The sequence below is a fragment of the Perognathus longimembris genome, chromosome 7 (assembly GCF_023159225.1).
Source record: "Perognathus longimembris pacificus isolate PPM17 chromosome 7, ASM2315922v1, whole genome shotgun sequence".
Taxonomy (NCBI): domain Eukaryota; kingdom Metazoa; phylum Chordata; class Mammalia; order Rodentia; family Heteromyidae; genus Perognathus; species Perognathus longimembris.
Genome location: NC_063167.1, coordinates 11,144,254 through 11,213,484, shown reverse-complemented (window position 1 = coordinate 11,213,484; position 69,231 = coordinate 11,144,254). Strand labels below are relative to the sequence as shown.

The 69,231-nt window shown below is 53.3% G+C and overlaps 2 protein-coding genes across 4 annotated transcripts in view; both read left to right on the top strand.

Annotated features, from left to right (window-relative positions):
* Positions 1-12,272: 12,272 nt before the first annotated feature.
* Iffo2 (intermediate filament family orphan 2) lies at positions 12,273-58,963 on the top strand. 3 transcript variants are annotated; one of them, XM_048350360.1, is made up of 10 exons: positions 12,273-12,451; positions 13,079-13,214; positions 44,030-44,090; positions 45,740-45,835; positions 46,923-47,063; positions 48,312-48,451; positions 53,718-53,838; positions 53,957-54,049; positions 55,217-55,347; positions 57,397-58,963. In XM_048350360.1, exons 3-10 carry the CDS (start codon positions 44,055-44,057, stop codon positions 57,500-57,502), a joined length of 864 nt encoding a protein of 287 aa, XP_048206317.1. In that variant the 5' UTR covers positions 12,273-12,451; positions 13,079-13,214; positions 44,030-44,054; the 3' UTR covers positions 57,503-58,963. The 3 variants fall into 3 exon arrangements, with proteins under 3 accessions (XP_048206317.1, XP_048206316.1, XP_048206315.1); XM_048350358.1 differs by lacking the exon at positions 12,273-12,451 and having other exon boundaries at positions 12,466-13,214; XM_048350359.1 differs by lacking the exons at positions 12,273-12,451; positions 46,923-47,063 and having other exon boundaries at positions 12,465-13,214.
* Positions 58,964-63,797: 4,834 nt separating this feature from the next.
* Aldh4a1 (aldehyde dehydrogenase 4 family member A1) overlaps positions 63,798-69,231 on the top strand; it is a 21,112-nt gene continuing 15,678 nt past the window's right edge. Inside the window, exons 1-2 of the mRNA XM_048350357.1 lie at positions 63,798-64,074; positions 69,193-69,231. The exon at positions 69,193-69,231 is cut by the window's right edge and continues 55 nt beyond it. Of these exons, the coding sequence (XP_048206314.1) occupies positions 64,007-64,074; positions 69,193-69,231 (107 nt within the window). The 5' untranslated portion in view covers positions 63,798-64,006. The remainder of the gene's footprint in view (positions 64,075-69,192) is intronic.

The window sequence follows — 69,231 nt, the reverse complement described above, 5'->3', positions numbered from 1 at the left end:
CAAACCACTATTCTCAGATCTAAGCTTCCTGAGCAGCTGGAATGACAGGCATAGGCCATTTCCTCCAGCTTGACATTCTTTTTTTTTGGCAATGTCCTTGCTCTTTGGAGTCCTTTGCTTTTATAAATTATAAATAATTTCTTTGTAAATTATAGAAAGAATGTCATAGGCCATGAATTTTTTTCTTCAAGTTTATTCAGAACAGAACTGGAGGATGAATTGATTTGTGCAGATTTATGTCTATAGTTAACAATTATTAGTATTCACCTATGCGATTGCCTCCCCCCCCTTTTCCCTTGTTGCTCTGTTTGGGTCTAAGAACTTACTTTCGGGATCATTTTCCTTCTTCCTGAGCTACACTTTGTAAGTTCTTTTGGGAAATATTTTGTTGGTGGTCAGCATACTCAATATTGGCTTGCTTTAAATGCCTGTCTTCGGTCTTAAAAGGTAATTTTGTGGGCTCTATGCTTCTAGGTTATTCTTCCCAGCCACACACTCCCGCTCCACAGTGAAAATGTTCCATTGTCTTCCAGCTACAGTTGTTACCAGTGAAAAGTCAGCTGTCCACTAGTCCTTGTTTCTTTGTTGGTAATCTGCTGTTGCTGTGTTTGTTCCTCAGACAGACATGTGCTCCTGAGGAATATATAAACTATGGGTTTAAGGTTTCATCTTGCTGAGGGGAGAGTTGGGTTGGAGGGGTGGATGGGGAGAATGATGAAAGGGGTGACATCCGTCAAGATGCATTATATGGATAAAATGATCGGTTGAATGGTAACTCCTTTGTACTACTACTTTAAAGATAATAAAAACATAAAGATTTCACCTTGCTGGAGATCTACGATATCTCTTTGATCTGAGAGTTCCAGTTTTCAATTCTGAAAAATTGTACTTGCAAGGACAGGGCTCTACCACTTGAGCCATGCCTCCACCCTTGTTTTAAAAATTTTTTTTTGTTGGTCATGGAACTAGAACTCAGGGCCTGGGTTATATCACTGAGCTTTTATGTTCAAGTGCTCAACCACTTTGAGCCACAGTGCTGCTTCTGGTTTTCCGATGGTTAATTGGAGATAAGACTCTCACGGACTTTTCTACCTGGGCTGGCTTTGAACCACATTCTTCAAATCTCAGCCTCCTGCAGAACTGGGATTAAAGGAGTGAGCCACCAGCGCATGGCCACCCCTGACTTTTGCTGGTGTAGTTTAGCAAACTTTTCTACCTGGGCTGTCCTTAAACTGTGATCCTCTGGATCTCAGCCTCCTGGGTAACTAGTATTACAATCATGGGCCGCCAGTGTCTGGATAGTTAGCTATTGTCTCTTTAATTATTGCTTCTCTCCTACTGTATCTATTTCCTGTGGCTATTGTAATAAAGTTCCACAAGCCTGGTGGCTTAAAATAACTGAAATCTATTCTTTCATTATTCTGGAAGCCATGACTCTTACATTGGTATCCTCGAGTGAAAAATCAAGATGTCAGCAGGGCTGAGCCTTGTGGAGGGTCAGGGAAGAAGCCATTCCTTGGCTTTCAGCTTGTGGTTGCCAGCTTTCCCTGGCTTGTGACAGCACCACTGCAGTCCCCAAGAGACTCATTTTCAAATTATTCTCTGCTTTGTTTTCATATTAACCTTCTTCTCTGTGCCATCAAATCCCCCCCCTCCCCCCCCCCCCCCCGCTTACCAGTGATTGGACTCAGGGCCTCATTATTGTTAGGCAGGCACTCTACCACTTGACTCACACTTCCAGTCCTTTTGTTTTTAATTGTTTTTTCAGATACTGCTTGCCAATGACTTTGCCCAGCTGGCCTTGAGCTATGATCCCCTTTCTCTTGTCTCCTAAGTGGCTGGGATTACAGATATGTGCCACCACACCCTGTCTTCTGCTCCTCTTCTTATAATATGGAGTGCATATAATTACATTTGGGTCCACCCAGATAATCCAGACTAATTCTTCTCGCCCTGTGATTGCCATGACTTCATCAACTCGTCAAGAACCTTCCCTTGCCATATAAGGTCACAGTCACAGGTTGCAGAGACTAGGTCAAGGAAATATTTAGGGAGGGGCATTTTTGAGCCCACTACCACCACTGTGTCTTCCATCAACTTAATTCTTTAAATCAAATATCACTAGGGAAAAAAATCCACACAACTGCCTGTGACACTTGACTGTGAAAAGCTCAGAGGAATGGAAAGAGGGAGATGTGGGGCTGGGAACAACCATCTTGAGGTTAGGTTGAGATTTGTATGATGGTGTGTCTGGCCCAGCTGGCAGGGTCAGTTGATGAAGCTGTGTCCTACCTAGCAGAAGGGGTCAGATACCCAGGAAGGGACCACCCCAGGCAGGAGCAGACTCTATCTACTCAGTGGCTGGGAAATGGGAGAATACAGGACCACATTGATGGGGAATAAGGAGATGGGCAGAAGGAAGGCTATTAGCCAAGGAAGGGGAGGAGAAGGAGATGGGGGAGAAGAGGAAGGAGAGGAGGAGGAGAAGTAGTGGGAGGGGCGAGAGGAGTAGAGGAGGCTCTGGCTGAAATGGAGGGGAGGTGTGGTGTGGTCGTTCGGGACCAGGGTGTGAATGGTTTGGGAACGTCCTCACAGAGGTGGTTTTGAGCTGGACTTCACGAGAGATGACCAGTGTGCAGCATTCTGAAACACAGATTTGACTAGGCGCTCCCCAGCTCCAATCTCCAGCCTCCTTTGTGTGGCAGACCAAGTCTCCTTTACATCCTGGTAACCCCAGCCACTTGCAGCTGCCTGCTTTCTGCCACAGCTCTCATTGGTCTGGCACTATGCACCCCCTCCATGGCCCTGACTCAAAGCTTGCTCCACGTCTGCCTTCCGCCCATCCCTCCAGCCCCCCTATAGACTGTTCTGCCATAGCTTCTAGAAAATGTCACTGCCGGGGCTGGGGATATGGCCTAGTGGCAAGAGTGCCTGCCTCATATACATGAGGCCCTGGGTTCGATTCCCCAGCACCACATATACAGAAAATGGCCAGAAGTGGCGCTGTGGCTCAAGTGGCAGAGTGCTAGCCTTGAGCAAAAAGAAGCCAGGGATGGTGCTCAGGCCCTGAGTCCAAGCCCCAGGACTGGCCAACAAAACAAAACAAAACCAGAAAATGTCACTGCCCCACAGTGGGTGAAGAGTCTGCCTCCTCCAGCAGGCTGAGGTCCTATCGGTCAGTGCACAGCCTGTGTCACCTCCATGGTCCCAGCACGCTGCAGTCAGCAGAGACAGTGTCCCTGGAGAGTGACTTCTAGAGAACAGGGCCAGGCCAGTGGGTGTCACCCAAAGGGCTGATGATGGAGTCAGTGGCCTGTGGAGAAGAGACAGGAATGGCAGCCAGGCAGCTGCACCAGGGCCTGAGGTCAGAAGAAAGTAGGCCACACTCCTTGTGAGGTGCTGAGAGGGACAGGGAGCTGACAGGGCCGGGAGGAAGATGGCAGTGGCCTGGTGTCTGTGGGCTCCCAGCTTCAGCAGCGTGGCCCTGTGCTGTGACTTGGGCCTTGGTGCTAGGGAGGGCACAGGCTTACAGGTGAGGGGTACAGAGGGCTGAAAGTGCTTTTCTTCTAAAAGCAAGAGAAGCAGAGACACCCCAGTTTTTTTTTTTTCTTTTTTTGCCAGTTCTGGGCCATGAACTCAGGGCCTGAGCGCTGTCCCTGGCTTGATTTTGCTCAAGGCTAGCACCCTGCCACTTGAGCCACAGCGCCACTTCTGGCCGTTTTCTATATATGTGGTGCTGGGGAATCGAACCCTGGGCTTCATGTACACGAGGCAAGCACTCTACCACTAGGCCATATCCTCAGCCCTACACCAGTTTCTTGTTTCCAAAGCAGGGAAGTATGGCGGGGCATGCCTATAATCCCAGTAGATTAAGGCCAGCAAATCTCAAGTCCAAGGACATCCTGGGCTACATGATGAGACCCTGCCTCAAAAAATAGCAGAATGATTTTGCAGCATTGTGCATTCTGTCCCCCAACACACTCTCGGGGGATGAGGTGGCATCTGTAGTGCCAGGGACCCAGTGAAGGCCTGGGCTGCCCAGGCCCCTTAGCCTATGGCTCTGTGGCCAAGCTCTCAGCCTCTCTATGCTTCAGTCCTTTCATGTGAAAAAGGGAAATAGCCAAAGAGTGTGGGGTCTAATTAAAAAAATGGGTGCTGGTGGCTCATGCCTGTAATCCTAGCTTCTCAAGAAGCTGAGATCTGAGGATCACAATTTGAAGACAGGTTGGGTCTCACTTTATGCCCAGGCATAAATTGAGGGCTGTGAGCCTTCTACTTATGTGTCCCTATGTTGCCGGGGGTGACAGGTATGTCCTGCTGTGCCCAGCCATTAGTTGAGATGGAGTCCTGTGAACCTCTTTGTGTCCAGGTGGGCCTCAAACCTTGATCTGCTCATTTCTACCTCCCGAGTAGCTAGGATTACAGGCTTAAGCCACTGTGCATGGCAGTATCCTGTGCTGGACATTGTACTTTTTGTTTTTTGGGTTTTTTTTTTTTTTTTGTCAGTCCTGGGCCTTGGACTCAGGGCCTGAGCACTGTCCCTGGCTTCTTCCGGCTCAAGGCTAGCACTCTGCCACTTGAGCCACAGCGCCACTTCTGGCTGTTTTCTATATATGGGGTGCTGGGGAATCGAACCCTGGGCTTCATGTATACGAGGCAGGCTCTCTTGCCACTAGGCCATATTCCCAGCCCCTGGACACTGTACTTTTTCACTTTAACCATCAGCAAGGCTCTGTCTCTGAAGATAGTGTAGTATAGTGTTGTTCTGCTGAACAGCCTAAGCCCTAAGGCCCACTGGTTGTGCTGACACTGGGCTGCTGCCTACTGCTGGACACAGTGGTTCCTGTACTGTTTCAAGCTGAGCTGTCAGGGGCTGTCAGGTGTAGTTCAGCGGAGCTGCCAAAGCCTGTGCAGTTATGAAATGACCATGGGGGAAGTCACCCAGCTGACACAGTGACTTCTGCATGGCAAGGATATTCCGAGTTGCACTAAGGACAGGGGATGGGGTCAGAACGTTGTTCCTTCGGGAAGAGGGCTTTGACTCACCTCCTTTTGCAGATACCTCCAAGGAGGTGTTCTGGTGCTGGGACCTTTGTTTCAGCAGAATAGGGCCATGAGACCAAGAAGAGCTGGTGTGCTTTCCTCTGAGGGCTGAGCTGTGATGAAGAAATTTACAAACAAGACAGAGGGAGCCCAGTGCTGGTGGCTCATGCCCGGAGTCCTAGCTACTTAGGAGGCTGAGATCTGAGGATCTCAGTTCAAAAAATCAGCCCAGAATCTGAGCATATCAAATAATATTTATCAAAATGAACTCCAGGGAATGGAAACAAGAGGCTTCTTTGTTGTTGTTTTATTTTTTTGTCTTATTTGGTCATTTATTTGTTTTGGGGAGAGTAAGGGGGGCACAGAAATGGAAGGGCAGGGCTGGGAATGTGGCTTAGTGGAAGAGTGCTTGCCTAGCATGCATGAAGCCCTGGGTTCGATTCCTCAGCACCACATAAACAGAAAAAGCTGGAAGTGGCGCTGTAGCTCAAGTGGTACAGTGCTAGCCTTGAGCAAAAAGAAGCCAAGGGACAGTGCTCAGGCCCTGGGTTCAAGCCCCAGGACTGGCAAAACAAACAAAGAAATGGAAGGGCAAAGGGTGAACAAATGCAACAGTGGTACTCACAAGACTATATAGAAAATGAGCTGTATAACATGTGCGTGGGGATGGGAGGGGAAAAACTGGGAGAGAGAGAGCAAGGGAAAGGGGCGACATTGTCCAAAAAAATAAATATACTCTTTACCTGACTTATGTAAATGAACATCACCTTTATGATAACAATAAATTTTTAAAAAGGCAGCCCAGTCAGAGAAGTTCTTGAGACTCCTATCTCCAATTAATCAGCAAAAAGCTGGAAGTGGAGCTGTGGTTCAAGTGGTAGAGTGCTAGGCTTGAGTGAAAAAAACTAAGGGAGAGCACTCTGGTCTTTTGTTCAAACCCGAGTACAACACACACACACACACACACACACACACACACAGATTGGCAGGGGTACAGTGCCAGTGGCTTTGGAATTCACACCCACTACTGCTTGGGGGTGGGAAACTGGATGACGGCAGGTGTCTGCTAACATGGAGATGGAGATGCACACACTTGGAAGCTATCCTGACTCCAGGCCTGAGCCCAGGAGGAACCGTGTTTAGTTCACCCAGAACACATAGGAACTTGGCAGCAGCTTGCCCTTAATGGCCCCAGATGAAGGAACACCCCGGTGTCCCTCTGCAGTGGAAAGCAAGATGTCCAACCTAACATGTTTCATGCCCATGTGATACTACACAGTAAAGAAGAAGCAAACCACTCATGCACACAGTGCAACACATATACATATACACATGTATATACAAGAATTTACATGTATACTTCATGTACTTGTGTTGTCATGTACATGAAGTTCTAGAAGAGGCTTGAAGGGAATCTGGGCTGAGAAAAACCATGCAATTTTGGGAACTAGCAACTGAAAGGGTACCTTCTGACGTGTGGGAAGTAATCTGTTGAACAAATGAGGGTGTGCATATGCAGAAATTCATCCAGCTGGACACTTAGCGGCTGTGTATTTACCGAACAGAAGTTATGCCTCTATGCCAAGCCCAAACAAAGCAATGGAGAAGGACTTCCCAAGCTAAGAGCTGAAGGATGAGCAAGAGCCAGACAGCCAGAAAAATAGGGGTAGCATTCTGGAGGAGACGTCAGCATGTGCAAAGGCCCAGAGGCAGGAAGTGAATGGTGCCACCTTTGCTCTAGGCTTATTTGGTGACACGTCTGTATGCCTCTTTTCTGTATGCCATTTCCTTGTGCCTCTTTCTACTCATTTGGCACCTTCCAACACTTTCTAACAGGTTGGCCGGAAGTCAGTTCAGCAGCGCACTCCTTTAGTCCCCCTTGATGTTGTGGAAGGGGCTACAGACAGAGCAGGAGGGACCGACGCGGAGGTCAAGGCTTCATTCAAAGTTCAGTTGTGAAGTGAATTGCATGTTCTTGGACAAGCCCTTTCCCCCCGGCAAGCCTGCATTTCTCCGTCTGGAAGAGGCATCTGTCTTATATGGAGTGTTCTTGTGAGAGTTGGTGAGAGAGAAGCGGGGAGAAGGGCCTGAGAATAAGACTCCCACATTCCACACCTGCGGCTCCCTGGGGAGCGGTCCAGCATGATCTGTGAGCCTGGCTGCCTCATGCCTGGCAGTGGAATTTCCTGCTGTTGTTTCTGGGAAGCAGAGGCCACACGGTCCTTCTGTTCAGCAGCTCTGCAGCAGACAACACCTGCTAGTGTTGTAGTTCTACTGCCAGCCCTGCTGACCCTCCCCACTGTGTCTCATTGGGTTTTCATCTTGGTCTTGAAGAGTGAAGTTCAGGAACAATGGAGGATGAGTGTGAAGAACTTTATTCAGAAGAAAAGCATCCAGCTTAATGTCGTGGCCAGCCCTGCTCTGCTCTCACTGTCTGTCTGTCTGTCCCAATGGCTCTGAGTTTAGGGGTTCTTATACCCTGGGCTGGGCTCTGATTAGTTGTTCCTTTTAGGATAAGGTGTTTTGGAAGGTGATATTGTATTGGTTTGATAGGGTTCCACCACTTTCTGACTGGTTGTTAATTGTCTGCAGGTCCCTTCTGCAAACCCTCTCCCCAGGATCATGGGAAGGTTACAGAAACTAGAGGGGCTAGGGAGGGGCGCCTGAAATGATCTGAAATGATCTGAAACGTCCCTTTTGCATCTGGTTTCTACCTACTGTTTTGCAATCCTGGGTCCAACTAATTTATTCACTCATTAGGACAGGCCTGGCACATACTGGGAGTTGAAGGACTAGAGGTCTATACATGTGGGCTTGTACTGTCCTCAAACCAATCCTAGATATCATCCACTCCCCAGAGGGGGAAACTGAGGCACGGGGACATTGCATCAGTTGCCAAATTCATATGGTCAGTAATCGGTAGCGCCTGGCTCCGGCCCTCTTGCTTTGAACCCAGACTGGCCTTCATGAGGCCTTCTCCACCAGGCGTCCCAGAGAAGGTGCCAGAAACAACCAGGTCTCTCTCAAATCTTGCTGACCAGGATCAGCAGTGGTAGGAAAGCCAGTGGGACTCTGTGGCACCCAGGCTCTGGCAAAAAAACAAAAAACAAAAAAACCCACAGAAAAACACACCCTTTTTAAGGAAGGCAAACCCACCCAGAAATAATTGTGGAGCCAACAGACGCTTAAGCCATGTGTTAGCCCGGAGCTGCCCGTGAAGGGTAGAGCGCAGCAACGTGCCTGCCTCGTGTTGGTGCCCAGTGAGCAGGAGTTGCCCTCTCTGCCAAGATTACATTTTATTATTTTTTTTTGTTTCCTACTGTTGTTGTTTTGGCTCCTGTTGTCTTTATTGTTCCTTGAGGTAGGAGAGCTGGAACATCTCTAGAGTCTGCCTGTTCGGCTTTTAGGATTAATTTTCACCAGCAAGGGACCAGTGGCCACACCTTCCCTCTGGGCCACCGTCCTATCTTGCTCCCTTGCATTTCTTTGGGAAGAAGACCTATAGGAATATTCTAGAATCTGAAGCCTAGGGTTGGGGAGTGGAAGGGAGAGGGAGGTGGGGAGCCCAGGCAGGAGGACTGTAGTTGGGCTCTAGAGAGGTCTACTGGGTATGCATTTCTCTCCTATTTCTTTGTGCATGTGTGGAAACTGTGTACAAGTTTCCCCAGTTGTTTAAGCAAAGCAAAATGAACATTATCAAATAATACCAGTTATTAGGTATTGAACATGGTTGCCACTGACAGCCAGGATTTCTGGCCTCAGAACTTTCCAGGCCTAGCTGGGCCCTCGTGGCTCATGCCTGTAACCCTAGCAACTCAGGAGGCTGAGATCTGAAGATTGGGGTTTGAAGCCCAATGGAGGCTGGCAAGTCTGTGAACCTCTTATCTCCAATTAGCCAGCAAAAAGCTGGAAGTAGAGGTTTGGCACAAGTAGTAGAGTGCCAACCTTGAGCAGAGAAAGCTGAGCAAGATGGCGAGGACCTGAGTTTAAGCACCTTTACTGGTGCTTGTTCATGTGTGCATGTACACGTGCACGCACACGTGCACACGGTTTCCAGATCTGCAAGGGCTGGAAGAGGGCAACCGCTCATCCAGTTTGCCCAGGCCTTCTGTGTTTTGGAACTGAATGTACTGAACTAGGAATCCCATTGGTCCTAGGCACAGGACCCATACTGGTCTCCTAGTTGGAAGGCTATCTGCTATGTGTACCTCCCTTCTTCACTTGCCCACAAGAGTGAGGCGCGCAGCAACTTACTTTTGCTCCTTGGTAGCTGTGGAGCTGCTTTTCAGATGCCTAGTTTGTACCCATCTTGTCTCTGCAGCTTGGCCCCAAACCCTTCAGCTCAAGTGCCACTTCTGAACCTCCTTCAGATCTTCTAGCCTCTGGTCAGCCACTTCTCTCTGCACCCCACAGCCACCCAGGATCGTCTCGAAGTCTCCAGAAGTTGCGTTCCAGCACTTTCCTCAGCCTTCTGGGCAGGACTGGTGCCCAAGAAGGTGTCCAAGCCACGTCAGGGATGTCTGAGTCTCTCAGTGCTCAGGAGGAGGCTGTCCCTCCCAGGAGGGCTTTACACCCCAACTTCAGGGCAAGTTGGCAAGAGGATCCTTCCAGGGAGAGGGTGCAGGGAGCCACTCCCAACATGACTTCTTAACCCTTTCTTCCCCCATGGGTTTCCAGGTAGTTGGCTGAAAGCCCCCTCTTTGGAGTAATTTTTTTTTTTTTTTAAAGGCTGGAGTGGGGCACTGGTGGCTCATGCCTGTAATCCTAGCTACTCCGGAGGCTGAGATCTGAGGATCACTGTGTGAACCCAGCCAGGGCAGGAAAGTCCCCATGAGATTCTTATTTCCAATGAACTACCAGAAAACTGGAAGTGGTACTGTGGTTCAAATGGTAGAGTGCTAGCCTGTAGCTGAAGAGGTCAGGGACAGTGCCCAGGCCCAGAGTTCAAGCCCCATGACCAACAACAACAACAACAAAAACAACAACATAGAACTTCTGTCCATTCCAGGGTCATAGATCCTCCAAATTCTATCCTTACTCCCTTTGGGAAGTCCAAAAACCCAGATTCAAGGCAGAGCGTTTTTGATTCTTCTATTAGATAAACCAGAAAACGATGGAGAGGGGGACAGAATGAAAAGTTAAATGACTAGAAGGAGGGAGGGAGATAGATGGATAGATGAGAGAGAGAAAGAGAGAGAGAGAGAGAGAGAGAGAGAGAGAGAGAGAGAGAGAGAGAGAGAGAGAGAGAGAGATTCCCAGGCTGGTGAATTTCATAGCTTTGATGTGAGTCCATTTTGACAGGAATAAAGTGTAGGGAAAGAAACACTTGGCGGGGGGCGGAGGGGGGTGGTGGGGGGTGGGGGGAGGGTTGCTCTTATGCCAAACAGAAAATACAACAGGCCGAAACCCCAGCTACAACACCACCCCAGAACAAAGTCCCAGTCTCCTTTGTGTCTCTTGTTACCAAGAACACAAAGATATTGTCCCTGCTAGACAGGGTTCCTGTCCTCAAGCTTACATACAAAGAGACAAGACAAACACACAAGTTAGTCACACAAAAACTAAATGTCAATGGAAATAAAGGTGGCCAGAAGAATCTGGAACATGCCACATATCTGGTTAAGTGCACACCGAGCAAGCCACAGCCACTCAGAGGTGTGAGTTTCTTTCTTCTGAGGTTTGTGGTGGAGATAAAAAGCAGAAATGAGACCTGATATCAGTGGCGCACCCCTGTAATCCTAGCTACTCAGGCAGTTGAGATTTGAAAAATGATCATAGTTCCAAGGGCAGAAAATTCTATGAGACTCTTATCTCCAACGAACCAGCAAAAAGTCAGACATGAGCTGTGGCTCATGTGGTAGAGCACTAGTCTTGGGCAAAAAGAAAAAAGCTAAGGGACAGTGCCCAGGCCTGGAGTTCAAGCCCCAGGACTGGCACAAAGACAAAACATAACAAAACAGGCTGGGAGCCGGTGGCTCAGCCTAGCAACTCAGGAGGCTGAGATCTAAGGATCACAGTTTAAAAGCTGGCTGGGGCAGAAAAGATCCCCGTGAGATTACTACCACTGAAAAACTGGAAGGGGAGCTGTGGATTCAAGTGGTAGAGCACTAGCCTTGAATACCATGAGGCCCAGGGACAGTGCCCAGGCCCTGAGTTCAAGCCCCACAACTGACAAAAACAAAACAAAAAAGAGAAAATGAACAAAACGCCAAGCAAGCATATTGAGGTAGATGATGGCCTCACTCAGGTACCAGCCACCTTCTGTAAAATGGGTTCCATGTGGACGCCTGGAGGCTTCAGGATATATATATACCATGAGATCGAGGAAGGAGGGACTTGGCTTGTAGGGTGGTAGGTGTGGAAAGGAGTGCAGGACTGAATGAATGCACGGACCCCCAGGTTTAAGCCCAGCTGTCGCAGCATGTGTGTGGTGGAGAGGGAGTGGTCAGTCAGGGCCGAAGGCCACAGCAGATCACAGGAGGCCAGCCCTAGGGTCTCCATTCTCCCCTGGCCCTCAAGGCCTGGAGCCGGAGTCAGATCTGGGGAGCCCGAGGCCAGCAGTTCCCGGCGGGGCCGGCTGGATGGGAGCGATCTTCTATTCAGAGAACGGAGTATCTAGGCCGTCCCTGGCTGGAGCGGGGATGAGGGACGAGGTACCTCTCCTGATTCTGGGGTCCCCCGACCCATCCAGGCCGCGACCAAAGGGAACCTATAGGGAGAAATTGGGACGAGGGAGCCTGGTTAGCAGTCGCTGCGGGGTCCCCTAGAGGGAGGTTGTGAGGGCCGAGGCTGCCGGCTCCTTTAAGAGGCCGGGCTGGCTCTGCGGCGGTCCCTGAGAATGCGTGCCTGGTGCAGCTCTGCGGTACACGTCGTTCCCCGGCAGACTCTGAGCCCCGCCGGCCTCAGCACCGCAAATCGGGGGGGCGTGGCCAGACTGGGATGCTGGGCGGAGCCGGAGCTGCAGCAGCCGGTCCACGCCAATCAGAGAGCGGTGGTGCCAGGGATGGGCGGAGCCTCACGGGTGTGGGCGTGGCATGGCACTGCGGACCCGGGGGGCGGAGCCTCCCTTCCCGGGAACCGCCGCAGAGGGAGGAAGAGTAGGCGTGGCCGGGGCGGGGGCGGGGCCAGCGTCTGCAGAGGGCGGGGCCCTCCGCAGAGTGGGCGGGGTCCTCCGAGAGTCGTCCGCGCGCGGCTGCCGCGGCGGCTCCACAGCGTCTCTGACAGCCCGGGTGGTGGGACCCGGGATCCTCGCCGGCCTCGCGCAGCCTCCGCCGCGTCCCCAGGGCCCGTCGCGTCTCAGCCCGCGCCTCGGCGCCCACATCCGGCCGCAGCCCGACCCGCCGTCGCTGCGGAGGCCGCATCTGGCGCGCATCTGGCACCGCCTGGCCGGCCGCGCTGGAGCCCGCGCCCGCCTTGGCCCGGCCGCGCCGGGAGCCCTGCTCGGAGCTGGAGCCGCATCTGGAGCCGCGGGCCCGAGGCCCTGAGCCACGCAGCCGGCGCATGGTGAACTCGCTGCTGTTCGGGGAGATGGCCTTGGCCTTCGGCTGCCCGCCGGGCGGCGGCGGGGGCTGCCCGGGCGGCGGCGGGGGCGGCGGCGGCGGGGGCGGCGGGCCCGGGCCCGGGCCGGGGCCGTCGCCGGTGACGGCGGCGCTGCGGGACGACCTGGGATCCAACATCCACCTCCTGAAGGGGCTCAACGTGCGCTTCCGCTGCTTCCTGGCCAAGGTGCACGAGCTGGAGCGGCGCAACCGGCTGCTGGAGAAGCAGCTGGAGCAGCAGCAGAGCGAGCGCGAGCGGCGGCTGCGCTACAAGACCTTCTCCCGGGAGCAGGCCGTGCAGACCGGGCCCGAGCTGCTGCGGCCGGCGGCGGCCGGCGGCTGCGGCCCGGCGCCGGGCGCCAACGCCAACGCCAACACCGTGGCCCTGGGCGGCCTGCCCCCGGGCGGCGGCTCGCACCCGCAGCACTACGGCCGCCTGCCCGGGACCATCTGGAGCTACACGCAGGTGCGGCGCACGGGCGGCGGCGGCGTGGAGACGGTGCAGGGCCCCGGCGTGTCGTGGGTGCACCCCGACGGCGTGGGCGTGCAGATCGACACCATCACCCCCGAGATCCGCGCGCTCTACAACGTGCTGGCCAAGGTGAAGCGCGAGCGCGACGAGTACAAGCGGAGGTGAGTGGGCCGCCCCTCCCCCTCCCGGCGATCCGGGGAACGGGGATCCGGGACCGGTGTCCGGGTCCCGGCAGCCGCGGAATGCGTGCCGGCGGGGCGGGGTGGGCAGCTGGGCCTGGCAGCTGGGAGCTGCTGGCCGAACAGCTCCTTACACGCGCGCGAGGAAGACTCAGTTATCTGGATCCAAGAATGGGGGCGGGCTCTGACGACAGTCGGGTCCCGCTGTGCGGTCACCCGTCAGACGCAATGTTTCCCAGGGACGTAATCACAGCGCCGCTGTGTGTGATCTCAGTTTTGTGTCTGTGCCGGTACTAGGGCTTGAACTCAGGGCCTGGGCACTGTTATTGGCGTTGTGTCTACACTTGAACCACAGCTCTACCTCCTGCTGTTTGATGATTAACGGGAGATAAGAGTCTAACAGACTTCTCTGCCCCGGCTGGCTTTGAACCATGATCCTTAGATCTCACAGCCTCTTGAGTGTCTAGGATTACAGGCGTGAGCCAACCACAATCCAGCTTGTGATCTCATTTCAATCTTGCGACAATGCAGTGAAAGACAGTCTCAGCCCCATTTTGCAATTAAGACAACTGAGGTGCTGAGATGTGAAGAGACCTGCTCTAAGTGGTTTGGCTAATGAATGGAGAAGTCAGGATTTGAACCTGTGACTTTAGTCCCAAAGATGTGGGGCTTTCCTCCCTTGATGAGTGAGAAGAAAAGCGGATCACCTTCCTACTTCCCTTTTATTCCTTGAATTAAATGTAATCTTCTGTGTGAAAACAGATGGCTCTGTCCCTGCTTCCTTCCCTTCCCCCCCGTGGGTCTCCAGCTCTGTAAGGGCCAGCTCCCTGGGCTGCAGAACTAGACTCCATCAGCCTGGCCACAGGCCTCTTCTCCTCCACACTCCTCTGGTCTATTGGCTTACTGACTGCCATAAACTCGGTTCTCATAAGAAGATAACCTTTAGCTGGAAGAGTGGATATGGGATGGATCCAGATCACTGGCTCTGGCTGGAGCAGGAGGGGGCTGGCAGACTGCGCGCTAGACTGGCTAGTGTGATCTTCTCCAGCCGATTCCCTGGCTGGGAAACAACATTGCTTCTTACCACCTGGCCTGGCTGGTACTGCCAGCTCAGCTTTCTGATAAGAGAAGAGTGTGTCTGGCCTGGGTAGGGGAGAGGCTGTCTTGTCCTGGGTTGTGGTCTCAGGAGTCAGAGCTCTGAACTGACTCCTGGACCATTCTTCCCATCTCCTACACAGTGCCACTGAGCACTGGGCTTGGGTCTTCTCTTACACTGAGTAGGCTAGCGTACAGGGGAGAATTTAAATGTCAAGGTGATTGGCAAACCATTGGACAGCCTGTTGGCTCATCAGAGAAACTGGGATAGTAAACTCCAGCCGCAGCTCATTCCAAGGTGTAAATAAAGTGATCAAGTTCATGGACACCTTGTCAAACTAGCAGGGTGCAGACATGTCTCCAAGTTACCTGACTCTCATGAAGGCCTCTGTCCTGTGGTCAGAGCAAGAGACACTTAAAATGGTGAAACTCGGGGAGGGTTGGGCCAGGCCCTCCTGTCTGCTACCCTTGTTGGTGTAGTCATGCCACAAGCTTGTGTTTGTTTGTTTAGTTGTGTGTGTGCTTTCTGGACCTGGCTTCCAAGGTGATGGGAAGGATTGGGCCCTGGTTTAGAAGGAGATGGGCTGGCATTGAGCAATGGACGGTGGAGGTTGCACCCAGGGTGTGGGGTGTGATGTCAGTGCTGGCCTGGAATGAGGTGGTGCTGCCGAGACAGGTGGGGTGCTGAGACAGGTGGGGTACAGGCGTCTCTCTTCCCGCCTTCCTGCAATGGTGTGCACACCTTCCTTTCCCCCATTGTTTTTTTTGAGTTAGAAAGATTATCTTTTTCTGAAGTTGATTTAAGGCTCATGTTGGGTTTTTCCCTTCCCTGGGCTTTGGTTCCCTCTGCACCTCTGCAAGTTGGTTGGGCTCTAACTGTGTTCCTTGATGTCCCAAGTTTTCCCTGTGTTGCTTTACAGATTCCTTAAATACTTCATAAAAATGATTCTTTAAAAAACGTCCAAACTATGGGAGACTGAGATCTGAGGTTCATGCTTTGAAGCCAGCTCAGGCAGGAAAGTTTGTGAGACTCTTATCTCCACTTAACCATCAAAAAGCCAGAAGTAGATGCATGGCTCAAGTAGTAGAGCACCGGCCTTAAGCAAAAAAGCCACTCAAGAGCAGGAGGTCCTAAGTTCATGCCCCAGTACACACACACACCACACACACACACACACACACACACACACACACACATTGATATATTAACATAGCTATAATTATGTTCTCACTCACTTTTCAGTTCTTAATGCTATTTCACTACCATTCTAGTTTGTCGGTAGGTGGCTTCAAGGTAAAGCCTCTCTCTGTCCTTCTGTTTGAAGAGGATTCCCATATTACCAAGCAAGCTGCTTGAAACAATTCCTGTTCCTGGCACTTGCACTTGGAACCACAGCTTTGCACCAAGCAGGATGTCCTTGCCATCTACTATGCCCTGGGAGCTGGGCTTGAGTCTCATGTGGGGGTGGGGGGGTGGAGGTGGGTGAGGGTGGTGGTCTTGAACCCAAGGCCTCAGTGCTGTCCCTTCTTTGCTCAAGGCTGGCATTTTACATCGTGGAGCCATAGCTACACGTCCATCTTTTTAGTGGTTAATTGTAGATAAGGTTCTCTCGGGTTTGTCTGCCCTGGCAAGCTTTGAAACTCTTCAGATCTCAGCCTCTTGATGGTCTAGGATTATAGGAGTGAGCCACTGGTACTTGGCTTGGTCCTCTTAATCCTCCCATTGAGCAGACTAGAGATGGATAAAAGTGGGAAAAGTTCAGTTCCAGTATCGTCACCCATGTATGGCATAATCTTTTTTATGCTATGTAGACAAAACTGGAGATAGACTTAAACTGGATGTGGAATTGTCATCCCCAGTCTCTAGGCTCACTGTTAAAGTATCAAAATGGTCTCATCCATTACATTGATCAAATTTAGACTAGGTAACTGTTAAGCATTTGAACCTACAATATGAATTTATACATATTTTGGTTTTTATTGGTTGGTATGTAGGGGTTTCTCATAATAAGAATTTTCTCTTGGAGGAGAGTGGATATACAGTCAACTTTTTAAAAAAAGTTTTTAAAAATCCCCGAGCTGCATGAGCTTCAGTGGTCTTCCCAGACTTGAAATCCAGTGAGAAATAATCTTAGAAATAAATAATTTACTATATAGAAGTAAATAAGCTCAGAAAAGAGCAGTGAACTAGAGAGGCTGAATATAGCCAGGTTGTGGTTATATAAATATATATAAACCTGAGTTTGAGCTGGGGCTATGGCTCAGTGGTAAAGCATTTGCCTACCATACATGAGATCCTGTTTATTTTTGGTTGTTCTTTTTCTTTTTTCTTTCTTTTTCGCCTGTCCTGGGCCATGAACTCAGGGCCTGAGCACTGTCCCTGGCTTCTTTTTGCTCAAGGCTAGCACTCTGCCACTTGAGCCACAGCGCCACTTCTGGCCATTTTCTATATATGTGGTGCTGGGGAATCAAACCCAGGGCTTCATGTATATGAGGCAAGTGCTCTTGCCACTAGGCCATATTCCCAGCCCTATTTTTTGTTGTTGTTGGTGGTGGTGGTCATGGGGCTTGAATTCTGGGCCTGGGCACTGTCCCTGAGCTCTTCAGCTCAAGGCTAGCGCTCTACCACTCTGAGCCACAGCACTACTTCTGGTTTTCTGGTGGTTCACTGGAGATAAGAGTCTCATGGGGCTGGGAATATAGCCTAGTGGCAAGAGTGCCTGCCTCGGATACATGAGGCCCTAGGTTCGATTCCCCAGCACCACATATACAGAAAACGGCCAGAAGCGGCGCTGTGGCTCAAGTGGCAGAGTGCTAGCCTTGAGCGGGAAGAAGCCAGGGACAGTGCTCAGGCCCTGAGTCCAAGGCCCAGGACTGGCCAAAAAAAAAAAAAAAAAAGAGTCTCATGAACTTTCCTGCCCAGGCTAGCTTTGAGCCGTGACCCTCATATCTCAGCCTCCTGAGTAGCTAGGATGACCGGTATGAGCTACTGGTGCTCGGCTGAGAGCCTGGTTCTACCTCCAGCATTGCTTTCGCCCAGCCCAAATGATGGGTGATCTGCTTTATATGTCTATTGATTTGCCCTTTCTGGGTGTTGCACTTAAATGGAACCACCCAATGTGTAGTCTTTTGCGTCTGGCTTGGAGAATGTTTGGAGGCTCATCTATGTTCTTGTGTGTATAAGATGTTCCTTTTCATTGCTGAATAATATTCTGCTGGCTGGCTGGATTATACTTGGGTTATCCACTCACTTATATATGTACTAGACTGAAAACTTAGAGATCACCATGTACCAACCACTTCATATCATCTAATTTTCCATCCGTCAGTAGTCCGAGAACTATGCTTTGCAAACACCAGCCCTAACTAGAGCTTTTAATCCGGTGCTGTAGCCCTGGCCCTGTTCACTCTTCTTTGGTTTCCTTCTCGGCCCAACCTGCTCTTTACCACGTGGGAAGTGTGGTCACTGAAACTATAGGGAGGACAAAGTTGTCAAGCGTTGATATGGAAACCAAAACAAACACTTTGCTTTGTCACCACCCATTGCCACCTAGATATTCCATCTGAGTTTGTAAGCCAGGGGCTTTTCCCTGGGAAATCACTGCTGAAGCTAGCCTCTAGAAACAGATGGAAAGTTCTCTGAGTTGCCCTTCAGGGGACCTGAATTCTAGATCCAGCTTTGTCATTATATATTATGTGACCTCCAGCTAGCTGCTTCCTTTTCTGGGCCTCTGGGCCTCCACCTTTACATCAAGGGGGCTCCTTTGGGTGCTCTCTTTAGCTTGCTCTGTGGTTCGGGTCTGTGACTCACAACTGATCTATTTATCTCCTGAGATGGCAGTGTGTTTATTGTGCTCCTCCTCTGTTCTGGGCATCCTGTCTTTCTCCTGCCTCTGCCTGTGTGATGGGTCTAGGTTTGGGACATGGGTAGTGCTGCTGCCTAGCCCATCCCCAGGCCAAGCTGTTTCAATGGTTTCTTCTGTCTTCATCGGCTGGCAAAGGAAGCAGGACAGCTTTGAGCTTGGTGAGAAACAGTTCCACTGAATCTGACCCTGGGGGAACTTGTCCACAGTTTGGTTGGAGATACTGGTCTGGTCCACAGTCCCTGTACTCTGCTTTGTTCCCAGTCCCAGTGTGATTTGGAGTTGGCTGGCTTTGTTCCCCTTGTGCAGGGTGACAGGCGGGGTGTGTGCTCCCAACTGGGCTGTCCTTGTTGCTCAGTGTGCTGGCAGGGTCCTGTGGGAGGCAAGAACACTTATAGGATCCTTTGGCCTGGTAGTTCTCAAGTGGGTCCTTCAGAGCCCTGGAACCCATGTGCACGATGCTTTGGGACAATTCTAGGGACTGTAGGAAGCTGAATACCTGGGGTTTGCATTTCTTTCTGACCTTCTGACTTTCTGATGGTCTGAGAAAGATTCACTTTGAAAACAGGGTTCTGCTGTTAAAGAAAAAGAAGAAAAAAAAAAAGAAATCACTGACTCAGCGGTGTGTTTTCACGATAAAGATGGGGAAACAGGCCTAGAGCGGGCTGATGCACTGAGCATAGCTGGCGGACCTTTACCTGCTTTCCAGGGCTCTCCTCCTTGCCCCACACGGTGCCCACACCAGCTGTGTCCCCTGGGGACTTGCAGAGTCCTTCCTCCTTTGTGTGCCTCTGGTTTAAGTGTGTGTGTGTGTGTATATATAAAAAGCCCCTTTCTGGGGATGTCAGGGACTTTTCGTCACAGCTGTTTCTGACCATGAGCCGGAAAGGGCTGGGCTGACAGCTGGAACAGAGGTGTCCAAAGAGGGGTTGTGGGTGGGCCAGCTGGAGCCCCAGGAGGCCCTCAAGCAGGTGGGCGCTGGCCCTTGAGTGCCCTATGGCCTAAAGACTGCCCCAGAAAGCTTTCAAAGGGCTTTCTTCTCTCTGTGACTTCTATCAACACTTTTGTTCTCCCCAAAGCTCTTACTGATGAGGTTTTTTTTTTTTTTTTTTTTCTGGTTGTTGTCGTTTTTTGTTTTCTGTTTTTCCTGAGGCAGCTTGGGAGGGTGGAAAAGGTTTGAATCCTGGCCCTTCTACTTCCAGTGTGACTGTGGGCCAGTTGTTTAACTTCTCCGAGTGGCCTGAGCCACTATTTCCTCCTGTGTACAGAAAGATACGGAGGTTGCTCTCTGAGGGGCTGAGAAGGAATAAATAGCCCAGCGTTAAGGTCCCCCTGGCTTGGTAGGCTCCCCACATGTCCACCCCTCTTCCCTCCACAAATCTGTTCCCTTAATTTACGAGGATTTCCGGGCACAGCCCTGGCTGCCCAACAAATCCATTTCAGGACACATCACTGCTCTTGGTCCCAGGGAAGGCGCCGAGATGGTGCTGGGGCAGAGAGAGGCAGGGCCTGCCTCTTTGTCCGGCGTCTCAGAAGGGCTTTGGTCCACTTGAGCAGTGATTTGTGCCTCCGGAAATCTCGCCTTCTCCCAGCCCTTTGTCCTAACCTCCTTTAGGAGGAGTACAGCGGCCCCCACCATCCGGGTCCTGGGTTCGCTGGAGGACTGTGTTACTGAGTTTCACTGCTGGGGACAAATTTAGGGAGGATACTCAGAGCCTCAAGCTGTTGGGGGGAGGGCAGGGAGTGAGGTCCTAGAAAAGCAAAGGAAGGAGGGAGACAGCTGACTCTGAGATTCCTTCCTGGAGGAATGCGAGGCGAGGCTTTCTCTGTGGCCCACCAGATGCACTGCCCTCCCCCAGCGCGTGCGCGTGCACACACACACTTGTACACATAGACACATACATACCCAGGCTCTCCCTGCCGTTGCATGGCTGGAACCCTCCCATCCACGTCCTGTCACTATTTGAAGGACGCAGAAGGGTAGATCTCTGCTGCTGCGGGATGCATTGCCTTCCAGAAGGATTGATTTTAGCCCTGCCGTAGATCCGTGATCCTGGAGGCTTGCACTTTGCATTTGCCTTCTTGATTTTGATTGCACTGGGGAGAGGAGGTGAGGCTGGCATTCCCAGCCTCATCTGTGTTCTGTGTCATGGGTGGCTGAGGCCTGGGATGGGGAAGGGTGTAGTCCTACTGTCTCCCTGTGCCCAGGACTTTGAACATGGGTCTCTTTCCTGACTTCCCCTCATAAGTGTCTTGAGAACCCACTTGCCCCCCACATAAATAACCGTCCCCCCCCCCCGACTCATTGAGTCAGAATTGCCCGTGTGTGTCTGCTCCCCTCCACTGTCAGCTCTGTGGGAGCGGCCTCCTTCTTTCTTTTTGGTGCTCCAGGAGTCCAGCCCAACCATGCAGAGTCTACATGGCTGAATAAATGTTTGTGCAGTGAGGGAGGGCTGCGGGTCTGGTTACCGCAGGCTACGGGCACCCAGAGGTAAAGAGGTCAGATGGTGCAGACTCAGCATCTAGGGGTCTGGCTCTGCTTAGAGGGGAAGGGTCTGTACTTGGAATCAAAAGACTCAGGCATCTGTCCCCACACATTAGTTGAGTGAAATATGAATAAGCACCCAAAGCCTAGTGTGGGATGCGCAGGCCTGGCTCAGGAGTGAAAAGCTGAGAGAGCTTAGGCTGGGCTCTGCCCCTCCCGGTCTCAGTTTCCAGTCTCCATAAAACAGGGATGCAGAGCATAGGGGAAGAGTCACGTGGAAGGGCTCTTGTCGCTCAGCAGGTAATAATACATGGAGGTAAAGATATGAAAGACTTTGTAGGTGTGTGTGTGTATGTGTGTGTGTGCGCGTGTGCGTGCACACCAGCCGTGTGAGGGGCAGAGACTGGACACTGGCTGGACCTGGGGCAGGAGCTCCACCTTCTTTGCTATGGCCTTTGTGTGGGTCTAGACTTCTGGATCAGCTGGGGAAGGTCAGGGCCAGAACGGAGGCTGATATGAGTGGGTCTATGTGTCTGAGCGGCCTCTGTCCATTCTGTGCACTGGTACCTGCTTCCCGGGCAGGATGGAGCTTCTCATCCTGTCACTGGTACAAAGAGAGGGCAGTTGTCACTCATCTAGTAGTGCACCTGGCCACAGGGGACATGGAAGCCCTGCGGAATTACATCCTTGACATGCCTGTGGTGGGCTGGAGCTTTGTTTTGTCCACCCAGGAATGGGCACAATGGGGAGATGGCCTTGCCCAGTGCCTCCGAAGACTTGTGTGGTCTCTGTGAGTGGGACTGGCGTGGTCTGGATTGTATGAGTGCCATTTCATCTCTCATACCTCAGTTTGTCTCTCTCCTCGGGTGAGAGGAGGCCCAGGAGCAGGGTCTCCCTGGCACCTGTCACAATGTTGCCACGGTGGGTGGCAGAACAGGGGGGTGGCTGCTGCGTCAGGAGATTTCCTGCTGTCACTTTACAGTAATTATTTCTTGACAAGTAAATGAATCACAGGCAACAGCAGGCGGATGAGGCCCCTGAGCCACTGTACAGGCCTGTGCAAATCTCCACTTTCAGAAGGGATCTTAATTAATGGGGGACTTGGGGGTGTTGAGGAGCTCCAGATGAGGGTGGCACCCCTGTGGGGGGGGGCGGAAAATTCACGGGGCTTTCTGTGTGTTCTCATGCCAGCCCTGCAGCAATGCAGGCTGAGAGCCATGCTCAGGGAAGAAACTTGGCCCCAGGTGCCCAGCAAAGCCGGGCTGGCCGTGAGTCGCAGACTCTAAATTAATGCCCCTTTTGTCCCTCCCAGCCCATGTTTCCCCAGGGCAGTGGCCAGGGGTGCTCACCTACTGGTCCAAGCAGGAGAGGACACTGTATTCCAGGCAGGCTGGAAGCTGGCCTCCGCCTGAGGCTGGGGACTGCCTGACTTTTGCTTTCAGTCAGTGCTGTGACCTATGCCAGGATACAGGGAACATGTCACAGTCATTCTGTTCTTTTTGCTGGGGAAGTTTAGCCTGCTGGGCATGAGGTCTGACAGTGAGTTCTGAGCTCACCATGTCCTAGGCCACCAGGGGAAGTAGCCACAGCTCATGCCCTCGGAGCTGAGCTGCAGACACAGGGAAGTGAGTTATGCCACATGGCAGTATCATGTGACAGTGCCACCTGACAAGTGCCTGCTCAGACATGCCTGTACATAGCAGGAGCCCAATAAACCTTTATTAGTTAATTTCTCAAACATTTACATAGCATTTATCCCTTGCCAAGTCATTCAAAGCAGTTTACAAAGCAGTTTACATACACTTACTTCATGGAACTGCCCTGTGATTGGGTATTATCATTAATCTATTTTATTTTATTGCATTTTGTGGGGGTGGGGGGGAGCTGGGCACTTAAACTCAGGACCTGGGCACTGCCCCTGAGCCTTTTTGCTCAAGGCTAGCACTCTTACCACTTGAACCACACAGCTCCACTTCTGGCTTTTTTGGTGGTTAGTTGGAGATAAGAGTCTTATGGACTTTACTGCCCAGGCTGGCTTCAAACCATGCTCTTAGATCTTGGCCTCCTGAGTAGCTAGAATTACAGGCATGAGCCACTGGCGCTTAGCTTTATTGCATTAAAATTTTTATTATTAAGTAGTTATTCTAAGATATTACAATTTCAAGAGTCAGGTTATGAGTACAATGCTTCTTGATCAATGTCGCTCCTTGCATTATTCTCCCCCTATTTTTCCCTTCCCATCCCTACCTCAGTGACTGCATTTCCTTACCCTTCCTTCCTCCATTTGTGTGCTTCCCCCTTTTGTCCTCTCTCCCAAAACATGTTTTTACTTCTTAGTACTCATCTGTTTTATTACTTTATTTTGTGCTGGTACTAGGGTTTGAACTCAGGGTCTCATGCTCTTGCTTGGCTTTTTCATTCCAGGCTGGTGCTCTATCATTTGAGCCACATCTCCACTTTCTCCTTTTTTTTTTTTTTCTTTTTGCCAGTCCTGGGGCTTGAACTCAGGGCCTGAGCACTGTCCCTGGCTTCTTTTTGCTCAAAGCTAATGCTCTACCACTTGAGCCACAGCGCCACTTCCGGCTTTTTTTCTATATATGTGGTGCTGAGGAATCGAACCTAGGGCTTCATGTATATGAGGCGAGCACTTTACCACTAGGCCATATTCCCAGCCCCTTTCACCTTTTTTTGCTGATTGATTGGAGTTAGAATTTCTCAGATTTGTCTGCCCGGGCTGGCTTCAGATCTTTAGATCTCAGCCTCCTGAATAGCTAGGATCGCAGGTGTGAGCCACCAGTGCCTGGCTCCTCCGTCCATTTTAGAAATGCAGGAATTAAGCCAGGCAGACACTGAGGAAACTGGGCTGGACACACAGCTTGCAAATGGCAGGTAGAGATTTGCAGCTTCATGCTATGCTGTGCAGGGAGCTGTGTCCTGGTGGCGAGTAGTTCCCCTACTCTGAGCCTCCTTGGAGTCACCTGTGGCCCTTCGAAGACCATCTTCGAGGTACCTGGGAATGTGCTTTGTAAACTGGCGAGCGTGGGGGTCATCAGAAGCCCCGGGCCCCACTTGCATGGCTGTTTCCTCTCCCAACTTTTTATTGAACTACTCCAAGCTCCACAAAATGCTTTGTTCATAAGGGAGGGGCCGTTTTTTTCCCCCTGGACCCGGAGGGCAGCTGGCATGCCTGGGCTGTTGGACAGAAAGCTTCTAAGTGCGGCAGCCTGGAGCAAAGCATTTGTGCAGACTTCAGATGCTGAGGGGGGAGAGGCAGCTGCAGGCAGTTTCCACTGCTTAGGAGCTGAGCCCTGAGCCGCATGTGTTATGAATCTGAGCAGCCGGGGGTGCATCATATTGAATTGCATGAGAAGCAATGAGATGGTGGTGCCCAGGTCCTGGCAGCTGCTCTGGATCATTAAACAAGGGTTTGGGGAGAGAGAGAGAGCAGGGTGGACATGGCGTTAGGGGGCTTGGGCCCAGGCAGAAATCCTCCCTGTGGCTGTGTTGGGCAGGGCTGTCTCTGAGCAGGAGGGGGGGAGGGGCAGGTGCCTACTCAGCTTTCTCACTGTGTCTCTGTCTGTGACTTTTGGCTGCGCAGGTTTGCAAGCCCCTGCCCATCTGCTGCTGGGTGGAGAGAGGCCCCCTGCACTGGAGATGGTGCCTTCTGCCCTCTTAACTGGCCATTTTTATTACTCCGGTTATTTAAGGCAGTTCTTGGCTGGCTGCCGCCTGTTGTTGGCCTTCTAGGGGGAAGGGAAGAGCTACTGGTCTGAGTGGACCTTGTGAAATTCCCTGGCAGGCAGGCTTCTCTGGGGCAGGGGCTGTGCATCTCCCCGGGGCCTGTTGGGAACCCCATGGTCTGCTCTGGCCCACTGTAGGCGTGGGTAGACCGCAGGGATGAGGGACGGGGGAGGAGTAGCTTGTTGCAAAGTCAGAACCAGATAGTCCTGGTTCTCTGGGTGGGATCCTGATGAAACCTTGAGGTGTCCCGCACCCCAGGATTCCAGAAAACACTGAAGCAGTATGCAGCTAGTCAAGGAAGGCTTCCCAGAAGGGGTGCCACTGGGTTGCATTTCAAAGATCCAGGCCGAGTAGCAGTGGAGGAGGCCGAGGCTGAGATCCAGGCTGAGGCTGCCCCTGCGCTGTGCTGTGGGGCGGGGGTGGAGCCAGCCAGCACTTGTCCTGGTCTCTTTCTAATTCCTCTGCTGTCCTCTCTCCCTCCTGGTGGGTTCTCATGTTCTGTTTTGCTGCCTCTCATTCTTTCGCTAATCCCTCTTTTTTCTTTTTTGTTCTAATCTAATCTGTCTGTTCTTTATTGCTTTTTTGTTTTGTTTTCCTTCAGTGCTGGAGATGGAACTCAGGGCCTTGATCATGCTAGGCAAACGCTGTACCACTGAACTACAACCATAGTCACTGGTTTTTTGTTTTTTTTTTAGGTCCTTCTGTCTCAGTCTTCCCAGGGGGCTGAGGCTCCAGGCAGGTAACACTCATGATGCCTGGTTCTGCCCTCTCCTCTTTTTATGGTTGGCTCTCTCTCTCCCTTATCCGAGTCTCAGCCAGGTGCCATGCCCTGGTGGGTGGTCCTTGCTCCTGGGGCTTGGTGAACCTGTGTGTGTGTGTGTGTGTGTGTGTGTGTGTGTGTGTGTGTGTGTATACTGAGAATTGGGAACCCTCTGGCTCCCCAGTCTTTTGCTATGCTACAGACTGGGGATCTTGCCCTCAGGGTGGGGGCAGAGGATTCTGCCTGTCAGGTCCTGGAGGGTGCCCTGCAGGCTAATGAGGACCTGCAGGTCTTAGGTCTTGGGATCAGAGGCAGGTGGAAGGAGGGGTCTGGGGCTGCTCATCTTACCTCTCCTCCTTGACTTCTCTTATGTGTGTCTACTTCCTAAACCTTGAGACCTCCTTTTACTCCCAAAGACCAGGGTGCTTAGGGTACTTTCTTAGGTCATTCACATAGTTCCTTGCTTCCAGGCAAAGCCATTTCTCCAGTGTCTTCCATGGGCAAAAGATATGGGCTGACAGCACTTTTGTATTTGTATGCGTCTTTTGGGGGAGAAAGGCAGGTTCCAGTATTGGAACTTAGGTCTTTGTGCTCTTACTTGACATTTTTGCTCAAGGCTGATGCTCTACCACTTGAGCCACAGCTCCACTTCCTGCTTTTTGCAGGTTAATTGAAAGTAAAAGTCTCAGACTTCTTTGCCCAGGCTGGCTTTGAACCTCGATCTTCAGATCTCAGTCTTCTGAGTGTAGTTAGGATTATAGGTGTGAGCACTAGCATGTGCGTTTATATATGCAATGTCTTTGTATTAGGTAGCAATCAGTTTTAGATCTGACTTTAAAGCAAACATGAATGCTGAAAATATTGAATTTATCTGACCTGGGGCAGCTGAAGGCCGAGCTGGGCAGGCTGCTACTGCTACGGGGAGAGCTGGCATCAGCCTGCTGCTCCAAGGTCAAGGGGCCTCCAGCTTGTAGGCTGTTCCTTCCTGAGCCTTGAGGCACAATTACAGCTTTAAAAAACAATAGCTACAATGAAACCTGTTGAAATTGTTTTAAGAAGCTAGGAGTGATAGAAGGGGTGGGTTTGATTTGGATACATTGTATACTTGTGTGGAACTCTCACAATGAAACCCAGGCTTGTGCAACTCATCTATGCTAGTACAGTAGTAGTAGTAATAGTAGTAGTAGTAGTAATTAAATAATAGTAATCATCATAATAAAAGCACTAGCTGTGTGTACTCTTCTGGCCCGGGGCTGCTGTCTCACCTAGTAGGAGAGGGGTCACTGCCTCGTCCTCAGCTCCCTCATTTGGAAAGTGGGTTTGATGACCTTAGCTGGCATGTTGTCACAAGGATTCAATGAGATGGCACCGGCTAAGTGCCAAGTGGGATGCTGGTCCCTTAGTTTCCCCTCTCTGCCCTTCCTGCCCAGTCCGGCTCTCCTCAGTCTCCCACACTATGAGGACTGCCAACTTCCTCCCCTTCCCCAGGGGCAGGCTGGCACTTCCTCTCCCTGGCAGGGCCCACTCCTGGCCAGCAAGGAGCAGGTCACATCTGTCAGTGTAGGGTGACGGGGAAGGCACCGTGTCCCCCGGGGCCTGTGGTTTCCAGGTAGGCAGGAGTTGGGGATGGGTGTGTCTCCATCCTCTGTCTCCCTGCAGGTCATGGAATGTTCCAGCCTCCTCTCGGGGTGGCTGTGGCAGCGGCCTCAAATGGTCCTACCACTGGCTAGAGGGTTCACTGTGCTGCAAGGGCAGGCTGGGATTTGAACACATCTGACAGTTCACCTTTGGACTCACTCTGCCATGCTGAGAAATGGGCTTATGGGCCTGGCCCTTTCCCTGGAGCTGAGATGCAGGAGTTGGAAGGCTGCCAGGTAGCGTGTACCCTCGAGGCCCTAGGTGACAGGCAGAGGACTCTTGGAGCTCATGGACATAAGGGCTCTTTTAGGTCTTGTGGTGAAAGCCTCCTCTCAGACATTGGCAGAGGTGATACTGAAGGCTGGCTTGGCAGTGTTTTCCAGGGCTGATGTCAGTGGTTTAGGGTTTCCTAGGTGAGACAAAGGCTGCTTTGTGCCTTCCGCAGGTCTAAGTCCAGGCCCATCACCCCTGGTGATGAAACCCTGGTGGGAAATCAGGTAGGCCGAACAGCAGGGCCCTAAGCTTCCTGCCTGGAGCCTCTCCTGAGCCAAGAGCCGCCCTTGCACCGGTCTGGTGCTCAGAGCTGTGTGGACACATTCTCTCAAGCCTCACCACTGAGGCTTCCAGCATCAGCATCCAGGAGCCACAGCTCACACTCAGCTTTGGGAAGCCGGGACCCCCTGAGGGTAAGGCGGAGCCCAGGGGCCCTGTGGCTTTGGGGGAGGTATAGTTTAATTTCTCTTCTCAGGATTCAGAGTTGAGTCACAGTGCCTGGAGCATGTGTTGTGAGCATATGTGTGTAGGTGTGTGTACAGGTATGCACATGTTAGAGGGGTACCAGGCATTGGAGGGTTGGTACTCACTGGCAAGTGATTGCAGAAGACCTTGTTGGCAGTTGCAAGGGGTCATCCCAGGGGATTACACCATGTGATCATTCATTCATTCATTCATTCATCATCCATTCATTCCTGCATCGTTTTCTGGGCCTTTGTGCTCAGGCTGTATGCTGGAATTTTGGTGATGGTGCTACATGGAGTAGGAGTTTGGTACTATCCAGGAAGCTTTCCAAACAATTGATGGTCAGTTCAGAGCTCTAAGAGTTCTTAGAGATTGTTTCATTCCGATCTTTCCAGAAGAGGGGCAGTGGCTTGCTCAAGGTCGCACCGAAAGCCGGTGGCAGAGCTGAGACTCAAGTCAGTGTCCCCTGTTCTGGTCTCTCTGCGTTAACCACTGACCTCCCGTTCCTGCCACTCAGCCCTTCTTTCCACAGCTGGCCCCGTGTGTCCTCCATCCCCCCACAGCCCCTGCTCTGAGACACACCCAGCTGCATGCCACTCTGGCTGGAGCTGAGCTAGGCCTTACGCTGCTCTGAAATGTCATTCATGCATCAGGACTGTCAGGCTGCCTTTTCCTTGCTGGGCACTGGCCTGCTGTCCCCAGTGGGCCTCTAGAGACCATCTGATCCTCCTACACCTTGAGACTGGGACCATTGCATGTCCTTAAAGATCGTTCTGCCCGGGGCCTGCCCCGGGACATGCCCCTGGCATCCTTTTCCAGCCAATCCCTTTGAGAAGTGCTGCCTTGTCTCTAGCCGTGGTCCTTGCTTGGTTTTCCACAGAGTAGGGAGGTGGATGGAGAGGGCATCCACTGTCTGGTAGGTAGTACTCCAGGCTGTACTCTCCCTGCTCCCACCCAGGCTCAGCAGCAGACCCTCTTCTTATCTAATCCCCCCTTTGTCACCCTCCTGAAGAGGCCTTGGATGTGAGCTGGGACATGCCTTGCCCCGTAGGCAGAAACTGCAGGTTCCTGGGAGGCAGACACAGCCCTTCTGTGTCCCTCTGAATGAGGAGTGGCACTGGAGCCCAGGCCCACCCTTCGTGATAGGAAACAGGCCCAGAGAGGTTGAGCGACCTGGCTACTGCTGTCTAGCCCACGCGTCAGAGTCGAGGGTCCCACCGCACAGGCAGTGGTCCCATTGCTTGGCCAGGGCCTCGGCTTTCCAGCTCTGTAGCAGTGGTCGGTGGGCCCTGTCCTGACAATTGTCCCTTACAGCTATCCCCGAAGTGAAGTTGTCAGGGCCACAAAGCCCCTCAGGGCACTCTGGGCTGGAGTGAGTGCGCTCACTGCTGGCTCCTCTGGCTTGGCATCTTCCTGGTGCTCCACAGCTACCCGTGGAGCTGTGCTGTGACACCCTCTCTCAGACCAGCCATCCTGGGGTCCCATCAGCCATAGCCTTGTAGGGAGGCCGTCACCTCTGCAGGTGGAGGCCAGGAGGAAGCTGCCAGGAGGATACCATTCCTGGGGCTGGGACAGGAAAGGGTTAAGTAGTTCTGCCTGCGGTGGCTGGACTCCCAGCTGGTGTCTTGGCCCCTTGGCCAACCACACCATCTGGGTCCCATCTGTCCCAAGACAAAGTCACCAGAAGGAGACCTGCCTGCTGCCATTGTGGGCCTCTATCCCTGTGAGGCCGGACCACTTGGGAGAGGGTACCACTCTTCCCCCTGCCTTAGGATGGCTGACCCACGGGGTCTCCTTGAGGTGGATGCTGAGCTTCCTTGAGCAGTTGGGTCCAGGTGGTGCAGGGGCAGGCCCGGGGTCACACAGCAACCCTATGTGGGGCCACACACAGTGCGGGAGGAGCAGGACTCGCACCTTGGCTCCTGCTCACAAGTTTATCTGTCTGTTAAATACCAGGTGAGGATCTACCATGTGCTGGGCCATTGGGAACTCCAGGTGCCAGGCAGCAGCCCAGTTCCTGTCCAGAGGGGGCGGGGAGGGGGAGAGAAATGTGGGGGGGGGGAGAGGAAGAAGGAAGTCAAAGGACAAAGCCCCAAGAGAGGAAGGAGGGGCATTTCCAAGCCCAGCCCAGAGCCTGGATGCTCTGTCAGCATTCTCAGCAGCCAGGAGTGGCATCTGCTCACTATGAGGTGCAAACTGGGGAACAGCTGGGTGGGATAGCCATCCCAGGTTTGTCTGACATCAGACAGGCCAGCCTGTGCAAAAGCATGAGACCCTACTCGAACAATAACCAAAGCAAAAAGGGCTGGAGGTGTGCCTTCCTAGCAAGTAGGTATAAGGCCCACCCCAAGGCCCACGTACACCACCACCAACAGCAAAAAAGAAAGAAGAGAAAGCAGTCATCCCTTGAGCTGTATTTGGCCACTAATCCCTCTCTTGGCTTGGGCCATTGCAGTCTTAATTACCTGTCCGGCTGTGCCCAGAGCCTGCCCCTTCCCTGCCAGTTAGGACAATTACCGGAGGGTACATACAGGCGTTCCCGCCGCCCCCACCCAATCCATCCCTGGTTGCACAAGCCCCACATATAATTGGCAGGTCATGGGGGCCTCCCTGAGTTATGCAGGAATCTCTTGTTCCCTTGGTCAGTGGCTTAGCAGAAAGCACAAAGGATCTCAGGTTGCTGTGTGGCCTTGTGCTCTTCCGCACCCCTCGGAGCTTCAGGCTTCTCATTTGTGGATGGTCTGGGTGTCTGAGTGTTCCCCTGATACCCTGAGGCCCTGTGTTTTGTACACTTCTTTTTCTTTCACCCATACAAAATCACTCGGTGCTGTGTCCTCTCCACCTCCATGTTTCAGATGAAGAGACTGAGGCCTTGCTCAAATCCTGCTCTTGGCTGGCTTTGCTGCTTGTCTGCTATGCCCTCATTTGTCAGGCTGCAGAGAGGGGGGAACTGGTTCCTCCAGGCCACACTCTCCTGGGGCTGCTGGAGTGAGTGGCATGGGTTTGCTGGGGTTTGCTGACAGTCCTGCCTGGTGCTCATTCTCAGTCTCTCGGAATAAACAATGGCGAGACCCAAGGTGCACATTAGGTTTCCAAAATAGCCTGGAGTTGCTGTTTTCTCTCGAGGTTATAAACACTTCCCTGGGTGAGGCTCCCCACCCTGCTGAACACGGACCTGTGGCCTCCTGCTGCTCAGCCTGGGTCTCTAGAGACTTGGTAGGCCAGAGCTGAAGCCTTGCAGGCCGAGAGCTGCATGACCACTGGGGAAGGGGCAAGGTAGAGGCTCTCTGGGGCCTGACCAAGCCGGAGCAGAAATTCAGACCTGGGTTTGGAGAGCAGAGGCCCGGATCTTCCCACCATCTGCCCAGGCTTCCAGATGGAGTGAGGAGAGTAGCAGAGTTAGCCTGGACTCTGAAGGTTGTCTGAGGAAACTGAGGCTCATAGGAGTGGGCAGAGAAGCCATGGCCAAGGCTAATGGATCCTTAGGGATCCACTGGCCCTGGATTAAATCTCCCAAGGAAGACCTTGAAAGTGACATTTGCTAGGACTTTATCCCGGGACATTTGTGGTGCCTGCTATACACCAGATTCTGGGCCGAACTCTGGAGTCATAGCTGGGACCCAGAGATGGGCTGGATTGTGTAAGGGCCAAGTTAAGTAGTAACAGATGAGCCTGGTTCTTTATTGCCTGGAGCTCTTGTAGTCTACTCCCACTCATCCTAAGAGGCCGGAGGGAGAAGGTGTGTAAGCTAGGTTCTGAGGTGGGTATTAGATAAGCGAGAAGGAGGGATGTGAGGTGGTGGAGGGGAAGGCCCTTCTAGGCTGAGAACTCAGTGAAAGGCTTTGGGCAGGGCTGGGGATGTGGCTTAGTGGTCGAGTGCTTGCCTAGCATGCATGAAGTCCAGCTCTCAGTACCACATACACAGAAAAGGCCAGAGACTGATGCTGTGGTAAAGTGTTAGCGTTGAGCACAGAGAGGCTTAGGGACAGAGCCCAGGCCCTGAGTTCAAGCCTTAGGGCTGGCAAAATAGAAAGGCCTTGGGGCATGGTGCAGCTTGGAGGTGTGCTGTGGGGCTCTGGTTCCCTGAGGGAGGGCGAGTCTTTCTTTGTCCCGCCTGTGACTCTTGCTCCAGGGCTGGGACCGCAGACCTCTCAGAGAACAGTTGCTGGGCCCTTCGAAGGATGAGCCAGATCTTACTCTCACCCTGGCTCCTGGCGAAAGCCCGATTGCCACCCATGCGAAAGGACAGCATTAACGGAGAGGCAGCATTTTAACTCCTGGGGAAACTGAGGCACAGACTAGTGTTGTGGCAAGGCCTGAGGGGAGATTCCTGCTTTTCTTTGCATGCTTGTGTACACACCCACACACATTTACATGCACACGCGCACGCATGCGTACCGGTGCCTGTGGGTTGGGGGTGCAGAGGAGGACTGCACCGGGTGCTGGCAGCTGCTGTCTGTCACACACTGCACTTTGTTTTTATTTTGTGCTGCTACTGGAGATTGAAGTCAGGTCCTCATGCTCCTGCTTGGCTTTTTAGCTCACAGCTGGTGCTCTGCCACCTGAACCATGCCTCACTTCTGGCTTTTTGCTGGTTCTTTGGAAACAGGAGTGTTTCATCAAAGATTTGTCTGCTGGGATTGGCTTCGAACTTCAGTGCTTAGATTTGAGCCTTCTGAGTAGCTAAGGTCACAGTCGTGAGCCGCCAGCACTTTGGCTACAAATAAAGCCTTTTTCAAGTCAGCCCCCTTTGGTACAGGAGTGCACTTGGGGGTTTCTGGCTCAACATGTCATCCATGATGTTCCTTCTGGTGTTATTTCAGTTGGTTGCTGGGGCTGGGGAATGACAGCTTGGGCCGTCACACCCGTGACATCACACCTGTGATGTCATAACATCCGGGTCTTGCCGCTCATGGCAGCCTTCCTTGTGTTGCTAAATGGAGAAAGCACTCTTGGAAACTGTATGGTCAGATCCCATTTCCACTTTCCCAAAGTCTCACAAGCAAAACTTATCCCCTAAGGAAAAGTTGGGAGGCCTTCCAGCCTTTGTCAGTGGTCAGAGGAAGGGTTCAGCGGGCTTGGAATTCTTTGTTTGGCTCACTTGATTTTTTTTTTTTTTGGGTAATTATTGTTAAACGTTCCTGCAATTTAAAACTACAGGAAAATGAGCAGGTATTTATGCCTTCCTAAAATTGAAGTGGTTTTGACTTTAGGTCTAAAGTATAATGACATCATTTAAAATTAAAAAGATACCGAGGGTAAGTGTATCAGTTTGTTTTCGGTTCCTAAAACAAAGTTGTCCAGGCTGAGAATTTACTTAGAAAAAAAGAAAAGGTTTGTTTAGCTCGTGGTTTTGGAGACTGAAAGTCCAAATAGTAAGGTCGTGGCTCAGGTGGAGGCCCTTCTACTTGGGCTGCATTACGGCTGGTGGAGTCGTGAGGGGGCCCAGGCAGGAGGGGGGTGATAGCTGTGCTATGGGAAGCTAGGGTGGAGAGTGGCCAGGCTCCCCCTTGAGAGAACTGACCAGGGTCTCTGAGAAACCCTTGGGAGGGCTGCACCCCACTGACCTCACCAGCTCCCATTAGGCCCCGCCTCTTAAAGGTCTCACCACCCCCCACATTACCACTCAGACAGCCAAGCTTCCAACACACACACACACACACACACACACACACACACACACACACACACACATTTTTGAGGACGTGCATGCCCCACATCACAGGAAGAAGGACACATGGCCCAACCTGGCTGATGCTATGTGAAAACAACAACAACAACAACAACAAAGCAAACAGTCACAGAATGACAAATACCATGATTCCCTTCACAAGATACAGCCAGGTTCACAAGAGACAGCGAGCGGAAAGGTGGCTGCCAGGAGCTGGGGGTGGGGGACAGGCAGTTTGTGGTTATAGTTTGGGAAGGTAAATTTTTTTTTTTCACCCAAGATGGGCGGTGGTGATAGATATGTAACTAACAATGGATATATTAAATGCTGCCCAACTGTCTACTTGGAGTGCTACAATTCATGTGCTGTGTCCTTTCCCACAGTTAAGAAAAACAGACACAGAGGAGACAAGCGTGGCAAGTTGCCGCTAGTCATCTGCCAAAGGGCTGCTGGTGTTTTTCTCCCCCCCGTCCCCAGGTGACTCAGGTGTGGCCCCTTCACTCCTGGGCATGGCCAAGATGCCTTGTGATCTCTAGACCCCCAAGGGTCCTGGCTGGCTGCCATGTCCTCCTTGTGCCTAGCCAGGACTCCCCGATCTGGAAATAGCCTCCCCTCTCAGTGGCAGGAGGTCTTTGAGCCCTCCTGAGCTCCCATGGGCCTGTGGAAAGTAGTTCCCTGCCCTTCCCTGGGCATGGAAGGTGCAGTGTGAGCAAGAGCCAGCTGAGCTGCTGGGGCAGGTCCCACTGCACCCCAGGCTCCAGACCCCCTCTTGGAGACTCTTCCTCTGTCGCTGGATGGGGTGTTGAATGGGAGGCCCCATCTGACAGTCTACTCGGTGGAGCTGCCACTCACCTGGATGCTGGTTCACACACACACACACACACACACACACACACACACACACACACACACACATTCTGTGCATCTACTAGGAGCTGAGCCCTGTTCCAAGTGCTTTGTCTCCTTGCTTATGGTCCCAGCTGCCCACAAGGTGGGCACTTCCATTAGCCCCTACTTAAAGGTGGGGATCGATGGCCCCCAGGGGGCTGCTGCCTCTTCCACCACCATTGTACAGTGATAGAGGCTTGATGGTAGATAAACTGCAGTCTCTCCCCCTCCACCCATGAGTTCCAGGTCTGCCAAACTGGAAAGAAACCCAGGGCATTTCCAGATGGAGAGATGGAGACCCAGAGGACAGGAGCTGGTCAGCGGCAGCGAGAATTGGGAAGGGGCAAGAGCCTTCATTTATCTGGGGGCCCTTGGTGACCTCCACTGCCTGATGGTCATGGGGGGAGGCTAGGACATAGTTCAGAAGTGATTTGCCCAGAAGCACATACTCTACCCGGAGTGTAGGGATTTGAACCTGGTTCTGTCCATCTCCAAAGCTAGTAGGTTTGGCTTCCCCTTGTGCTGCCTCCAGCTGGTTGCTGTGGCCGTGACAGAGTGCAGGCCTTTCTCCACACAGGTCTGCAAGCCTTGAGAGGCAAAGTTCATGGGTGAAGCATGTCCCCCGCGGTGTGGCTTTTGTCCAAGTCAGTACGGTGACTTTGCATACAGAGACCTGGGCACCAGGCCCTGGCCATGTGATCTGGCATTTTCTGAGCAACTTGCCCAGGGCTGGAGGCAGGGTGGGCGCCGGTGGGGTGGGTTATAGAGCAGAAGTGCTGTCTTACCACTGAGGCCTGAGGGCTTTGGACTTGGGTTTGACCTTGAGCATTATTGTTTGAGCCGCTATGTTCTCACAGGATGCTAAATGGAGGTTCGTGGAGCTGCTCTGAGGATGAGGGGTGGTGAGCATCTAATAACACCTAATAGGCATTGTACAGCCGACACACGTCTTCCCTTCTGGGTGAGCAGGCGGGAGAGGTGGGACAATAGAAATTTAGGGTGCTCTGGATGCATGGAGAAGGTAGGGCCCAAACTGGAGATGCCAGGATGAGTGTAGTAGCTTATCATAGGGGAAGCCCAGGAAGGCTCCCTGGAGGAGGAGACAGGTGGGACCTCAAGCCTGACAGAGGTTGGAAATCGTACCCCAGAACTGTCACTGTACCCTGCAATTTGGGACATAGATTCCTCTCTACCATGGGACTCTCTTTTTTTTTTTTTGGCCAGTCCTGGGCCTTGGACTCAGGGCCTGAGCACCATCCCTGGCTTCTTCCCGCTCAAGGTTAGCACTCTGCCACCTGAGCCACAGCGCCCCTTCTGGCCATTTTCCATATGTGTGGTGCTGGGGAATCGAACCGAGAGCTTCATGTGTAGGAGGCAAGCACTCTTGCCACTAGGCCATATTCCCAGCCCCCATGGGACTCTCTTAAGTCCCTTTCTTTCTCAGAATGGCGTGGGGTATGGGGGCAGACTCTGCTTGGGTGTGGTTTCTGGTCAGAGACGCTTGAGAGAGGGTGCTACCCAGCGTGCCACTTGGGATTATGGGATTAGGAGCGAGCGTCCTGCAGCTGCCATTTCTCCAGAGGTGTTTTCACTGGCTGGTACTGGGTCTCCCTGACCCTGGGAACCCGGGCAGACAGGGACACTGGGTAATTGGGACAGTGGCTCATAAAACAACTGGAACCACAGCTGGGCATTGGAACGGGTTACCTGGGCTTCTGTGGTCCTCACTTTGCCCACAAAGCGAGTGGTTGGCCCAGAAGGACGCCTTGAAATGCTTTGTGCCTGCGGGGTGATGCCACCAGGCCAGCCAGGTCCTGTCTGGGCCTCACCTGCCACTGTGGCCCTTATTGAGACGACTTCACAGCACTGGACAGTGTCCTTTAACTATGGGGGCCCATTTGGGGGGTGTTGAGGGAGGCAATCGATGTTTGGTAGTAGCACCGGCACCTGGCTTGTTGTCCCGTCCTCGTGTCCTTCTGGTCACCCAGCTAGGAGAGGCACTGGCTCATCACTACCACCATTGTCTATGCCACCTTGTGTCATGGTGCCCTGGGGTCAGATGGCCTTTCCAGGGTGGTCCTGGGCACTGCCAGGCTCTGTGTGACTGGCACTGTGTGGGCCGTAAGGAGGAGGACAAGGACCCTGCCTGCGTGCTCAGGGCACACCATGCTCTGTTGTGGACACCCCTCACACGTTTCACCGTGAAATAGTTGCAAAATCCCTGTGAGTGCTGGGAGCCTGAAATCCTAGCTACTCAGGAGGCTGAGACCTGAGGATTGTGGTTCAAGGCTAGCCTGGAAAGGAAGGTCTCCAAGGAACTACCAAAAGCTGCACATAGAGCTGTGATTCAAAGGGTAGAGTGTAGAGTGAACAAAAGGTCAGGGACAGCACCCAGGCCCTGGGTTCAAGTTCTAAGACCAAACAAATGAACAAACAAAACTCTCTGTGAGGTGGATGGTAGTATGAAGCCCAGAGAGGGCAGGTGACAACCCTGAGGCCGCAGAGCTGCATAGGTCTGTATGTATGCGTCGCTAGGATTTGATTCCAGGACCCTCTGGCTCCAGGGCCCCTTGCCTTTCTCTACCACACACCCTGTTGAGTGGGTGGTTGGCTTCTGATTTGAGATGTTGTGCTTTCTCAGCTTTGTAGTCCATGTGGGTGTTTGTCCAGGGACCACAGATGCTGGTTTCTAGCTTGGCCGGGTAGGTCCTGAGAATTCCTTGACCTCATTGTATCACTAAAGGGATGGTGATTTGAGAGGAGGGAAGGGACTTGCCCAAGGTCACACAGATGGGCAGGGGCAGGCTAGGTACAGCTGCCTTATATAACGAGTATGGCCATGGTGGTCAGTTAGAGGCTGATCATACTCTCCTTCCTGGTCATTTCAAGGCTTCTCCCCACAGAGAGCCCAGAGCCACCAGCTCTAGGGTAAGGGCACCCATGGTCCCTGGGGTGTAGGAGACACCTAGAATCTTGGACTCTCTAAAGCCTGAGTGGCCTGTGGTGGGGACCTGTTAGTTGCTCCTATTCCCTGCTTGTTGGCTAGGGAGAGGGAGCCCTGGGGTGCCTGTTTGTGCGGACCAGAGGCCTGGCATTACCCAGCATGATGCGAGATGTCACCTCTTCCAGGCAGAGTTGGCAAACAGTCCAGACAGATTCTTAGAAATCCCGCTACAGATGGGGAGACTGAGGCCCAGGATGGAGGCATAGCTAATTCACAGCACTGGGAACAGGATCTCTGGTCTCAGGGCCCGGATGAACTTCCCTGTGAGCCTCCTTGCCAGACGGGAGCTGCCTCCTTGAGGCTGCTGCTTCCCTGTGGCTGGCAGTGCGCTGGTGATGGGGAGCGTGCAGGTCTGCTGGCTCCTCAGACAGCCTCCTCACCAGCCTGCAGCCCATGCGCTGCTCTGCCCAGGCCATTTGCCGCCCGCCTGTAATGGAATCGGCTGCCCTGGTTAAGTGTTCACATTAAATTAATACTTCCTCCACGGAGACTATCAGTTGGCATTTAATTTGTGTTTCCTTTGGAGAGCAGCGGAGCACAGCTGGGCAGCGCGGATGGGCCTCCCTGAGTGGTATCCCTTCCTGGGGATCAGAGCTCTGTGGAGATGGTGGGGTGAGTTCGAGTGGTAGCCTGGAGGGGCAGGCAGGGCCGGCAGGGGCTGCTGGAGCCTTGGAAGGGACCTGTGGGCTGGTAGGTATCTTAAGCTTCCTGGCTGTCATTTCCGGTGGGGAAGGGTTGGAAGGCTCTCTTAGAGTGGGAGGAAGTCGGGAGGCGGAGAGGAAGTGTTTCAGCACTGAGCTGCCTCGCTGGCGCTGGCAGCAGGGCCTTGGCTTCTGCCTTTGTGTCCCAGCCCCGCCCCCTCCCACTTCTCTTCCGAGTGAGTTCTGCGTCTGGATGGGCCCTGATTTGAAAAGGAGGTGGTTGGGAATGAGGATGCTATCAGCTCAGCTCTAGGTGGTGAACTCTCCTGAAGGGAAGTAGGGAGCTGGCAGAACTCTAGGTCTCCCTTTAGGAGTGTCCCCTCCCCGTTCCGTGTGACCCAAAGACTTCCTGGTCCTTCCCCGTGCTGGGCCTCCCAGCAGAGCCCCCGTGCTGGGCTTCCCACTCTGCTGGGAGCCCCTGGCTGATGCAGTGCCCACGAGGGTACCGTGGAGCATTCCTGCTCATTTGTGGGCAGGTAGCAACAGCCAGGCAAAGGCCCCTGTGATCGGAGCCGCAGGTTCCAGCACGGCGTGGCCCCTGCTCTGCTGTGGCCAAGGAGGAGCCCAGGGCGCTGGCGCAGCACGCACTGAGAAAGGAAGCTGCTGTCAGCCCCCACTTGCCCTCCACCCCGGGCCAGGCCCACGCTTGGCCCAGAATGAAGTTTTCCATTGATGGCTCTGGCCCAGCCTTACCTGAGCTCGTTTCTCATCACCTGAGTGAGTTGGCCTGGGTGTGCCGGCTGCTGGCCTTCTCCAGCAAGGTGTGGACCATTCCTTTGGCTCCCTCCCATTCCCTGAGGCCCCTCCTTTGCTTTCTCTGGCTGTGGGAGCCAGACTGAACTGCTGGACTGGGCTACAAATGGGAGTCTCATGCCCATCCTCAGAAGGGGGTGATGTGCTTTCCACCTCAGGGGTGGGGAAATTGAAGCCCAGTGAGGGGACTTGACTTGTCCAAAGTCACACAGCTGGAAAGTGGCGGGGTATCCATTGTCCTGGGTCTTAGCAGTAAGTGTTTGCCAGGATTGCACCCACAGTCCGGAGGAGCCTCCTCTGATACCACAGGAAGTGAAAACCCCATGAGTCAGCCCCTCTGCCAGGGACGCCAGCTCAGTTTCCGCCCCAGACTGACTTTGCTCCGTAGCTCCTCTCCAGGGCCTGAGTATCACTTTGAATGGATGGGGGAGGGGAACCACTGGCCCTGATGCTGGGTGAGACAGGGTGGGGGCTGGCCTTGAAACTGCACCCTCCCTCCCCCAGCTGCTGCTTCCCGTCTGTCTATCACGTGGTCCCACAGTAGCTCCTCAGGAATGCAGAGAGAGCACATCTGGCTGCCACCTCCCCCCTCCTGGCCACTGGGCTCCCACGTGTGCCTGTTGAATTAAGATGTGGCCAGTGGCTGGTCCCAACACTCAGAGAGATGCTGTCATTTCCTTTCCCAGCATTCATTGTCCTCATGTCCTTACCTCCCCTCCCTGGCCTCCAAAGAGCCCAGGCAGTGGGAGAGGGCGGTCTATCATCCTCCCTGCCTGCTTCCTCTCCAGGCTCGCCTCCCCAGGCCTGGCCTGTCTCAGGAGAGGCTCAGGAGTGGACACAGCTAATGTGCTGGGAACTTGGCTCCTTGAGCCCCCAGGCGGGGAACCAAAGATAAGGAGGGTAGAAGGGGAGAGGCTCAGCTGGGGCAAGGGGTGGTTTGAGGGGCAGGATCCTGAGGCAGAGAAGTGAGTCCTGCTGGATCTTCCCATCCATCTTCCATTCAGTCCATTCTGTGTTTTCAACTTGGTGCCTTGCCGGCTCCGGGGGTGGGGAGTACAGCCTGGAGTGGTAGTTAGAACCTGATTAGTGCAGTGGTGGTCTGATTGGACCTTGGCTTTAGCCCCAGCTCCTCCTTTGTACCCCTTTCCTTCCAAAGCCTAGTGTCACGTCCCTTGTCCCATCCTTGCCCCATCCTACCCAGAAGCCCCAGGGTGAGTGCCAGCAGAGCCTGGTGTGGGGAGAAGATGGTGGCGACTTCCCCTACCACACTGTTCAGGGCTGGCTTCTGTGGGCCAGAGGGCGTGCTGTGGGTCGCAGTGGTCAGGCTGTCTGGGGAGAGCCGATCCTGCCTCCAGCCGCTGTTACTCCAGGAGGGAAAACACTAGCAGTAGACCAGCCTCCGGGAGGAGATAATATTTAAAACAAGCTTGGCAGAAAGGATAGAATTTCAGGAGACAGAGGTGGAGGAGGAGGAGGAAGGGAAGAGTTACCTAGGCGCTTTGTGCTCTCACCTGCAAAGTAGAGACCTCCTTCAGGGGACTTGAACTGATGTTTACATATGCATGTCCCAGCACCTAACATGAACACCCCAAAAAGTAATAAGCAAGCACCTCTTCTCTCATCTACTTTTTTTTTTTTTTTTTTTGGCCAGTCCTGGGGCTTGAGCACTGTCCCTGGCTTCTTCTTGCTCAAGGCTAGCACTCTGCCACTTGAGCCACAGCGCCACTTCTGGCCATTTTCTGTATATGTGATGCTGGGGAATCGAACCCAGGGCCTCATGTATACAAGGCAAGCACTCTTTCCACTAGGCCATATCTCCAGCCCCTCTCATCTACTTTTTGAGAGGAGAAGTCCCAACTGTCTGGCAGCAGGGTAGGCAGCTGAGGGAAGCTTACTAGAAGGTCAAGCTCCAAGGTCCTCTCTCCCCAAGGTGACCCTAGCCAGCTGCGATCCCAGCAACCCTTCTACCTTGGAGGCCCCAAGGCTTGGACTGGGCCAGACACAGGTTTTACTCCAGGCTCTACTATTTCCTAGCGATTGTGCAGCTTCGGGCGAGGGCCAAATAGGGAGGACAAAGGCTTAAAGGAAACATCCAAAGCTGGGCATGGGCAGCTCATGCCTGTAATCCTTGCTGCTCAGAAGACTGAGATCTGAGGATCCCAGTTCAAAGCCAGCCTGGGCAGGGAAATCCATGAGACTTTTATCTCCAATTAACCAGCAAAAAGCCAGAAGTGAGAGTGTTGCTCAAGTGAGAAGAGCGCCAGCCTTCAGTGGCAAAAGCCACGCAAGAGTGAGAAGCCCTGAGTTCAAGCCCCAGTACCAGCGTGCGCACACACACACAGAGAAAACATCCACCAAACTCCTGACCATCCACATCCCCTCTGGTGGCCTTGGTGGCAGATGGCTTGTGCTTTCCTGTGCTCTGTTCCTGTTTGTATGGGTTCCCCTCCCTGCAGAACCCTCTCTTTTAGGGAAGAGGTGGTGATGTTTGGTGTCTGTTGGCCAGAGCCAACAGTTCGGTTGACCAGTTTTCAGTGAGGCTGAAAATTGACTTGCAGCGAAAGCAGGGTGTCTGGGGCAACCTGAGAGACACATGGTGCACCTGGCCCTTCACCCCAGGCAGCCTGGCAGCTGAAGGGCAGAGATTTTCTGCACTGTCAACACCAGTGCTGCCTGAGCCAGGTTTCCTGATGCGTTGGGCCGGCTGTGTGTCAGGGTGGTAGGCTCCGTCTACAGCCAGCTGCTGTCCCCTGCGGGGTGTCTCTTCTACCTCCACGAGGCAGCCAACCAGCTGCCCACCCAGCCTGGTTTGGGAAAGAAAAGGTCTATGAAATCATTTGTGCAGTCTCATCCTCAGGGTGCATCATGGGGAAATAGGATGTGTGTGTTTATGTGCACCGTGCAGGAGAGGTTTGGGAGAGAAGGGGGAGGAGGAGGAAAAGAAGGAGGAAGTAATGAGTTGTGTGGTTCTCCCAGAGTTTGACCATTGAAAGTGCTGTCGGCTGAGGTTGGAGGTGTGGCTCAATCAGTAGAGTGCTAGCCCATGAGCTAATCCTCTGCTACTGCTTTCAAGTCCCCACCTTGCAACAACAACAAAAAAAATGTCAGTGGACCAGCATCCCCTGGGAGCTGCCTGCTTCCCATGTGGATCTGCTGAATGAGGAAAGATGGCCAGGTAGTTCCCAAGTAGGTTGAAGTTCACCCTCACCACTTTAGGGCTGGGCTATCTTTGAGTCCCAGTTCCCTGCCTACTAGCTGAGTGACCTTAGACAACTTGCTTTACCTCTCTGGATCCTAGCTCTCTCATCTGCACAATGGACTTGGATTTAAAAAAAAATGTTACCTGATTGGTTAATAAGAATTCATACTCAAGTAGATGGTCTGGGGACAAGGACCAGATCTGCTGACAAATGGCGGCTGTTACTGGGTGGAGGTCCCGATACCAGCTTACTCATCCTGGGTTGATTGGAGCAAGTTGCTTTCCCTTTCTGGGCTTCAAGCTCCCCAGCTGTGTGTGGGTCTGTAGACACCCCCCCACCCCAACTCCCCCGCTCCGGCCCCACTAGCCGGCTGCTCAGAAGAGGGGTGCAGGGGGCGGGGCATTCCAAAAGCCAATGGCAAAGAATCTGTGCGTGTCATCCTCCCTCCCTCTGTGCCCTGCTCTGCTGTTCCTGCTGTTGCTGAGATCCAGGAGCTAGGCCAGACTGCAGGCAGCTCTACTTTTAGACGCTCCCTTGCCTTTAGATGCTCCCTTGTACCATGCTTAGTCTTGGGAGCCAAGTCATCTCCCCCCTCCTTCCCCTCCTCAGAGGAGCTTGCTGTCTTGAGATAATTCAGCCTAAGGCCTGTGCTCTGCCCCCTCCTCTGGGAAGCTCTGGGGCTCCCTGGTGAAAATGGTCCGGTAGCTTCTCTCTACTTGGCATTCCTGTCCCCCGCATTGAGGCTGGACCCTTAGCCCTGCCCCTGACACGCTGGACAATCTTGGACAGATGATATATGCACTCTGGGCTATATTTTCCTTCTCTGTACAAACGGGTCCCATAGGCCCTGAGATTCCCTGCCCCCCCTCCCCATCCCCACTCCCTCTTCTGCTCCCCTAGCACTGTCAGAGGCCTCGGCCCCTGCCCCTGCCCCTGTGTCGGTACCCTGGATCCACAGTCCACAAGGGCTGGGTTGGTAAAGACTGAAGTGAGCTGGCCTGCGTGCCTGTCCTCCGGGAGCCCGGTTAGGGCCTACCGGTCTGGTCTGTGTGGGAGAGGGGAGGAATTTTCCTCTGTGTGTGCAAACAGTATCCGTTTTTCTCTTGTTTCCAAAAGCTGGTGACGTAACCCACTCTTCCTCCATCCCTCCCCTCTGGCCTATTTTTAGCTGGCCGGCATCATCCTCCAGAGCTTCAGCCATGTAGGGACAGCAGCATGGGCTGAGGGAAGACAGAAGCTCTGTTGTCTGCCCTGGGATGGGGGAGGGAGGAGTTGCTGCTGGGAGAGCCTTAGGACCTTCATTCAGGCTTGGAGGTTCCTGGCCCTGGGGGTGGGAGGGGGGGGGGTGTCTCTGAGCACTCAGGCGGAAGCCTCCCCTGGGAGGGAGAGGGCTTGTCCTTCCCTTCCCATGAGTGTGTGGCTCTGAGCCCTGCTTTCTTTACCTGGGCCATGGGCTAATGGGAGCACTTACGCCAAGGGACTGTAGGAGGGCTGAGTTTATCTCTTGTAGAACGGATGTCTCAATGCTGGGAGCCGGGGTTTTATCGTCGTGGCAGTCAGCCTGCCAGCCTCGGGGAGCTGCTTCTCCATGCACTGCAGATCGTGCTGGGAGTGCGTGCAACCTGGCATACCCCTGTCACCTTTCCTGTTCCTCTTCAGCCGATATACAAATAAAATGATACCCAGAACGCTCTAGGAACAGAATCTGGCATATCATAAAGGCCAATGATGTGAGAGCTGTATTTGTTTTGTTTTAGTGTAATCAAACTGACCAGGGTTTGAACTTGGGCTTCACTCATGGACTAGCCCTGTGCCTTTGGGGCCAGCCATTTGACATCTCTGAGCTCAGTTCCCACATCTGTAAAATCAGTTGCTATATAGGAGATTCTTTTTGATGTTTAGTTGGAGATGAAAGTCTCTTAAGGACTTAACTGTCCCAGCTGGCTTCTAACAGACATCCTCAGATATCAGCCTCCTAGTAGCTAGGATTACAGGCATGAGCCAGTAGTGACCAGCAACCACCTGGCTTTATAGTTGGTACCAATCAATGCCTTCTTTCCCTGCCATCTTTTGGCTGGGATCTCCTGGAAGGCAGGCAGGATGGATTTTCCCATGCTCAGTCTCTACGCACACTGGAGACCAGGCCCCGGGTGGATGCTCAGCGCCGCAGCTTGGATTTGGGTGCCCGATTTGGGTGCTAAGCACCGGACTGGAACCACGAGGCCACTCTCTGACCACTTGTCCTTCTTGACTTCTGCAGGTGGGAGGAGGAGCTTGCCAAGTGCATGAACCTTCAGACCATGGTGGACACCCTGCAGGAGGTAAGACCCGCTCAGGGGTCCTAAGAGGTTTGGGAGGGGCATATGGGATGGCCATGTGAACAAGGCCTTTTGCAAAAGCTCTGCTGCCACAGCCTCTCCTCTGTGAGCCAACAACAGATCCCTTCTATCTCTTCTACGCAGGAGCTAGGGATGGCCCAGCACAGTGGAGAAGAAAAGCTTGGGCATAGGAGTGGGGAAACCTGGGTCTTGCTGATGGTCTGGGGCCAGTGACTCTCCTCTCAAGCCCTTCTCCCCATCTGAGGCTTAGACTAGGTGTCTAAGCCCCTGTACCCTCAGCTTGTATGTCTCCTCAGTTGGGACTGATACTTTGGGGATAGCTGATGGGCACATCACCCTGTGGACTGCTTGCCCAAGCAGGCTCCATGGTGAACCCCGGGGTCTTGTTGTCTCCTGGTTGCTGTGGTGGTGGCTCTGTTTGGGGCTCTGCTGCTCACCTGCAGACTTCCCTTCATGACTTTTCTTTTCTCTTTCAATGGGAGCAAAGGAGTAGCAACCCCATGACAAGGCATGAAAAAAGCCCTGTCAAAAAACTGTTCAGCTGGGCACTGGTAGCTCACGCTACTCAGGAGGCTGAGATCTTGAAGATTGCAGTTTCAAGCCAGCCTAGACAGGAAAGTCTATGAGACTCTTATTTCCAATTAACAAGCAAAATGTTGGAAGTGGAATTATGGCTCAAGTGGTAGAGTGCCACTGTACCAAAGTGTGTGTGGGGGGGAGGAATTAGATAAGAGTGGAGCTCAGTGAAAGAGTACTTGCATAGCTTGCACAAAGTCCTGGGGTTCAATCCCCAGCATCACCAAACCAAATTTTTAAAAACTCAGTGTAAAAATTTACTTTCTGATATCTAAAACACTTAGCTGTTAAGAGAGAACAATAATTACCAATATATACAAGGAAAAGGATGATTTTTTTTTTGCCAGTCCTGGGGCTTGAACTCAGGGCCTGGACATTGTCCCTGGCTTCTTTTTGCTCAAGGCTAACACTCTATCACTTGAGCCACAGCGCCACTTCCAGCTTTTTCTGTTTATGTGGTGCTGAGGAATGGAACCCAGGGCTTCGTGCATGCTAGGCAAGCACTCTACCACTAAGCCACATTCCCAGCCCAAGGGTGATTTATTTATTTTCTTAATAACCTAGCATGTTCATGACCAGGCATTTGGAAAATTCAGAAATCAAACAAACAAAAAACCAAAATGAAAAAAAAAGAAACCCAAGACAAAAACCACGGAATAAAAATTGCCTCCAGTTCTACTCCGTGCAGCTTGTCCGTTGGTGTGTGGCCTGCTCATCTTTTCTATGTAAACATCTACACACGCCTCTGTGGCTCACCTGTGATTATGCAGATGGCAGGGCTGCTTCTGAGACCAGAGGTGATCAAATACGAACTATGTTACCTCGATCAGCTTGGTGTTTCTGAAGTACTGGGAAGGCCCGATCTCTCCTGGTTTATTGAGTGGATTTTTCCCTGCTGTGAATGATCCTTGGAAACATGTTGGGGAGGGTCAGAGGGCTGAGCAGGAATCCATGCTGGCACAGGTCTTGCCACCCTTTCCAAAGCTCTAGACCCAGGTGTCCAGCCCCTTCCTGCCCACAGGGCTCCTCTATAGCTTGCTCATCTCCACCCACAGGCAGCACAGGAAGCCGAAGCTATCCAGGAGGAGATGAATGAGAAGATCGAGCGGCTCAAGGCTGAGCTAGTGGTGTTCAAGGGGCTCATGAGTGACGTAAGTGCCACGGGCTGCCACCCTAGGCGTCATAACTTCCCCCCACCCTCCATCATGCAGAATGCTTCATTCACTCTGAGGCTCCAAGCTCAGCTTCTAGTTAGAGCCCTGGCTGCCTGGTTTGTCCTGAGGATGAGGGATGCAGCAGAGGCCAGATGCCCTCCCTGCCCTCCCCTCCCCACGTGGCTTCCCTTGGTCTGAGTAGAGATGCATTAATCTGCTGCTTAACCCATCCGCCCTCCCCAGGCTCCTCTGATGGTCTGTGTGTGTTGCTCGGCTCCTTCCCAGCTCACCATGCGGCCTTGGGTCTGGCATGGGGTGACAGTGGTCTGGGCTGTGCCAGCCGGAGAGGGTCCCAGGCCCAGAGCCTACGGCAGGGTTGCTTTGTCAAGTTGGGAGTGGCCTATGTGGCACCATCCCTGTGGCCCTCTGGAGCCCGTCTAAGTGACTGACCCAGGGTGGGGGCAGCTGTTGCCAGCAGTGGCCTCCTTTATGCACTAGACAGGGCGCACACAGAGCCCGCCAGAAAGGACAAGGAGCCGGAACTGGGTGACAGCCTGGCTCGGCGCCTGGCACTCAAGGGCTGGTGGCTGGCTGGGTGTGTTTGGCTGTAAGACCCCAGGGGGAGCCGCCTGACTTCCTCCCACTTGGGTCCAGGAGGACCCCCACCCCCACCCCATCCTAGGTGCCCTCTCGCTGCCAGCTGTGGAGAAGTCCGGGAGAGGGAGCTGAGAGGCAGGCCTGCCGTGTGGGGACAGGCAGGCGTGTGGGTGGGAAACCAAGGGCCGGCTTTCAACAGTGGGAAGGTCTTTTCTTTTCGTCATGTCCTGCTAAGAGGATGCTCTGCAGCTCTACGGAGTCCAGCACACGCCGTCTCACCTTATCCCTCCAAGGCCTCCGTTGCCCTTTCCCACCCCGAGCAGTGCTAATCACCCCTCCACTCCCAGGAAATGATCAACACCCCCCTCCCGCCCCCCAACTCAGACTCCAGGAGCCTCTCACACCTAGGAGTCTCCCCACCTCCCAGCCAGGCCCCTCCCGCTCGCTCCACCCCTCGCTCACGTAACCCCTGCTGTCCTCCCTGCAGCCCATGACAGACCTGGACACAAAGATCCAAGAAAAGGCCATGAAGGTGGACATGGACATCTGCCGCCGAATCGATATTACGGCCAAGCTGTGCGATGTCGCACAGCAGCGGAACTCGGAAGACGTGTCCAAGATCTTCCAGGTGACTGGGGCCGCCCCGCTCACCGGCCACCACCTGACCCTCCCCGAGCAAACCCCACCCCCACCACGGCCAGCCAACCCCCTCATCCCCCAGCATCCCACTCACCCCTTCCTGAGAGCTAGCGCCGGCTGGACCCTCCCCAGACTCAGGGACTTGGAGGCCCCTCTGACTCCACCAGACGTGACTGCTCCATGTCACATGGACACAAAGGAGCCCGAGTCCCCAGGTACAAGGAAGGACATGGCAGAGCCGGGCCAGGCCTCAGGTCTCCTGCCCCTCCAGGACTCATCCTCTGGCCCACTCTGTGTCCACTGCCTCCCTGCAGCCTGTTCAACCTCTGGGTGCCTAGATGGGACCTTGTCCCCACACTAGTGGGGGATCCTGGGCCAGGCTAGTGGACAACTGGAGGACCTGGCTTGAGCTCTGGCAGCTGGCCCTCAGAATCTGGAAGACGAGCTATTGACCTTTGATGATTTCCCACCTCCCCAGAGAGCCTCTTGACACCCCCAGACCTACTGGTGCAGGGGTGGGTGTCCCTGAGAGGAAACGTACCAGTGGATTGTCCTCTGGAGAGGCCCAGCCCACTGAGGGCACCTTTCATTCTCTGAAGGCTGTGCTCTGAGTTTGGATTGTGGTTTGAGCCCAGGGCAGTAGAGTGTGTCGTCGCTCTTTTGTGTGTGGTTTTGGATGAGGGTGAGGTGGTCTAGGCCTTCCTGGGGCGCTCTCCACCCGCACCCCTTCTTGCCGCCCCTTTGCTGGGGAGATCCATGCGGCACTCACCTGCTCGTGTCTTGTGTGCTCAGGGTGGAAGCTTGGTGAGCCTCGGGCCCCTCCATCCGTGTCTTTGCATGGGAGAGGAGGAGGCTCTGGGCGGCATGGATCTGTGGATCAAGGCTTCATCTCTCTGGCTGGCTCTGAGGTAGCCCAGGTGACTGGAGCCTGGTCTAGCTTCCCTCACTCCAAATCCTGGTGAAGGGGCGAGCTGAATCAGCCCAACCACCAGGCCTTCCCAGGAGAGGGCTTGGTCTGGGCGTCTCTTCCCTACCCTGCATGTCACCCACTTCATGCTTTCTGCCAAACTGCTGCCTGCTTCTTAGAGGACCCGCACATCTGTCTCCTGCAGTGACTGGCTGGCCCCAGCCATGATCTACCCACCCCTAGGGAAGCCAGTTCCCTCTCTGGCTCACCCGTCCCCTCCATCCCGGACAAACCTCCACAGTTACCTTGATGTCTTCCCTTCCGGTCCAGGTGGTCCCCAAAAAGAAAGAGCGTAAAGTGGCTTCAGATGATGACATCTCCGAGCAGGACGGGGAGGTGAACCGGTTCTCGGATGATGAGGTCGGCTCCATGAACATCACAGATGAGATGAAACGCATGTTCAACCAGCTGTGAGTAGGCCAGATGACCGGGGCTTGGGGGGAGGGGATACCCTAACGGCCTGGGCCCAGTGTCGCACAGAGACATTTGGTTTGGTCAGCATAGTATTCTGGAAGGATTGGGATTTGTTTTCAGTAGTGATCGTTTGGGAGGCTTCATGTCTTCAGCCTCTCTAGGCAGCTTGAGAGCACACACTGCCACCCTGGGCACTGTTGGAAGGGCTGGGAAACGGAGGCCCAGGGCACTGTTGACATGACAGTGTGTACCCTTCCATTGGCCATGATCGTTTATACCAGCTGTGACCTTTCTCTTAGCTGAAACTTCCCCACAAAAGAGGAGTGGGAGGGAATCACCCCTACTTGGGGGGATCTTTCCTGCCCACATGGTTAAAGGGCTGGACAGTCCTCTTTCTAGTTATGCATAGAAGGGCCTGAATCTGATTACTTCATGAGTCTAGAAAGGGCCAGTGCTCTGTGATATCACTTGGTGGGCTGGCTCACTCCCTCCCATCTCTGTTAGTGGGCTGGGTGGCTCACCCACATGTAGTCACAGGAAGTCCCCCGCCCCCAGGCATGGAGCATCCTGCAGGCCGAGCATACTTGGCAGACTCCAGACTTTCCTTTCATAGACAAGGAAACTGAGGCTCTGGGAAGGTCATCAAATTGGCCAAGATACTTAGCTAGTATCTTGAGCTGGAAGGCAGACCAGGCCTGCTTTCACCAGTGCACCCTCTCACCAGGAGCTGCTGCCCAGAATCTGGGCTGGGTATGGTCAGAAGTGGCTGGACCCAGCTGGTGCCAGCTTGCAGAAGCTGGCTATGTAAAGGTGCTGCCTGTGAACAGGTTCAGTGAGGTCCTGACAGTAGCTGAAAATTCAGCATTGCAGGAAACTGGCAGTTGCTGCCCATCAGGGCTCCCCTGCCCTGCCCTATAGAGAGCAGGGGCACCAGGTGCTCACTAGGAGTACTTGGGCCTTAGGGCACGGTGGCTTTGTGGTCTTGGCCTATTCAGTGTGATATTCTGGACTCTCATCCCTATGGTGCCCTAAAGTGGGATCCGGGGAGAGACGGGCACAGCCATGGGCAATGGTGGGACTTGGTCACTGGGTTCTTCCTTTCTTCCCAGCCCAGTGGTATACATGTGCTGTCTTTGTGGAGCCCTTGCCATGGAGAACCTAGATCCGGAGAATTCTGCTTTAACCTAGAACTCTCCATCCCTCAGGCTAGCTTCACAGGAGTCTGTATCACCAACCCCTTCAGGCTACTCATGAGGGAACTGCTCAGAAAGGGCCACAAAGGATTAGCACAGAGCCAGGCCCACCAGGTGCTTGGTCCTCCCCTGCCAGCTGTCTTGTTGCTTTGAAGAGGCATCCCTCTTCTGTCTGCTGCATCGTTGTCTCTCGTCCTGGGCCCTTTTCTGCAAAGCCAGAATGATGCATAGAAAAGACAAGGAGTGTGTTGGGGGGGCTTGGGGGGTGTTTCCTGACCTGATACCTCCCTCCTTGGCCTGCATTCCTTTAAACAGAGCTGAGATGGGACGGCATTCTAGACACTTGTTTGAGAGTAGCAAGGACGCCCCTAGACTCTTTTCCCTCCTCCTCCTCCTCCTCCTCCTCCTCCTCCTCCTCCTCCTCCTCCTCCTCTTCCTCCTCCTCCTCCTCTTCCTTTTGTTGCCAGTCCTGGAGTTTGAACACAGGGCCTGGGCACTCTCCCTGAGTTTCTTTCACTCAAGGCTAGCCCTCTACCACTTGAGCCAGTCTGACCTTTCCTGTTTATGTGGTACCGAGGAATGGAACCCAGGGCTTCATGCATGCTAGGCAAGCACTGTACCACTAAACCACATTCCCAGCCACCCCCTAGACTTTTGTTTAATCTTTTTTTTTTTTTTTTTGGCTAGTCCTGGGGCTTGGACTCAGGGCCTGAGCACTGTCCCTGGCTTCTTTTTTTGCTCAAGGCTAGCACTCTGCCACTTGAGCCACAGTGCCACTTCTGGCCATTTTTTGTATATGTGGTGCTGGGGAATTAAACCCAGGGCCTCATGTATACGAGGCAAGCACTCTTGCCACTAGGCCATATCCCCAGCCCTCTTTTTTTTTTTTTTTTTTTTTTTTGCCAGTCCTGGTCCTTGGGCTCAGGGCCCAAGCACTGTCCCTGGCTTCTTTTTGCTCAAGACTAGCACTCTGCCACTTGAGCCACAGTGCCACTTCTAGCCATTTTCTATATATGTGGTGCTGGGGAATTGAACCCAGGGCTTCATGTATACAAGGCAAGCATTGTTGCCACTAGGTCATATTCCCAGCCCCTTGTTTAATCTTCTAATATGAGTCTTCTCCCCTCCCCTTCCCCAACCCCATTATATTCCCCTGACAAGTGGGCTCTTTAAAAAAAGAGCCATGAATGAAGTCTATTTTTCTGAATGGTTACTCTGGGCATTCCTGACCCTGACCAGGTGGGATGCACAAGAGACCCCAGCTCAGTTTCATTAGGTTGAATTAAAGGGCTTCTCGGAGTGGGTGTGGTGGTACACACCCATGATCCCAGCACTCAGAAGGCAGAAGCAGGAAGATCATGAGTTTGAGGTCTGTCTAGACTACATAGTGAGAACCAGTACGTCAGTACTGCCCCCCCCCAAGAAAAAGGAGAGAAAAAAGATTATCTGCAGAGAAACCCTCTGAGATCTGCCAGGAAATTCCCTGAGCCCATATTTCTTCTTCCTGTAGGAAGCAGCTCTGCAGAAGTGCATGCCTGAATGTTGACAGGTCTGAGTCAGATTCAGTCTCCAATTAGAGTTATCTGCTTATCAAGTTGCCTAAGTTTAAACAAAAAATTCCTCTGATCACTTTGATCGTGCCCCCCCCCCCCCCATCCTGCAGCCGTGAACAAGGTGGCCATGACCCACTCTTTGCTGGCTTTGGCTGTCCTCCTGATGTCTCCACTAGTGTTGGGCCCAGACCCAAGCCAGAAGCTGTGCTATGTCATGTAGCGCCTCCCCAGTTCTACTGAAGTCTTTGAATGACACACCCACGTCAAAGCCCTGCTTTGTTTTGATCCAAATCAGTTGTTGGGTCTCAAACCCAGGAGGAATTTACTGCTGGCCTGTATGAAGGACAGCCGCTCTGGGAGTGGGAGTGGGGGCCTCTTCTGCTCATGTATCACTGCCTTGTCCAATTCCTGTCCTTTCTGTCTCGATGTTCCTTGGCGAGGCTTTCTTTCCCTCAGATCCCAGACAGTGGAAAGGAAGTGAAGTCAGGAGTAGAGTATGTGTTGCTGATGGATGGACCCCAGGGGTTGCCGAGATGCCTCTTTCTCCAATGCACTCCTCTTCCCAGCCCCCAGCTCTGGTCTCTATCTCACAGAGCCACCTACAGGCTCCTGTAGGAACTGCTTGCTGTTAGGCCAGGAGCCAGCCAGGCCTGACTCCAGGGGGCGCTCTAGGAAGCTTCTAAATTAGAAACTCTTCTGGATCCTGGACAGAGGTTCCCATCCACATCTCCTTATGGTGTGGTAGATAATCCTGTGCTTAGTGGTACAGGAATGAGAAGAATGGGGAGAGCAGGCAGTCAGGAGGGGAGGTTCCTGGAGTGGAAGTCTGGAGGCTGGATTCCACCCTTCTGGGCCACCAATGTGTCTAACAACCTAACTCAACCTTCCCCAGTTTGAACAGTATGTCTGGTTCCTCCCATGTAACCAGTACATCCCAAGAACCTTTTATTTTTTATTTTTATTATTATTATTATTTTTTTTTGGCCAGTCCTGGGCCTTGGACTCAGGGCCTGAGCACTGTCCCTGGCTTCCTTTTTGCTCAAGGCTAGCACTCTGCCACTTGAGCCACAGCGCCACTTCTGGCCGTTTTCTGTATATGTGGTGCTGGGGAATCGAACCCAGGGCCTCATGTATACAAGGCAAGCTCTCTTGCCACTAGGCCATATCCCCAGCCCCCCAAGAACCTTTTATATGAGGGAAGAAATACGATGATTGGTCACTAAATTTTCAATTCTATCCAATAAAGAGGCCCTAAAATTACTCTGTCAGATGACTACTCTCCTTGAGCCTACCTGTCTCCCCACTTGTAAAATGGGAACAGTATTTCTGTTCCCTCACAGGCTTGTTTTGAGGTTAGAATTAGTTTCATTTTAATCCATGCTGAGTGGCCAGACCAGGCCTAGAACATAATGGGTGCTTGGTACAGTGTTTTTTGTTTTGTAGTGTGGGGGTTTGAACTCGGGGTCTCATGATCACCAGGCAGATATGGTATCACCTGAGTTATACTTCTTGCCCTTTCTTCACTTGTTATTTTCTTGTTAGAGTTTTGAGTTTGGGACCAGGGCTGGCCTCTGACTGTGACCTGCCTACCTCTGCCTCCTACATGGCTAGGCTCACAGGTGCACCCTACCACATCTGCTTTGTTGATTGAGATGGAGATCTCCCTTTTTGCCTAGGCAAGCCTCCAACTAGGATCCTCCTGATCTCTGTCTCTAGTTTCTACTCCACATTAACTGTATGGCTGTGGACAAGTGACTTATTCTTTCTGAGCTGTGGTTTTCCTCATCTGTGTAAAGTGAATTAGTGATACTGACTTCTTCAAGCTGCAGAGGATATATAAGCCACCACACTTAAGAGTGGGAGCACAAAGGAATTGTATGAGATGAGGAAAAAATGCATTGCATTGGCTTTGAGAGAAAACCACCTTTGGTTTCCATTAATAAAATAAAGCCTGTCATCTTTAAAAAAAAAAGTGTATATATTTTTTGCAGTGCTGGGGATTGAGCCCAGGATCTTGTATATGCTAAGCTAGTGCTCTACCATTGAGCTACATCTCTAGCTCAAAGAGGGTGTGCTTATTTACTATTTTTGCCTGTACTGGGGATTGATCTTGGGGCTTGATACCTGCTCTTCCATGTCCTTCTACCGCTTGAGCCATGCTTCCATGCCTCCTAACATTTTTTTTTCTGGTTGATTAGAGATTGAGTCTTGTGGGCTTTTCTGCTAAGGCTGGCTTTGAACTGTGATTCCCCATCTCAGCCTCCTGAGTAGCTAGGATGACGGAATGAGCCATGGCCCTTAGCTAAAAGTATATACTTTTAATTGACAAATAAAATACAAGTGCATCCTGCATTTCAAGAGAGTTAGGTTCTTTGTGGGTAAGACAAATAGCCCTTTGGCTGCCATGCCTGTCTCTTCTAAGGGCATGTGTCTGCAAGAGAAGCTGCAACATGCTGCCCTCTGTATGCCCTGCAGCTGGCTTCTGTTTGGTCATGTCCTCTGGTGTTGCCTCATAGGCGGGAGACCTTTGATTTTGATGATGACTGTGACAGCCTGACGTGGGAAGAGAATGAAGACACGCTTCTGCTCTGGGAGGATTTCACCAACTGTAACCCGACCATCGATCTGCAGGGCGAGGTGAGCCCAGGCCCCGGCTTCCCAGGGCCAGGGGTGGGGGGCCCAGGGCACTTCCTTCCCGTGATGCCTCATCCCTGCTCTTCCCAACAAAACCATCCCTTCTGTTGTGTTTCCCCAGCAAGAGGAAAACCTGGGCAACCTGATTCACGAGACTGAGTCCTTCTTCAAGACGAGAGACAAGGAGTACCAAGAAACCATAGGCCAAATTGAGGTGAGAGCTTGGCCTGGGAGCCTGCCTCAGACCCACCCTGGTCATCGGAGCCTGGGCTGGCAGAGGGTCAGGAACCTGCGGAATCCCTGCCCGGCATTGGGGTCAAGTCCTTCCTGAGGCCTTAGTTTTCTTTCTCTCTTTCTTTCTTAGGCCTTAGCTTTCTAATTTGTAAAATGAAGTAGTAATCTCTGCCTGCCTCAGAGAGTTTTTCTTTGAAAAACAAATTACTCATTTGAGTAGAGCTTGCTAGCATCTGACTGTAATTCAGGTATTCTGGATGCTGAAGCAGGAGGAGGGTTAGTTCAAGACCAACATGACTCTATCCCCAAAAGCAAAATAAGAAAGAAAGCTATTCACTTAAGATTATGACCCCAGAATAATGAGGGCTGACTTTATTTTTTTTTTGCTGGTCCTGGAGTTTGAACTCTTGGTCTGGGTACTGTCCCTCAGCTCCTTTTCCTCAAGGCTAGCACTTTACCACTTGAGCTACAGCTCCACTTCTGGTTGTTTTTTCTGTGACTAATTGGAGATAAGAGTCTCATGGACTTTCGTGCCTGGGATGGCTTTGGACTGTGATCCTCACATCTCAGCCTCCTGAGCAGCTACGATTACAGGGGTGAACCACTGGTGCCTGGCAGGGCTGACTTTTGAGTTTTGGCAATGGTAGCACTTTGTGAGCCCGTTACAGGCTCTTTCTCCAAGTCCTCCACCCCCACTGTAGGAACTGTGCTCCCATCCCAGGAGGAGATGAGGTCAAGGATCATAGCCAGGAGGCAGCATTCAAGCAAGTTGTTTCTGGCTCCTGGCCATGTCTCTATACATGAGTGTGCCAGAGGGAAAAAAAAGCTTGGTGCCTTCCTGGAGGAAGTAACATGGAAGTGGAGAAAAAAGAGATGAGGTGTTTTCTACTCAAAGCGATATAATGGAGCCCAGAGATGCTGAGCTCAACATGGAGTGGGGCTTAGCATGGCAGGCTTCTTCTGGAGTTGCTAAGCAACTATTCCCCTTTGATTTAGAGGCACTTCTAGGGGTGACAGACAAGCCAGGGAGGGTATGTCTGTGAGTCAAATCCAGAGAGCATGGTATCCAGGTGGTGCGGAAGTGAAGAGGGAGGTTCTGCCTGACAATGACTTGTCCTCACTCTTCTTCTCCCTTGCTTCCTCCCAGCTGGAGCTGGCCACAGCCAAGAGTGACATGAACCGGCACCTGCATGAGTACATGGAGATGTGCAGCATGAAGAGGGGCCTGGATGTGCAGATGGAGACCTGCCGCCGGCTCATCAAAGGCTCTGCGGACAGGTTGGGCCTGTCCCTCTGGGGATTCCAGAGTCCTTAGGGGAAGCTCTGGGGCTGCAGTATATAGCCCAGGCAGGCTTCATCTTCCTAGTCTTTCTGTCCATCTGTCCATCCATCCATTATCCTTCTATATCCATCCATCTGACCATCCACCCACTCATCCACCCACCGATTTCTGCATCCATCTATCCATCATCCATCTGTATGTCCACCTATCTACTCATCCATCTGTCCATCTATCATCCATATGTCCACCTACCTACTCATCTACCCAGCCATCTCTCCATCCATCCATCCATCATCCTTCTGTATCCATCTGTCCATCCACCCACTCATCCCACCCATTTCTGTGTCTATCCATCCATCATCCATCTGTCCATCTATCACCCATGTCTACCTACCTACTCATCCACCCAGCCATGTCTCCATCCATCTATCCGTCTATCCATTTTTCATCCATCCACCCATCCAGCTGCCCATCTCTCCATTTACCATCCACACACCCATCTATCACCCATTTGTTTATCCATCTGTCTATCATCCATCTGTCCATCTGCCCACACATCTCTCCATCCTTTATCCATCATCCATCTATCCATCATCCACCCACCTATCTTCCATCTACCTATCATCCATCTACCCATATATTGCCCATCTATCCATCTATCACATCTGTCTATCCACCTATCCGTCTATCATCCATCTGTGCATCCACTCACCAATCTACCTACACATCTCTCCATCCATCATTTGTTCACTTATCTTTCCATTGACCCATCAATCATCCATTTGTCCATCCGTCTATTCATCCATCCATTCATCCATCTGCTCATCCATATTATCACTTATTTAGTGCTAGATAACTTACATATCAATCCATGAGTCTCCCACAGCAGCCCTGTCCTCATCAATTGAACAGATGCTACTGTGTGTAGGGCTATGGAGATCAGATGATGGAAACTCAGAGCTTCTGCACCATTGTCTGCTGAGATGGGGCTGGAGGAACTAGTTAGGGCACTCTTCCACTCTTCCACTGCTATCAGTTAGGCTCCTGTGTGTCTGAAGGAAGTAGCTTTCCTTTCTTCTTTCTCATCATCTAACTCTTGGCCAGATGGATCTGCTCCCAGGAGACTGGCGTCCATTAGGCGTGACACACAAAGACAGAGCCCCTTCATTAGGACATACAGTTCTGCTGGAGGACAGACAGTGATGATGGAGAACATTTGACACAAAGCACAGACACAGGGGCTGGGGATATGGCCTAGTGGCAAGAGTGCTTGCCTCGTATGCATGAGGCCCTGGGTTCAATTCCCCAGCACCACATAAACAGAAAATGGCCAGAAGTGGCGCTGTGGCTCAAGTGGCAGAGTGCTAGCCTTGAGCAAAAAGAAGCCAGGGACAGTGCCCAGGCCCTGAGCCCAAGGCCCAGGACTGGCCCAAAAAAAAAAAAAAAAAAAAAAGCACAAACACATGTTGCCTGCCATTCTTTTTCTTGTTATGACTGGCTTCTGTGCAAGAGGAGCACAGCATTGTGGCAGCGGGGCGTGGAGGCTGTGCTTCACCCTGGCTTACCTTTCACTCATGGAATCCCCCAGAACCCTATGTCATTATAAGCAGGTAGAATAGCTTTCCCAGAGCACCCAGGCACTTGTAACAGAGCTGGAATTGCAGTACGAGGCTGTGAATGTTCATTCACTGTAACCTTACTGTGGGCTCTGAGTTACTTGGGGGTTCACTGAGCATCTACGGGGTGCCTGGGCCTTAGGTGGATGGTTACAGCTTTATTATCCATGATTCCTGCTCCCAAGGAACTTTCCATCTAGAGAAGCCAAACAGCCAGAGCAAGCAGAGGCTTGGGTGGAGAGGTCTCCAGAGCCGCATTCAAGTCATGAACTTCAAGCATCTCCAGGAATGTAGGGCAGAGTCTAAGGATAGGACCTCTAGGGGTAAATTTTAGAGGCGGTTGTTGTTTCCTGCTCCTGGGTCCTTTAGGAGCCCTCCCCTCCCACAAGCTGCTTTCTCAACAGCCCCCATTCCTTCTTTCCTTTCCAGGAATTCACCGTCCCCCAGCTCTGTGGCCAGCAGTGACTCAGGAAGTACAGATGAGATCCAAGATGAGTTGGAGCGGGAGGCGGATGTGGAGCCCATGGTCAGCTGATGACGGAGGCCCCACACATTTGGTGATGGGGCTGTGAGGGCTCCTGGGCGTGGGCTCCAGCCTTCACCACACAGACTGTCCTCTGTCCTCCCTCCTCTGGAGGCCCCAAGGGACCGCTGCTTCCTTCCTTCTTCACCTCTCACCACCCACCACCCACCAATGCCCCTTCTCCGTCCACTCACCCACTCACCCACCCACGGAATGGTGCTGTCAATTTATATTGTTCTCCACATTACAAATGCAGACTTCTGTGCGACAATGCCTGTCACTGTGCCTTCTCCCTTAAGCTGAGCCACTTTGAGCTCCAAAGAATTATTCCTAGCAGGTGTTTTTATACAAAATTCTATGTGAGGGGGGGCCTGGGGGGCGTGGCATCATATAGTTTTCTACCCTCCCACCTGCTCCTCTGATTGGCCATGAGCTTTGCCCTCCCTTCCTCTGATTGGCTCTGTGCTGGAGATGATCTGATTTCCTTAGGAACTGTTTGCTTGCCTGCCTGCTCACCAAAGAGAAAGGTGGAAGGAGGGGAGGGAAGACCAATTTTTCTTTTTCTTTTTTGGATCTAGTGGCGAAGTAGAGGGACAAGGCACTGTGAGGGGAAGGTGGAGCCTCACTGTGTTTTAACTACTATGCAAAAAAAAAACAAAACAAAAACAAACAACCCCCCCCCAAAAAAAACTAAACTAAAAGCAGCTTGCCTTATACCATTGTGGAAGGCAGCCTCTCTCCTAGACTCCTGGTGTCCCCTAGAGCTGGGAGGGTGGCTGAAGTTGGGGCATCTCTCTCACAGCCCTAAGGGTGAGAAGTGGCTGGGGTGGGAGTCTGCCCAGCTCACGTGACTGCTTGCTTTCTTGGGGACCTCTGTGGGGGTGGATTTGGGCTGAGAGGGTCTTTTATTGTCCTGTTGACTTGAGGTTCTCCCTTCCCTCTCCAGCCACAGTTATACAACTGTTATTTCTCTGTGAGAAAATCCGAAGGGGCCAGGCCTGGGACCCATCCTGTCCATGGTGGAGCTGGGTTAGTTCTAGTCCACCGCCATCTTGTTTTTCCACTGTCCCCAAGTTGCCTGCTGCTTGGCCACTGGCAAGGAGGGGGCATGTGGAGGGGAAACTGGGGGCGGGGGGCTGCTGGCGGGCTGGAGGTGGCTTCAGTAGGAGCCCTAATAAGGACCTTCCTTGCTCTGCTTATAGCAAGCCTCACCATCCTTCATGTAACCACACAGTGGGGAGCTAACCTGAGCCAGTATCTCCCCCAAGCGTGAGTGAGTCTCATTTGCAGGGTCCTGAGCCCCTCCACCAAGGCCACTGGGCACTGGGTACTGGCCCAGCAAGCGGGCTTTACTTTTAAAAAAAATTCTTTTGTTCTGATCCTGGGACTTGAACAGAAAGCCTGGGCACTGTCCTTGAGCTTTTGTGCCCAAGGCTAGCGCTCTACCAACTGAGTCACAGCTCCACTTCTGGCTTTTTGGTGGTTCATTGGAGATAAGAAGCTCATGGACTTTCCTGCCCAAGGCTGGCTTCAAACCATAATCCTCAGACCCCAGCTTCCTGAGGAGCTTGGGTTATAGGTGTGAGCCCCCAGCCTCCAGCTTTCCCCCACCCCACCCCCACCCCTTTGCCCACTGCAGTGGGTGTGATTGCCCATCTTTGGTTTTTTTTTAGTCGGCTCAGAGGCTCCCCCTAGAGGTCAAATGGACAAATGTGCCCGAGGGCCGGAAGTCACCACCCTGACTATGGGTGGAGGATGAAGGGGGCCTCAGCCTAGAGTGGATGGTGGTTCCCTGACTGTTAAGGGTCTCCATCTGTTCTGCGTCTTAAAAACCAGTGTACATAGTACTCATGTATGTGTGGAGCGACTGGGAGTGACTGTAATGTAACTAATCAGAACATGGTGGCCTTTCTCACGCAGCTTTTCCCTTGGTTTTGTTTCCTACTGTTGGGGAAGTCGCTCACTGGTCCCCCTGCAGCCTGGCTGCGAGACTTCCGTCATCATCTCCTTTTAGCCAAACAGTTCCTTTCCACAGGTACTGGCGGGGGGGGGGGGAACCATGGGAAGAGAGACAGCCCCCCAACCCACCCACCAACCCTTGTTCTAAAGGTTACAGGGTTCATACATAACCATTTTATTGTTATTGTTGTTGTTGTTTTTTGTTTTTATTTTAACCAAAGGTTATCAGAGCCAGTCAGGCTTAGACCTCAGCTGCTGAAAAGATTTTCCGTTTTTTGCCAGGGCAGGAAGATAGCTGTCTCTTCTGTGGGTCTCCTCTGCCTGGGGGTGGCTGGGGGAGGCATCCTGATGGTGGGGTTTAGGGGTCACACAATCAAATAGGAGCCAGCCATGGGTTGTTGCTCAAGGTGGTGGGAGGGTGACAGACATACCTGTAGAGTTCAGACAGTAAGGCATCCTGCGGGGCCCCTGGTGGCCTGGGATATTCGTTTTCCTTTCCCAGTTGTATACCTAGGTTGTTGGGCTGTAGGGTGCCCCGCCCCTGCCCAGGTGCCAGGGAAGCACCGGCCTGAGAGCCCCTTTCTGCTGGCTGCCAATGTCTGCTTCTCTCTGGGGAGCGAGGCTTTGGGTAGGAAGACCAGGGAGGAAGAGCTGGCGTGGGGTGGGCCTGCCCCCCCCCCCCCCCGCCGGCTCCTAGGTTTCTGCCTGGCCGCCTTCCACTCCTCACGTGTTTTCTATTGAAGTTTGTGGCCAGTGGGCCCTGCTTGTGCCCTCACCGTGAGCCCACAGCTTGCCAAGACCCCACCGCTTGCTGGGGCAGCACCTGGCCCAGTTGGGATGAACTGGTCCGTCCTTTGTAAAGCTGTAAATACTTAGTTTATTTGGTTGTTGTTTGTTTGTTTTCTATTTCTAATAAGAGTCCAGTGTCATATTGACACTGGTATTTTGAGATTGTTCTCAATGGGCTCTCCCATGCTGCCCCCCTTTACTCTCCTAGTTTGGGGAGGGGGAGTTAGACACACAGGGGACTGGGGAGTGGCAGGGGATATCGCATCCTTGTGGCTTCCTGGTTGGTTGTGAAACACACACACACACACACACACACTCAGACATATCCCCCCCGCTGAGACTCTTTTTGAGACTCTGCTTTCTCATGGCAGTGTGTCCAGGGCCCTGGAGGGCGTGTCCAGCCTGGACTCCGCCCTGGGCTTCGAGCTCAGTGGACCTGTGGAGAGTCCAACCATTTTGCTTTGGGGTGGGAGGAGAGGGGATGGGGGTCAGGGATAATATAAGGTATAACTTAAGCTAAATGTAATCTATTTATAAAGCAAGAGACTCTCATCTATTTTTATGAAAGGAAAGGGTTTTTATTCTAGGGTAGGCAGTTGTGGTAGTCCAGAATTTTTTTCCCCTGTGGACGAAATATCATGCATGTTGCCGCTGGATCAAATATAATCAGTGCCCCTCACCCTGTCTTGCCGTCCATCCTCCCTCTGCTCATCTATACCCAGGAGGGGCTTCAGCAAGGTTTGCTTCTTTCCCCTCCGCTCCTTGGATGTCTTGGAAGGGGGCATTGCCAGGGGTGGATGGGCTGCAAGCTTTTCAGAATTGAGGTGGAGGCAGAGAAAACGGGTGCTAGAGCGCTGCTCTAGCGAGACTTACTTCAGCTGTTCTGGGAGGGGCTTGAGAAGCAGCAGGGTGTAGTTGACAAGGGTTGGTTCAGGGAGGACAGGGCTGTCTTCGGGCCTGGGTTTTCCTGTGTCTCAGGCTGTCAGATGCGCAGAGCCCAGCCCTGGCAGTACCAACTCCAGGCCAACAACTGGGCCGCAGTCCTTCTGTTCCTGAGGACCTTCAAAGGACCATGGTACTGGAGGCTCTCCAGACCTGGGTCTTTCCGCTTGGACCCTGAGCTTAAAGTCAAGTTTTCTCCCGGAGGGAATTTCTGTAGGGAAGGATCTGCAGGCTCGGGTGGGCTGTGTTAGACTTGGGTAGGTCCCTCACCATTCCCCTCCATCCAAAACCCCCTGCCAAGACCTCTTTCTGGACATTTTCTCATTTCTCTGGTGTTTGCTCCCACTGTACCCCCACTGCTGTTGTCTGTCTGCCACTTGGGTCTAACATCATGGGGAGGGATTTCTATTCACTGAAAGACTACTGATCCTACCTGTTTACTGTACTGTTGTAAATATTGTGCCCTTTATATCCTGTATATTGGCTTCTTTTAAATAAAGTAAAATGTCTTAGAATTCATGGTGTAGTGTTTTTTTTAACTGCGATGATGGAAAGAAGGGCAAAGATTAAGAGAACCACCTCAAAACTGAAACTTTATTTTATTTTATTACTAGTACTGGGCCTTGAAATCAGGGTCTGGGCACTGTCCCTAAGCTTTTTCACTCAAGGCTAGCACTTCTACCACTTGAGCCACAGCTCCACATCTTGTTTTTTGGTAGCTAATTGTAGATAAGCGCGCCAAGGACTTTTCTTCCTGGGCTGATTTTGAATCTTGATCCTCAAATCTCCAACTCCTGAGTAGCTATGATTATAATAGGCATGTGCTACCAGCATCTGGCCACACTTATTAACCAATGAATGATAAATCGGAAAAAAAAAAGTTTGCATTACCTGCCCATTTGCACCTCCTCACAAGAAAACCTTTGGGAAAGACACATTGCTTACAGAGATCACAGGCAAAGTGGCACAAGCAGATTTGGAACTGAGGTCTTGTTAACCACAAAACCCCCATTTCTCAAGCCTTCCTACGGTGCCCACAGGGACCACACCTCCTGGGGCTCTAGATTTGAATACTATCTAGTGTTCTAGATACTTCTGGTTAATGTCCACATTCAAGGGGGCATCACTTCAACATAAACAGACCTCCTGGCATGACGCCCACCAATACCTGTTGGCTCGGTACTGATGTAGTTTGTTCCTAAACCTCACTCTCTGCTTAAACTTTTTTTTTTTTTTTTTTTTTTTGCCAGTCCTGGGCCTTGGACTCAGAGCCTGAGCACTGTCCCTGGCTTCCTTTTTTGCTCAAGGCTAGCACTCTGCCACTTGAGCCACAGCGCCACTTCTGGCCTTTTCTGTTTACATGATGCTAAGGAATTGAACCCAGGGCTTCATGCATGCAAGGCGAGCATTCTACCGCTAAGCCATATTCCCAGCCCTCTGCTTAAACTTTCTAAAGCATGTTCAGTGATATAATCTGGAGGAAGAAGCGGCTTTTGCTGGGCAATGGTGGCACCCTCCTGTAATCCCAGCTGTTCAGGAGGTTGGGATTCGAGGATTCAAAGCTAGCCCAGGCAGGAGAGTCTGTGAGGCTCTTATCCCCAACTAACCAAATAAAAAGTAAACCCAGAAGTGGAGCTAGTAGTAGAGTGCCAGCCTTTAGCACAAAAGCTCAGATTCTGAGGTCAAGGCCCAGGACCAGAGCTTGCACACACATACACGCTCAGCCTTAGATGATGACATACGAGCTCCCCCTGCAGCTGATTGGTGGGCTCTGAGCAGGGACTATATCCACGTTCTACAGAAGAGGAAACAGATCCAGAGAGCCTGCGTAATCTTCCCCATGTCCTATCAACCATAATTAACACAGAGGGACTCCAAGACAGAGGGAACGAAATACCAACAGTATTTTAGGATTAGTGTGGGGGCCTAAGACGTCATTATCAGATAAGACTTAAGAATCAGATAAGACTTAAAAGTTTAAAGTATGTTCATTTGTATATCAAGCAGAACACCAGTTTTTCTCTGGGCGGGCGGAACCATTCGTTCGTTTTGCAGCCAGAGACAAACAACTAAGCCCAGGCCCGCTGCGGTTTGGTCCGGTATTGACCACAGTCTGGAAGGTCGCGGCCCCTGGACGCTGGCTGGCTCCGCGCCCCGGCTGGGCGGTGGAGGCCTGCTGGGTTCCCGCCAGGAAGCCTCGGGCAGGCACACTCAAGCCGGGGCTGTAGCCTCGAATTGAGGCCAGAAGTTGGCCGGGGCGTGGCCTGCTGAGTCGAGCAGTCTTGGAGGCTGGCGGGGTTTCCAGCCTTCCACCCGCCAAGAAGCAGCGGGAGAGGAGGGCCGCGAACCCGCAGGGCACCTGTAGTGCGGACCAGCGGACCCCAAACTCAGCCTCAGCTCGGTCCCCCCAGTCTGGAGGTTTCCTCCCAGGCTCCAGAAAACCTCTTTCCCCGGCCCGAGCAGGCCGCAACAAGACTGCTCCTCTGATTGGTCCAGGGGCTCCCATACCTGACTCTGATTGGTCGCTCATGCTCACGCCCTCTCCTCTCTCGGATTATACCATAAGGAGAGGGGGAGAGAATGTATATCCTTTATAACTGACCCTCCAGATTCGGTTATGTCGCACAACACGGCAGGCTCCTATCATACAATGTGTAACCACGTTATTATTAAGGGAAAGCAGGGTCCCACAGAGGGGCCCCCCGAGAGCGAAGGACATCGGGGCGTGGGCTTCCCCCTCCCGCGGAGTGGTGCACTCCGGGCGGGGTCACGCCGCCCCACCGCGCCGAGCCGACCGCTCCCTGGAACAGCCGCGCTCGCGCCGAGATGCTGCCTCCGCCGCGGGCCGTCCTCCTGCGGTGCTCCCGCCTGGCCGGTGCCTGGACCCGGGTTGGGTGAGTGCGTTCCGGGCCGGGTCGGCGCGGCGCACGCCGCCGGCTCCCTAGAACGGCTGGGTGGACCCGGCTCCGGACGCTCGCCCGGTGGGACCCCGGTCGCTGGGGTCTCCTCCGCGACCCCCGGGGCTCCCCTCCGCGCAGGGTCGCGGCCTCCGGGTCTCCGAAGAGGAGACCCCCCCCCCCTTTCCAGGCCCCTGCGGTGGGCGGGGAGCCCGGGGCCCGCGGCCCACGCCGGGGAAGCGGCCGCCTTCACGTGCTTAGCAAACTTTCACAGTGACAAGTGCCTGGAGGGCCCCGCCTGCCCCGGGCTGGGAGTCCTGCCCCGGGCTGGGGGTCCTGCCCCGGGCTGGGGGTCCTGCCCCGGGCTGGGGGTCCTGCTCCGGGCTGGGGGTTCTGCCCGGGCTGGGGGTCCTGCCCGGGCTGGGGGTCCTGCCCCGGGCTGGGGGTCCTGCTCCGGGCTGGGCGTCCTGCTCCGGGCTGGGGGTCCTGCCCCGGGCTGGGGGTCCTGCTCCGGGCTGGGGGTTCTGCCCGGGCTGGGGGTCCTGCCCCGGGCTGGGGGTTCTGCCCGGGCTGGGGGTCCTGCCCCGGGCTGGGAGTCTTGCCCAGGGCTGGGGGTCCTGCTCCGGCTGGGGGTTCTGCCCGGGCTGGGGGTCCTGCCCCGGGCTGGGGGTCCTGCCCCGGGCTGGGAGTCTTGCCCAGGGCTGGGGGTCCTGCTCCGGCTGGGGGTCCTGCTCCGGGCTGAGGATCCTGCTCCAGCTGGGGGTCCTGTCCTGGCTGGGGGTCCTGCCCCGCCTGGGGGTTCTGCCCGGGCTGGGGGTCCTGCTCCAGCTAGGGGTCCTGCCCGGGCTGAGAGTTCTGCTCTGGCTGGGGGTACTGCCCGGGCTGGGGGTCCTGCTCCAGCTGGGGGTTCTGCCCTGCATAGGGGCCCTGCTTCAGGGTGCTCCAGGACACGGTGGCTGCACGGTGTTTCCGCTGCCCACCCCCCTCGCGGCCGGCAGCCTCTTTTCATCTCCTTCCCCCCACCCCTGGCTTAAGTTTTGTTTGCCGGCCCCTTTGGTCCCTTGGCCTGTGACTGGCCCTGGCTCCAGCTACGCTGTGCCCTTTCTGAGTTAATCAGTGTCCCTCTCCCTGCCCCCATGGGATGGCACGGGTGGGGCGAGTTCACCTCGTGGGGAGGGATGGGGACGACAAGCACAGGAAGAGAAGGTGGGCCCTGTGTGAGGACCCCTCTCTGAACTGAACCCCCACACCAGAGAGGGCCTCAGCATGCTTGCTGGCTTCCGCTACTCAGATTACTTCTTGCAAACCCCAGGTAACAGGCCCGTTAGGAGGGGGCATCTCAAGTTCATGTGTTTACCGAGTTTATCTGTGCAGGGGGAAAAGACATCCACATAGACCGTCGAATAGGTGGATAGGAAGCCATCCATGCCCTCAGAGTCGGAAATAATATTTACCAAGCACCACGGGCCATCACGGCAGATAAACACCGGATTGTCCCCATCTTGCAGCTGACAGACATCTTCTAGTTGCAGCAGGTGTGGGGTTCTGTACCCCAACTGCCAGGACTTAGGACACTTAGTTCCAGCTGGTCCTGTCCCACAGTCCTGCTCTTAATTCTGAGTGGAGGGGCAGGAGCCCTTCCCCAGGAGCAGTTACCTCTTCCACACAGTGTGCAGCCGGCCTTGGAGAGGCTCGCCGGGCTTTCTCAATCTGGCACTTTGAACTTTGGGGCCAGGCTGTCTGTCCTTTGTCAGGGGGGCTGCTCTGTAGGATGCCCAGCCACATCCCTGGCCTCTGCCACTTCCACCCTAGACCCTGAATCGTGGCGATAATAAAAGTGTTCAGACACCGGCTAGTTGTCACCTGTGGCCCTCATGTAAGAGCTGGATTCTAGAACAGCCACGGCGTGTGATCGCTTGTCCAGGTGTTTGACATACCTGTCATGTACCGTTTCTGAATTTACAGAGAAAGGTTTTACACACTTCTGGTGCTAGTTCAGTGTCCTGAGTGTAAAAATTCCAGTGCCAAGAAAAACCACCTCTTTTGAGGAACCATTAGTAGTATTTCCTTTTTTGCCTTCAATGCCAGGAATCTCTACCATTTTTTTCCCCCAAAAGAATACTTGGTAATGTGTATTTTAAAAATTAGTTAATATGTTGTCCATTGTGAAAATACAGCCTGAGCGACAAAATTTATAAAAATCTCCTACAATCCCAAGGAAATCCCAAGAAACAGCCTCTGTTTTTGTTTTGATGAGTATATTTTAACTTTCTTTGAAAACTTTTTCTTTTAAGCAAGGTAAAAATGGGTTCATCTGCCAGCATAGATTGAGCATCCCAAATCTGAAATCCTTCAAAATCCAAAACTTCATGAGGGCCAACATGACATCAGAGGAAGAAAATTCAACATCTGACCTCATGACAGGTGGTAGTGTAAATGCAATGCACTAAAAATATGCCTAGTAGCTCTGTGGCCCTGGGCAGGTTACTTAGCCTCTCTGTGCTGTCTGTCTTATGTTGTCATGTGCAAAATAACAGTGGCCCCTTCATAGGGTAGTCATGGGCATTCAATTTGGGGTGCCTGGCACCCAGCAAGCTCGGTAAGTGCTGCCCCATTGTGAGTACCAGCTCCCCCTCCCACAGCGGGCTGTCCCATGTCAGCCCTGAGTGCAAATACCAAGGAACAACTCGGGTGCCCTAGCCCCTCCCCTTTATCCTAATTGCCACAGACTCAGCTTCTGTTGGGGACGGGGGACAGACACCTGCTCGTTCTGGGGACTCCTAAGTGTCAGTGTAGAATGGGAAAGACCCTGTGGGGGTGCATTTGTGAGGTGGTTCCTGGAACCATAGCCTGGCCAAGTGCCACTCACTCCGTCCCTGGGGAGAGCTGCTTCTCAGGGCTCTATGCCCCGCCCACCGAGGCCCTGCACTTTCCCTGGGCTGCCGGCTGCACCGGCTAATTACAGTGATAAGGAGGATTTGTCTTATCAGGCCGCAGATAGCAGGGAGGCAGGTGGCTGGCTCACAGAGGATTTCCTTTCTAGTTCGCTTCACCTTGGCCACCCGTCTTGAGCCACCAGGGACCCTGGGGACCTGCGTCCAGCCTGAGTGTCGCTGGAAGAACCCCGGCCTGCAGGCCCAGTCCTGCACCGTTGGCTGCCTGTGCCAGAGGACTGTGGGTGGCTTAGGGCTGGTGGCCTGGGCGTTAGTGCAGGTGTCTGGGACCGGGCGGAGGGGCTGCCGGGTGCCTCCGCTCCCCCCTCCCTGCTCTCCCCTCTAGGGTTCCTGGCTGTTTCCCAGCTCCCAGCAGCCCGGCCATCTCCCGCTGTTGCCGCCTTTGCAGGCTCCCCTCCCCTCCCAGTATCCGCAGTGGGTGGGAGGGGGGCAGTGTAGGGCCCCCAGGTGAGCAGAAGGTGTGAGGGGAGTCTAGGTTGGGTTCAGATCCTGGCCTGCGTTTCTTCCCCGCGGCAGGGGCCTGGACCCTGTCAGGCCCGCACCTCAGAGGCAGGTTCCCCCCCCCCCCCACCAGCTCAGCAAACAGGCTGATTCTGTCCATTGATCTCCACATCTGCCTGAGGATAAAGCAGAGCAGGCTGCATGGAGGAACAAATGAGGGGCGCCGTCCTGCCCAGAGGTTCAGACCCCTGAACGATCTCCTCGTCTCCCTAGGCCAATGGGAACTGTGCTCATGCTAAATCCAAACGGCCCACGCGCCAGAGTTTTCCCGGGGTTGCGGGCTTATTCCTGGCTACAGTTAGCTGAGGCTGAACTTTGAACTAGTGTGTTCTAGCGCCCCTTGGATGGATGGGCACAGCTGGCCGCGGCCAGGAGACTTCGTAGGCTCAGGGGAAACCGTGAGAGCACGTGATCCCGGGTCACAGGGGCCTCTGCCCCGCGGGAGGTGGAGCGAAGGACACAGCTTCCATAACAGGGAAAGGGGGAGCCTGGGGGAGCCGCGGCGTTCAAAGTCAGGGCTGGACTCTGGTGTGCCCCCCGCCCCACCAGCGTGGTGACCCTGGGGGCCTCTGGGAACCTGCTCTCCTGGCCTGGGAGGAGAGGGGAGAAAGGCCAGCGATGTGAGATGTGACCGAGCACCCCTGACCGGCACACAGTGCTGTCTCTTCCTCCGATGAGGGACAGCAGCCTGGGGTCCTGAGCAGGCTGGGTGTGCGCCCTCTGTGTGTGTGTGTGCGTGCTTGCGCGCCTGCATGCGTGTATCTATGTTGGAGCTGGGCTTTTGCTGTCCACCACCCATGGGAGCCAGGCCCCACCGTGGTCCCTCTTGCTTCCTGAGGCTCTCAGATCCTCTCCATTCCTCCCCAGGCCGAGGGGGCCGCTTCAGACATTGAGTGACACCACCTCTTCAGCTTAGGCCAGGAGGAGGCTTGGGGCTGGGAGCCCCGGCGGCCTGTGTGTGTGGAGTGCACGTCAACATTGTTTTGCAGCTGTGCGTTTGCACGACAGACAGCCGCATGAGTTCGGTGGGCTGGCTCCCGTGTGACAACTGTAGAAACCAGCTCAGGGCAGGCGAGTCACATACCTGGGGACACACAGCGGCAGAGCTAGGACTTGTGTCGCAGACCCCAGGCCTGGGTCTCTCCTGCAGGCCTCTGGGTCGGCCTGGGACTCTCCTAGAGACCCAGGGCCGTGGCTGCTTGTCGGGGTCTTTAGCCCCCCGTGCTCCCCCGACCCGCGGGAGAGACGGGGAAGGCACACCGCGACCAGATGAGCCAAGTAAAGAAAAGGGTCGGCAGGTCGCCCGCACCCAACCCTCCCTCACCGGAGGACAAACGAACGGTCTGGGAGTCAAGTCAGCGCTAGATCTCGTTTATCGGGGAAGTACGTGCCACTCATATAAGGCGCAGGAGCCAATCAGGTCTAAGGTCGGCAGGAAGGGGCGGGTTGTAAGGGCGGAAGAGCCGGGGCGTCACAGCCCACAGAACCGCCTCCGGGTTATCACCAAAGACACTTGTAGCAGCTGCGCGTGGTTGTTAGGCGCCGCCATCTTAGCCACACGTGGCCCCAAGACTGAGAAACAGGCGGGGCCAGCCAGTTGACTTCCAGGTGTGCCCCACAGCTGCCGACCTGTCCCCGTCTGCTCTCCCCTTGTGTCCAGGCTGCGGTGGAAGCACGCCTCCCCGCTGAAGGTGGCCAA

What these genes read in the sequence shown, in the direction of transcription:
- Iffo2 (XM_048350358.1), top strand. Translation starts at nt 12,544, where the DNA reads ATGGTGAACTCGCTGCTGTTCGGGGAGATGGCCTTGGCCTTCGGCTGC. An exon ending in TGGTGGACACCCTGCAGGAG is followed by an intron (nt 44,091 to 45,739) that starts GTAAGACCCGCT and finishes CTCCACCCACAG; the next exon opens with GCAGCACAGGAAGCCGAAGC. An exon ending in ACGTGTCCAAGATCTTCCAG is followed by an intron (nt 47,064 to 48,311) that starts GTGACTGGGGCC and finishes CTTCCGGTCCAG; the next exon opens with GTGGTCCCCAAAAAGAAAGA.